Source organism: Echiichthys vipera (genome assembly GCF_963691815.1).
Source record: "Echiichthys vipera genome assembly, chromosome: 12".
NCBI classification, from domain to species: domain Eukaryota; kingdom Metazoa; phylum Chordata; class Actinopteri; order Perciformes; family Trachinidae; genus Echiichthys; species Echiichthys vipera.
In genome coordinates this window covers 23,158,884-23,230,972 of record NC_139837.1, presented here as the reverse complement: position 1 = coordinate 23,230,972, position 72,089 = coordinate 23,158,884, and the positions used below count along the sequence as shown (strand labels likewise).

The following is a 72,089-nucleotide window of genomic DNA, read 5'->3' as shown; positions in this document are numbered from 1 at the left end:
TACACGGCAATAGTTCAGTCTGTTCTCTGCACCTCCATCATTGTTTGGTTTGGATCGGCCACCAAACAGGACAAGAACAGACTGACACGGACAATCAGGACTGCAGAGAGAATCATTGGTGTCAAACTGCCCACTATCCAGGACCTGCACTCATCCAGAGTCAGGAAAAGGGCAGTTCACATCTCTGCAGACCTTTCACACCCTGCACATCACCTCTTTGAACTTCTCCCCTCTGGCAGGCGTTACAGAACTCTGTACACAAAAACAGCCAGACATAAAAACAGTTTCTACCCCCAGGCCGTCACACTGCTGAACAATTGACCCCACCCGACACATCACACACACATGCCAAAGACAAATGCACTGTATGCACTTTATGTATATCATTGTAAAACAATATAACAAAGATATTTATAACAGCCTGGTCACTTTACTTTACACACTTATTTTATCTTTCTATTTTAAATTTCTCATATTTACTTGTTAACCTATTTTTAATATTACCTCTATTTTTTATCTTAAATTATTGTTCTGTGTTGTTCTGTTATTGTTCTGTTATTGTTATGTAAATGTTATTGTTATTGTTATGTTTAGGTTTGTCCTGTTAAATGTTTGGAAACTGCGAGCAAAGCATAAGCCGGAGTCAAATTCTCTGTATGTCCAACATACTTAGCAATAAACCTGATTCTGATTCTGATTCTGATATAGGGATGCAAAACGACTGAAAATAGACCCAAAATGACAACGAAGACATGCAAAATTTAAAAAATAGATGTAAAATGACCACAGAGAGAAACAACAAACATAGAAAGTTGAAATGCATGCAAGTGCATTACTGTTTGTAGGGATTTGTACCAAAGACTGGTGTTACTACAAACATTTAAATGCTGCAGTGATCTAAAAAACCCTCACAGGTGTTTTCTTTCCATGTTTCCTGGTTAGAGCTTCTGCAGACTCTGACATCTTCACACTGCTGTTTGCTTTGCTGCACAACTGCAACATAAGTGGTTTCTATTATTGGTCAGTGATAGAAAGATGTAAGTTGCTTTGATGGCTGAAATTTATTTTATAAGAAGATAAAGCTCCACTCAGACCATGTTTCCTCCATCAGAGTCTCTCTCAGAAACACTGAACAGTCTTCAACAGTGGAGAAGAAACAAAGTCTTCCCACCAGTTTCCTGCTCTGAAGGAAACATCTGAACTCTTCATCGTGGGCAGCGAGACCAAACTCTTTAGAAACACATTTCTCAAGTCAACAACTAAAGAAATGATCCCTGAAAGTATCGTCTTGTTTTGTTCTGGATGTTTCTCAGGGTCTTCTGTCTGGAGACGAGCACTTTTACTGCTGGTGAACTCCTGATCTTCACAGAGACACTCCTCCTTCAATCACAGCGTCATCAGAGACACCTTCATTTATTTGATTATCTGAACATGTTACAAGTGAAAGAACCAGTTTCTTTGACATCTGTTTTCTGTCTCTTCAGTCTACTGTAATAACCCACAGTTGTGAGACACACAGGTGTAGGAACTCTTTTCGTGACGTCACCTCGTTGTGTCGTCTTCTCGTGACTCACTGTTTACCTTAAAGTGCAAAGCTCCTGATATTTGCTGTATTTACAGACGCAGATACAAACACATTAATTTTCTTTGGCAGGTCTTCTAGAAATGTGGAGCTTTATCTTGTTTAAAGAAATACAAATGGCATCTCTTTTTATGTGTATGATTGTGGTTGATTGTAACCTCATTGTTATACCTTAGTCTCTAAACTCTGTGCAACTAAACTAAGAGAAGAGTGAAGGAGATATCAGTCAGTGTCTGCAGAGGAGATCAAAACAGATCACAGGGGTTTGCACTCATTCAGTCAGGGTCAGTGTCTCATAAAAAATATTGCTGAAAAAAACCCTCAAATGATCACAAAGAGATGCTAAATATCCACAAGTATACACAAAACAACCAAAGAGGACCACAAGGAGAGAAGGAATTACTATAGGGATGCCAAACAACTGAAAATAGACCCAAAATGACAACGAAGACATGCAAAATTTTAAAATGACCACAGAGAGAAACAACATACATAGAAAGTTGAAATGCATGCAAGTGCATTACTGTTTGTAGGGATTTGTACCAAAGAATGGTGTTACTACAAACATTTAAATGCTGCAGTGATCTAAAAAACCTCACAGGTGTTTTCTCTGAATGTTTCCTGGTTAGAGCTTCTGCAGACTCTGACATCTTCACACTGCTGTTTGCTTTGCTGCACAACTGCAACATAAGTGGTTTTTATTATTGGTCACTGATAAAAATAAAAACATGTAAGATGCTTTAAAGGCTGAAATGTATTTTACAACAAGATAAAGCTCCACTCAGAACATGTTTCCTCCATCAGAGTCTCTCTCAGAAACACTGAACAGTCTTCAACAGTGGAGAAGAAACAAAGTCTTCCCACCAGTTTCCTGCTCTGAAGGAAACATCTGAACTCTTCATCGTGGGCAGCGAGACCAAACTCTTTAGAAACACATTTCTCAAGTCAACAACTAAAGAAATGATCCCTGAAAGTATCATCTTGGTTTGTTCTGGATGTTTCTCAGGGTCTTCTGTCTGGAGACGAGCACTTTTACTGCTGGTGAACTCCTGATCTTCACAGGGACACTCCTCCTTCAATTACAGCATCATCAGAGACACCTTCATTTATTTGATTATCTGAACATGTTACAAGTGAAAGAACCAGTTTGTTTGACATCTGTTTTCTGTCTCTACAGTCTACTGTAACGACCCTAAGTTGTGAGACACACAGGTGTAGGAACTCTTTTCGTGACGTCACCTCGTTGTGTCGTCTTCTCGTGACTCACTGTTTACCTCAAAGTGCAAAGCTCCTGATATTTGCTGTATTTACAAACGCAGTTATGAACACACATTCATTTTCTTTGGCAGGTTTTCTAGAAATTTGGAGCTTTATCTTTTTTAAAGAAATACAAATGGCATCTCTTTTTATGTGTATGATTGTGGTTGATTGTAACCTCATTGTTATACCTTAGTCTCTAAACTCTGTGCAACTAAACTAAGAGAAGAGTGAAGGAGATATCAGTCAGAGTCTGCAGAGGAGATCAAATCAGATCACAGGGGTTTGCATTCATTCAGTCAGGGTCAGTGACTCATAAAAAATATTGCTGAAAAAAACCCTCAAATGATCACAAAGAGATGCTAAATATCCACAAGTATACACAAAACAACCAAAGAGGACCACAAAGAGACAAGGAATTACTATAGGGATGCAAAACGACTGAAAATAGACCCGAAATGACAACGAAGACATGCAAAATTTAAAAAATAGATGTAAAATGACCACAGAGAGAAACAACAAACATAGAAAGTTGAAATGCATGCAAGTGCATTACTGTTTGTAGGGATTTGTACCAAAGACTGGTGTTACTACAAACATTTAAATGCTGCAGTGATCTAAAAAACCCTCACAGGTGTTTTCTCTGCATGTTCCCTGGTTAGAGCTTCTGCAGACTCTGACATCTTCACACTGCTGTTTGCTTTGCTGCACAACTGCAACATAAGTGGTTTCTATTACTGGTCACTGATAGAAAGATGTAAGTTGCTTTAATTGCTGAAATGTATTTTACAAGAAGATAAAGCTCCACTCAGACCATGTTTCCTCCATCAGAGTCTCTCTCAGAAACACTGAACAGTCTTCAACAGTGGAGAAGAAACAAGGTCTTCCCACCAGTTTCCTGCTCTGAAGGAAACATCTGAACTCTTCATCGTGGGCAGCGAGACCAAACTCTTTAGAAACACATTTCTCAAGTCAACAACTAAAGAAATGATCCCTGAAAGTATCATCTTGGTTTGTTCTGGATGTTTCTCAGGGTCTTCTGTCTGGAGACGAGCACTTTTACTGCTGGTGAACTCCTGATCTTCACAGAGACACTCCTTCAATCACAGCGTCATCAGAGACACCTTCATTTATTTGATTATCTGAACATGTTACAAGTGAAAGAACCAGTTTCTTTGACATCTGTTTTCTGTCTCTTCAGTCTACTGTAAGGACCCACAGTTGTGAGACACACAGGTGTAGGAACTCTTTTCGTGACGTCACCTCGTTGTGTCATCTTCTCCTGACTCACTGTTTACCTCAAAATGCAAAGCTCCTGATATTTGCTGTATTTACAAACGCAGATATAAACACACATTCATTTTCTTTGGCAGGTTTTCTAGAAATTTGGAGCTTTATCTTTTTTAAAGAAATACAAATGGCATCTCTTTTTATGTGTATGATTGTGGTTGATTGTAACCTCATTGTTATACCTTAGTCTCTAAACTCTGTGCAACTAAACTAAGAGAAGAGTGAAGGAGATATCAGTCAGAGTCTGCAGAGGAGATCAAATCAGATCACAGGGGTTTGCATTCATCCAGTCAGGGTCAGTGACTCATAAAAAATATTGCTGAAAAAAACCCTCAAATGATCACAAAGAGATGCTAAATATCCACAAGTATACACAAAACAACCAAAGAGGACCACAAAGAGACAAGGAATTACTATAGGGATGCAAAACGACTGAAAATAGACCCAAAATGACAACGAAGACATGCAAAATTTTAAAAATAGATGTAAAATGACCACAGAGAAAAACGACAAACATAGAAAGTTGAAATGCATGCAAGTGCATTACTGTTTGTAGGGATTTGTACCAAAGACTGGTGTTACTACAAACATTTAAATGCTGCAGTGATCTAAAAAACCCTCACAGGTGTTTTCTCTGCATCTTTCCTGGTTAGAGCTTCTGCAGACTCTGACATCTTCACACTGCTGTTTGCTTTGCTGGACAATTGCAACATAAGTGGTTTCTATTATTGGTCACTGATAAAAATAAAAACATGTAAGATGCTTTAATGGCTGAAATGTATTTTACAAGAAGATAAAGCTCCACTCAGACCATGTTTCCTCCATCAGAGTCTCTCTCAGAAACACTGAACAGTCTTCAACAGTGGAGAAGAAACAAAGTCTTCCCACCAGTTTCCTGCTCTGAAGGAAACATCTGAACTCTTCATCGTGGGCAGCGAGACCAAACTCTTTAGAAACACATTTCTCAAGTCAACAACTAAAGAAATGATCCCTGAAAGTATCATCTTGGTTTGTTCTGGATGTTTCTCAGGGTCTTCTGTCTGGAGACGAGCACTTTTACTGCTGGTGAACTCCTGATCTTCACGGGGACACTCCTCCTTCAATCACAGCGTCATCACTGACAGACAGCAGCACTAACTAATGTTACTCGTCAGGTTTTCATCTCAATGAAGCACAAATTGGAACCACATTTCTAGAAAACCTGCCAAAGAAAATTAATTGCTTTTTGGCTTTTTGGCTTATGGTGTGGCAATCAATGACTTAATAGTATTTTTGACTTTTGAAATCAATGACTCAATAGTCTTTCCACAGAATCCTTTTTTATCAGACCATTATTTAATGACTTTTGAATTCATATTACAGGACTACTCACCTCTGGGCAAAAGTTTCTACACTAGATGTTTATCTGATAGTGCTATAACTAAATTTAAGGAAGCGATTCCATCTGCATTGACTTTAATGCCTTATCTTAATATTCAAGATTCCTGCACTAACGTTAGTTTCTCTGAAATTGATCACCTTGTTGAAAGTGTTGCAGCTCACTAAGAACAATCATTGACACTGTTGCTCCTTTAAAAAAGAAGATAATGACACAGAGGAAGTTAGCTCCATGGTATAACTCACAAACCTGTGAATTAAAACAAGTATCGTGAAAATTGGAAAGTAAATGGCGCTCCACTCAATCGGAGGAATCTCGCTTAGTTTGGCAAGAAAGTTTAAAAACATAAAGGAAATCCGTAATGCCAGAGCAGCCATTACTCATCTTTAATAGAGGAGAATAACGTTAGTTAGCACTCCTGTATTAGATATGATTAACATGTCTTTATCAGCAGGTTATGTACCACAGTCTTTTAAAGTAGCTGTAATTAAACCTCTTCTTAAAAAGCCCAGTCTTGATCAAGAGGTACTAGCCAACTATAGATCTATATCTAACTATAGATCTATATCTAACCTTCCTTTTCTCTCTAAGATCCTGGAGAAATCAGTTGTGTGACTTTTTACATAATAATGAGTTATTTGAGGACTTTCAGTCAGGATTTTGAGCGAATCATAGCATTGAGACAGCACTGGTAAAAATGACTAACAACCTTCTAATAGCTTCAGACAAAGTACTTGTTTCTGTACTTGTTTTACTAGATCTTAGTGCGGCCTTCGACACTATTGACCATCCCATCCTGCTACAGAGACTGGAGCATCTGATCTGCATTAAAGGAACAGCACTGAGCTGGATTAAGTCTTATTTATCAGATAGATCTCAGTTTGTACATGTTAATGACAAATCCTCCATGCACACTAAAGTTAGTCACGGAGTCCCACAGGGTTCTGTCCTTGGACCGATTCTATTCTCCTTATATATGCTTTCCTTAGGAAATATTATTAGGAAGCACTCCATACATTTTCATTGTTATGCTGATGATACACAAATATATTTGCAGATCAAACCAGACGAAACCGATCAGTTAGATAAACTTCAAATGTGAATTAAAGAAATAAAAAGCTGGATGACCTGCAATTTCCTGATGTTAAACTCAGATAAAACTGAAGTTATTGTACTTGGCTCCAAAGGCCTCTGAAACTCATTAGCTAAAGATATTGTTACTCTGGATGATGTTGTGTTGTCCTCCAGCACCACAGTAAGGAATCTGGGTGTTATTTTTGATCCTTGGTTTCTCACATAAAACTAACGACAAGGACTGCATATTTTCACCTGCGTAATATTGTGAAAATTAGGAACATTGTGTCTCAGAAAGACGCAGAAAAACTTGCCCATGCATTTGTTACTTCTAGGCTGGACTATTGCAATTCCTTATTATCAGGCTGCTCCAATAAGTCTGTTAAGAGTCTCCAGTTGGTCCAAAATGCTGCAGCTCGTGTACTAACTAAAACAAATCAAAGAGAACATATTTCTCCTGTTTTAGCTTCTTTGCACTGGTTAACTGTAAAATCTAGAATAGAATTTAAAATCCTTCTCCTTACCTACAAAGCTCTTATTGGTCAGGCTCCGTCGTATCTTAAAGAGCTCATAGTACCGTATTGCCCGACTAGATCACTGCGCTCTGAGAATGCAGGGCTACTTGTCGTTCCTAGAGTCTCCAAAAGTAGAATGGGAGGCAGACCTTTCAGCTGCCAAGCTCCTCTCCTGTGGAACCAACTCCCAAGTGTTATTCAGGAGGCAGACACTGTCCCCATATTTAAGAGTAAATTTAAAACTTTCCTTTTTGATAAAGCTTACAACTAGGGCTTAAGAGCCCTTAGCAATGTTGTTATTTTTAAGATGATTTTTTCAAGACAGATGGCTGTCCACGTTTGAGGTTGCTTGCATCTCTGGAAGTGTGTCTCTGTCTGTCTGTCTTTGTGTCCGTCTTTTCTCTCTCTGTCCATCTGTCCATCTTTTCTCTATTTCTCTCTTCTTTTCTTCCTCCCCAACCGGTGCAGACAGATGTCCGTCCTCCACAGAGCTGGGTCTGTCCGACGTTCCTGCCTGTTATAGGGAAGGTGCCACCGTATTCTATGGAGGAATTGTTGGGTCTATGTAAATCATAAATAAGTTGTAGAGTGTGGTTTATACCTACTCTGTAAAATATCCTGAGATAACTTTTGTTATGATTTGGCACTACAAGTAAAATTTAATTGAATTGATTGTGTGTTTCTATCTGCGTCTGTAAATACAGCAAATATTAGGAGCTTTGCACTTTGAGGTAAACAGTGAGTCACGAGAAGACGACACAACGAGGTGACGTCACGAAAAAAGCTCCAATTAAACAATGTAGAAAACATGATGTAAATATGATATTTGTGTTTGTTTCATGTCTTAATGTGAAGAAGGTTACAGTCTCATCATCTCCTTCATGTACTTCCTCATTTATTCACTAATTTTCCATGATGTTTTTATTGATGAAACAACTTTTAGTTATTAAAGTTCAATGAAGGGTCAAATGATTTATATCAAATGTTTTACATCTGTGTGTCTCACAACTGTGGGTCGTTACAGTAGACTGTAGAGACAGAAAACAGATGTCAAAGAAACTGGTTCTTTCACTTGTAACATGTTCAGATAAGCAAATAAATGAAGGCGTCTCTGATGACGCTGTAATTGAAGGAGGAGTGTCTCTGTGAAGATCAGGAGTTCACCAGCAGTAAAAGTGCTCGTCTCCAGACAGAAGTCCCTGAGAAACATCCAGAACAAACCAAGATGATACTTTCAGGGATCATTTCTTTAGTTGTTGACTTGAGAAATGTGTTTCTAAAGAGTTTGGTCTCGCTGCCCAAGATGAAGAGTTCAGATGTTTCCTTCAGAGAAGGAAACTGGTGGGAAGACTTTGTTTCTTCTCCACTGTTGAAGACTGTTCAGTGTTTCTGAGAGAGACTCTGATGGAGGAAACATGGTCTGAGTGGAGCTGTGTCTTGTTGGAAAATGAATTCCTTGCTCAACCCAGGAGTACCAGAGAGTGGTAAGGCTTCATCCCAGGTAGAGTGGCCTGCATTTCAGCATGCATATGGAAGTCATTTCATGGCTTTATTATTTTTTTCCCGACACTGAAACATAAAAATGCTTCAGGTCACGTAGCTCACGTTTACAACCTAGAGTAGTCAAGTTGCAAGAGAGCCAAGTGTCCATGCTGGTGGATCCATGTTCCTCCTTTAGCTCACGCCAGCGAGTGAATGCTGGGCCAATATTGACAAAACCTTTGCTTTCTGCAGTTTGGTTTCAGATGTGTCAGTAAACCTATTGCAAGTTGATGGGCCATCACAAGGGTCTGGAAAATATTTTATGAAAGTTGAAAAATGGATGAAGACTTCATCTGCTCACCTGCTGCTGCTTAAATACTCCTCTTCTTCAGTCTTTGCCACTTCCTTCAATAGCCACATGGTGAACGCTATTGGCCAACTCTAGTCCTGCTACTTTCAGTGTTCTTGCTCTTGTTAGTCTTGTTCCCGGTGTTGACATTATTCTCCTCAACCTTCAGATCACCTCATGCCCATCACCAATCTGCTCTCACCTCCTTCAGATCCCACTGGCCCTGTTTCCCCTGGTTTCCTCCCTTCAGCTCCCCAGCTCACCCCGAGAGAAACCTATCATCACTGTGACCCAGTGAAACTCAGTGAGCCAAGCTCAGTCAGTTTGTTTGTCTGCATTGTGAGTTCAAGTTCTGAATCTTAAATCTCTAACTCCTCTCTACCTGATATCTCAGCTTTGAGTTACAGTAATTGAAAAAAATCCTTGAGGGAGTAAAACTTTGATGTCAGACATTATTCACTCCTCTTTTCACTGTGCCAAACATGTTTCCTTTTTCCTGTAACACACACTCTGCTTTTGTTCATTATTACACAATCACTGGACAGATTTATTATCAACACATTTGTTGGTGTGAAATCTATAAACAAATCACTGAATTAAAATATTAGTTAAATCACACAGGCATAGTCAACAAAATATTATAATCGGTTCAGTTGTGAATGACAGTTCCCATCCATTGCAAATAAGTAAAAGCTTAATGTGAAGAAGTGATTATTTTTCTTTTTCCTTTTATTACTTTTGAACATTTACATCTTACATCAGCACAAAATACTAAAAGCAGGAATTTTGATTATCTGCTGCTACAAAGTTATCTATTCTATCTATTTATTTGAAGTTACTCCTCTCTACCTGATATCTCAGCTTTGAGTTACAGTAATTGAAAAAAATCCTTGAGGGAGTAAAACTTTGATGTCAGACATTATTCACTCCTCTTTTCACTGTGCCAAACATGTTTCCTTTTTCCTGTAACACACACTCTGCTTTTGTTCATTATTACACAATCACTGGACAGATTTATTATCAACACATTTGTTGGTGTGAAATCTATAAACAAATCTTTACTATTAATATTCATAAAGAAATTGCATTATTTGTGTTTTCAAAGGTCGTAGGATATATTCAAAATGAACCCACAGATGACCAACACTATAAGATTTTACATTCGATCGTGTAAATCAAAGATTACCAGTTTTTCAACATGCAGATGGAGTCGTGGGAGCTTCAAGAGAATACATTTGTTTTATATGTTTTATTTAATGCTTCACTTCTTCCAACAATCACACATATTTACAAGCACAAGAAAATAGAATAATCATAAAATAAAAAGAATGTGCAAAATGTTTTTAGGTTTGGCAAAGTTTTCTGAGTCTATGATCTCACAGCATCATCTGACATTAGACTGAATAAAGAAAACTCTTCATATTAAAGTCATATCATGTGAGTTTGGCGTGCTCGTGCATGATCATTCCTGTCTCCTAATTTTATGTTTTCGTGCAACAAAACTGCATTCGCAGTTACGTTTTGAGGAAATGTTGCGGTTTTAAACGTGGTTAAAGTTGTGAATTGAAACAAAACTACTTGGTTAGGGGTTAGACATAGACTGTCACATAGTTTCTGTGACATGACCCAAAGGTTTCTGGAGAGTCTTCGGCTGAATCCAAATGTCCAGACTTTATCGCACTTGCAGACTCACAGACTTTATGAGCGCATTCCCAGGAAGTCTGTGAGCACTGAGGGTCCAAGTCCACATTTCATCCGATCCACCAGGGGCCTCAAGTCCACTTTCTGCAGACTTCAAGAGATTCCCCTCAGGACTTCACTGATTTAATTAGCCACAATTAATTGTGTTATGGACTTTACGTTGTAGTTTTCCAATTGACTATTTAGGTCATAATCCGTAAGAATTCAGATATGTTGTTTCTAGCGGCCACTTTGGCCGTCAGATGTAACTGCAGGCACGCCTCGAAACGTAGCCCCCACCACAGCGACTTCCAGGTTGATCCAAAAGGGAGTGCCAAAAAATCAGTTCTCTGAGTGTCCACTAGGGGCAGGTTTCATAATAGAGCAGTTTCTCATTAACCCCCATTTGATATTCAACCCGGGAAAGTCTCCACAGACACCCCGTATTTCTTGGTGAAAGCCGCAAAAACAAGTACTTTCATTAGTGGGTCATATGATCAAACACCTTTTTAACTCACTCTTTGATAGATATTAATCTAACAGACAATTAACTTGATGAAAATCTTACAGACTACAAATTTAAATAAACAAAACAAACTAAACACAAATGTTTAAAACAATCACTGAATTAAAATATTAGTTAAATCACACAGGCATAGTCAACAAAATATTCAGAACAGGCTGTAGAGGTCATCACGATGAATTTAACGGTTGTAGCCTGCACTACAAAAGCCTCTGCAGTGTCATGTTAAACACATACTGCTGAGAAACAGCAGGGCCTGTTCTGCAGCATCACAGCACACCCAGCTGAAGTCTGCACATCCAGAGGGTTTTTGGACATTAGGATTCAGCACAGATGAAGCTCAAAGTGGGCGTCTCTGGCCGGCACCGTCTTGGCAGTGTCTGACATCGGCTGATTTTCATTAGCAGCTCCATTTCCCCTTTTGTGTTACGAAACAGCAAAAGTCACACGGATGCTGCTCGGAGAGCAGAGGGAAAGTGGGCGAGGCCTTAGCAGGGAATTAAAATGAACTGCCTTCATTCATTTCTTTCTGTCCCTGTAAGGTTCTTACGGCCACAGCGCATAATCGGTTCAGTTGTGAATGACAGTTCCCATCCATTGCACACTGAGCTTCAGCTTCTCCCCTCTGTGGGCAGGTTAACAGTCCCCATGTGGAGAACAAAAAGACACAAACAGTTTTATCTTTGCAGCCATCACACTGAGAAATAATTCTTAGTTACATTTTGCACAGCTGATTATTTATCGATGATTTTATTTGTAAACTCAGTGCTGTATTTATGTCCTTTACATTTTTTTGTATTCTTTTATCTATTTATTTTTTAAGCCATTACGCTTTAATACCCTAAATGATTTTTACTGGTTTATTTGATTTTCATTTTTTTCTATTTTTACTGTTACTGTGAAATGGTTTAAGATACTTCTGGACCTGTAAGAACTTTTAATTTGCCATTTCCTCTTTAATTTCCACTGTCTTGAGTCTGATGACGGGTGATATGTGCCTCTATGTGTGTTTCCCATATGTGTTTGTGGACTCTACTGCAAACAAAAAAATGTACCTATGGGTACTAATAAAGTAACTTGAACTTGAACATTGGTGTCTGTTTGTATTATGCAGTTTCCTTTGTGTTGCATTTCTTGTATGAAAGGTGCTGTGCAAAGGTGCGGTAGTTTCACTGACACCGATGTCGCTTGGAAAGGTTTCGAAAAAGATGATGCTTTTGGTTAAATAAGAATGTTTTTTTTTTACGTAATGTAAGTTCACAAAAAATATTTCTAATCAAAGTCCGGAGGAGGTCGGGGTGGATGGATGGGTCGAACAAACACGGGACTTTTCACCCAGAACGCCGCCGCTCATGTCCCATGTGAATCCCATGTGTATTGTACTTAACTAACATAGGAGACTTAAGTTACATAACAAAGGTACCTATTTTAACCGAAACCGTCATCTTTTCCAGAACCTAAATAAATTCAGCTCATGACGTTAAACATGTTTAATACGGTGACATTTCAACCAACCCCTATATCCCTCCAAACGTAAACGAGGATGCAGTTTCATTGCATGGGAAAGTAATTTTCTATGAGACAGAGTTGGCATGATAAATGTCCTGTACACATTCTGCCAGCTTCAGTTCCTCACTCAACAGCACGCGACACATTCACATACGGAGTTTCGTCCAGTTTTGATCGGCTCATGTGACACTTTAAACTCAAATGAAGGTCAAACAAGATACATTTTGCAACAATTCAATTCCACTAAAAGTAAGTGTTGAGAAAAAGCCTCCTCTGAAACCCGACTTTTATTTGTTCCATCTGCTGAGAGCTTCACATTCATCCAGTTTCACAATATCTGCTGAATTACTTTTATACAGATTAGTTTTCCTTCCCAGAAAACAATCCTGCATTTCCTCACAATGCTGGAAACTCAAATGTGTAACACATGCATCATATTTAATGTGTTTTGTAAGTGGTATCGCGTGTGAGGAGACATCTCATTTTTGCTTATAGAAGAACAGAAGTTCACACATCTGTTTGGCAACTGCTTTAACTGTAATTTGGATAAAAACTGTTTTATCTCCTCCTCCTCCTGAGCTATTTTTTGCTCTCCTCCTCCATGTTGCACTAGTTGTCGGGCAGCAGGAAGCTGAGGCAGGAGAAAGGCAGATTGGAGAGACAGTTCTCTGTGTTGACGGTGACCTGCATATCACCAAATAAAACTTGGCTCTTGATGCCGCCGCCCAGTTTCTTCTTCAGCTCCGTGTGCCGCTGGAGAATCAGCTGGTGTTCACGGCCTCTCTGCAGGCCTCTGAAGTACAGGACTGCGACTAGATGCTTCCTGCTGCAGGTGGAGAAGAAAGAGAACACAAATATTAAGTATTTTTATTCACCAGTGGATCAGATGTCAAATCTACGAGGAAAACTACCACAATGTGTCGTGCTGCAAGCCAGGAGAACACAACCTAGGTACTTTTAAATAGCTATATAGCCAAATCATCATGTGAATCAAGGTGACGTTTTCCAGACAAATTACACATTTGTATAACGACTGAGAAGTTAGACACTGCATGTGTCTCTCTGCAAAGAGACTCACAACTCTGGCAAGAACGGATAACGGTAAACGGTGGGCCATGTTCACCTGGAAACTGGACCAACATAGACCCCTGTGGCGTGATTTAAGAGTCACAGGAAAAGCAACTGGCCTTGGGCTGGAAAGACGACTAGTGATTGAAGGAGGAGTGTCCCTGTGAAGATCAGGAGTTCACCAGCAGTAAAAGTGCTGGTCTCCAGATAGAAGACCCTGAGAAACATCCAGAACAAACCAAGACGATACTTTCAGGGATCATTTCTTTAGTTGTTGACTTGAGAAATGTGTTTCTAAAGAGTTTGGTCTCGCTGCCCACAATGAAGAGTTCAGATGTTTCCTTCAGAGCAGGAAACTGGTGGGAAGACTTTGTTTCTTCTCCACTGTTGAAGACTGTTCAGTGTTTCTGAGAGAGACTCTGATGGAGGAAACATGGTCTGAATGGAGCTGTGTCTTATTAAGGAAATCAGAATGGCTCTCTTTTGATGTATATGATTGTGGTTTGTTTTAACATTATTATACCAGTCCATAAGTGGAGGTTTAAGAATATTTATGGCAGGTGACTGAAAATAGACACATAAACACATGCAAAATGATAAAAATAGAGACCAGAGAGAAAAAAAATAACATAGAAACATAAAATTAATTGTTAATTTATTAATTCATGGCAATAAAGCCATTGAATTGAAAAATTCAATTGAATTTAATTGAAACATAAAATACATGCACGTGCGTTGCTGTTTGTAGGGATTTGTACCTAAGACTGGTGTTACTACAAACATTTAAATGCTGCAGTGATCTAAAAAACCCTCACAGGTGTTTTCTCTGCATGTTTCCTGGTTAGAGCTTCTGCAGACTCTGACATCTTCACACTGCTGTTTGCTTAGCTACACAATTTCAACATAATTAAGTATTATTATTGATCCCCAATACAAACATGAGACTTTAATGGCAGAAAGTTATTGTTCAACTAAATAGAGCTCCACTCAGACCATGTTTCCTCCATCAGAGTCTCTCTCAGAAACACTGAACAGTCTTCAACAGTGGAGAAGAAACAAAGTCTTCCCACCAGTTTCCTGCTCTGAAGGAAACATCTGAACTCTTCATCGTGGGCAGCGAGAACAAACTCTTTAGAAACACATTTCTCAAGTCAACAACTAAAGAAATGATCCCTGAAAGTATCGTCTTGGTTTGTTCTGGATGTTTCTCAGGGTCTTCTGTCTGGAGACGAGCACTTTTACTGCTGGTGAACTCCTGATCTTCACAGAGACACTCCTCCTTCAATCACAGCGTCATCACTGACAGACAGCAGCACTTACTAATGTTACTCGTCAGGTTTTCATCTAAATGAAGCACAAATTTGAACCAAATTTCTAGAAAACCTGCCAAAGAAAATTAATGTGTGCTTCTATCTACAACTGTAAATACAGCAAATATCAGGAGCTTTGCACTTTGAGGTAAACAGTGAGTCAGGAGAAGACGACACAACAAGGTGACGTCACAAAAAGAGTTCCTACACCTGTGAGTCTCACAACTGTGGGTCGTTACAGTAGACTGTAGAGACAGAAAACAGATGTCAAAGAAACTGGTTCTTTCACTTGTAACATGTTCAGATAATCAAATAAATGAAGGTGTCTCTGATGATGCTGTGATTGAAGGAGGAGTGTCTCTGTGAAGATCAGGAGTTCACCAGCAGTAAAAGTGCTCGTCTCCAGACAGAAGACCCTGAGAAACATCCAGAACAAACCAAGATGATACTTTCAGGGATCATTTCTTTAGTTGTTGACTTGAGAAATGTGTTTCTAAAGAGTTTGGTCTCGCTGCCCACGATGAAGAGTTCAGATGTTTCCTTCAGAGCAGGAAACTGGTGGGAAGACTTTGTTTCTTCTCCACTGTTGAAGACTGTTCAGTGTTTCTGAGAGAGACTCTGATGGAGGAAACATGGTCTGAGTGGAGCTTTATCTTGTTTAAAGAAATAAGAATGGCATCTCTTTTGATGTATTTGATTGTGGTTAGTTGTAGCCTCATTAATATACCATAGTCTCTAAAGTCTGTGCAAATAAACTAAGAAGAGTGAAGGAGATATCAGTCAGAGTCTGCAGAGGAGCTCTAATCAGATCACAGGGGTTTGCATTGATTCTGGCTGATTAGACCTCTGCTCAGGTTGAAGCTGGATGGAGTTCTGCTGAAAATCACTTGAACAAGAATCAAACTCCAAACTCTACTTACACTAAAGCTGTAAAGCATAAATGCAGAAGCATTAAAGACGATTGAAATCTAATTTCTGTAGCTGCATCTGTCTCTCCACGACACATCTTTCCTCCTCCCACAGTGTAACTACATCAGTAAAGTCTCCTTCTTAACTCAAAAACATGAACGCACATCTTGTCCTGCACCTTAGCTTACTGAACGAGCGACCACGCAAACATTCACCTGGAAAAGTTGAATGCTGACTTGAGTTTACAGGCTCGAGCTAATTATCTTCTAAGCTGCAGCTCATTAATCAGTGTGCGGATACTAATTAATCTAATCTAATCAAAAGTCTAATCAGCAGAACAAACACGTGTGGATGTGCAGAACCTGATTAGAGCTCCTCTGCAGACTCTGACTGATGTCTCCTTCACTCTTCTGTTAGTTTGGTTGCACTTGTTTGTTAATTTTCAGTACAAATCTGCTCAAAAGCAACCTGTGCAAATGTCTTATAATCATTTACATTAAAACAGCTGTTATAATTTTTCTTTAAACAAGACACAGGTCCACTCAGACCATGTTTCCTCCATCAGAGTCTCTCTCAGAAACACTGAACAGTCTTCAACAGAGGAGAAGAAACAAAGTCTTCCCACTAATTTCCTGCTCTGAAGGAAACATCTGAACTCTTCATCGTAGGCAGCAAGACCAAACTCTTTAGAAACACATTTCTCAAGTCAACAACTACAGAAATGATCCCTGAAAGTATCGTCTTGGTTTGTTCTGGATGTTTCTCAGGGTCTTCTGTCTGGAGACCAGCACTTTTACTGCTGGTGAACTCCTGATCATCACAGAGACACTCCTCCTTCAATCACAGCATCGTAAGAGCTACGCTAGTTACGTAACTACGTACTACGCTAAGCAAATAACTGACGTAACACAGACACTAACACTAAATAAACAGGTGGTACGTAGAGAATTCACAACAGCCGCCAGCCACAACATTCGCAGAGCAGAGAATGTGCAATAAAGGGAATTCGTCAATTGTCCTCGTCGTCGTATCCAAGTACGGATAGCTGAATCAGGTGGGCAACTGGTCGGGTGTAGACCTTCACCTCAACAAGGACCTCTGCTACTCTGACACATCAGTCTTGGCTAGGCACAGTCTTTGTGACTCTTCCAACCGGCCACTTAGCTCTGGGAAGTTGTGGATCAAATGTCATGACGATGAAGTCCACAGCCAAGTTTCCCGAAGATCTCTGCCGTTTGCAGGACATCTTCTGAGGCAGCCTGACTGCCTACGGCCACCTGCAGAGCGTTCTTTATCGAGCGCACTTCCCTCTCACACATCCGACTAAAGTGGGGAGCGTTAGGTGGATTGAACTTAAAGTGGATTTGGTAATCAGCCAGATTGGTCTTCAGTTGCGGCTTAAGAGCCTCAAAGGCCTCATGAAGTTCTTGCTCTGCACCACGAAAGTTGGTACCACAATCCAACAGTATCTCTTTTGGACGGCCTCTTCTCGTGATAAACAGGCGTAAGGTAAGTAGAAAGGCATCAGAGTCCATGGAGTTACGGAGCTCAATGTGGACTGCCCAAGTGGTCAAGCATTTGAAGATCAAACCCCAGCGCCTCTTGTTCCTCCTACCAATCTTCACCAGGTAAGGCCCGAAGCAGTCAACACCTGTCGAGTAGAATGGTGGGCAGAGGAGTCTGACGCGTGCTGAAGGTAAATCTGCCATCTGAGGGACCTTCGGTTGAGCCCTCCATTGTTGACACGCTGCAGTGGAGCTGGTGATGCTTCACCGCCTGGCGTCCTCGCAGAATCCAATAGTGTCTTCGGATTTCTGCATACACTCGTTCTGAGCCTGGGTGCAACAAACCCTCATCAAACCTCTTAATCAGGAGCTTGATTGCTGGGTGTTGTGAGTCCAGGACAATGGGATGAATCTCTTCAAGCTTTGCATCTTGTAGTTTCCGAAGCCTGCCACCGACTCAGATCAACCCTGTAGTAGGATTCCATTCTGGAGCAAGTCTGGCCAAGCGATTATGAGGCGGTACAGGACTATGTGCTTGGAGGGCAGTGACCTTGTCAGAGAAACTCTTGGCTTGGCAGGTTCTTAGCAGTATGAGCTCTGCTTCTCAAAGGGTTATCGTCTGGTCCTTAGTAGAATTTTTTTGCCGCCCCCTGAGCTCCTCTCTTTGCCGCTTCCACTAACTCTGTCCATGAGCTGAACTGGGTGGCATCTGGGACAGTAGAACTTGTGTTGACTACGGTCATACAACAGAATGTGACGCTTTTCAAATCTGAAGGCCGCAGCTGCATAGTCTGGTTTCTTGAGCCATTGGTCTGTGGTCTGTTGAAGGAAAGGTGGCCCTTGATTCCACCTACCAGGCTGCACTAGTTCCAAGAGTGTCTTGCCTCTCGTTATGTCATCAGCTGGGTTGTTCTGGGAGTCCACATAACAACAAGCTAGATAGTCCGTCAACTCCTGGATTTCAGACACGTGTATTCCTACGAACACCTTGAAGCGACAGGAATGGGATTGGAGCCACTTAAGGACTGTCGTAGAGTCAGTCCACAGCGTTGTGTGGCGGATGGTAATTGTAAGCTCTGTTTGGAGGAGTTTGCCAGCTGAGCTCCTGCTAGCGCAGCACAGAGCTCTAGTCAAGGAATGGACGGTTGTCTCTTGGGAGAGACTCTGGATCTCGCCATAACAAATGAGGTATGGATGGTTCCCTCAGTCTGCAGTGACAGATAGGCAACTGCCCCATATACTCTCTCAGCAGCATCCTCACCAGTGAAGCCAGCACGTAAGTAACAGTGAGGGATGGATATCAAGCTAAGATGTTGGAGCTCAATCTCCCATGTATTCCATGCTTCTCTTAGGTTCAGAGGTAGATCAAGGTTGTCCCAGTCTCTCTTCTTCGACCACAGCTGCTAGATGAGCACCTTAGCTCTAGCTGTAAATGGGACAATTAACCCGAAGGGGTAATACTGACTGGCCAGCACTTGACATGCAGTCCTCACGGTCAGGGCTGAATGCTCGATGGGCTTGCATTTGTAGCCAAGGGTGTCTGTAGCACAGTGCCAGCTAAGACCGAGAGCAGGCTCCAGTGGGTCTGCCCCGTTCTGCACCAACCCCTGTTCAGTAGATGATACTCTCAACTCAGCAGGCGGATGAGCTATCACTGACGGTTGGTTGCTTGCCCACTGCCTTAGTTCAAACCCTCCGTCAGCCAGTAGATGGCACAAGTCATTCACCCGTTGCTTGGCTGACAAAGCTTTTGGCAGACTCTCCAAAAAGTTGTCCACGTAGAAGCTCTGCTCTACTGACTGCGGAACCTCAGGGTGAGAAGCCTGGTAGCTTCGGGCATGGCGCTGTAGTGCAAAAATGGCACAGCAAGGACAGCATGTTGTCCCGAATGGGAGCACCTGCTATTCGTACACAACTGGTGGGTCGTCTCGTCATAAATCCCTCCAGATGAATCGGAGTAAGGGTCTGTCTTTATGCAGTAAACAAACCTGGTGAAACATTCCTCGAATATCGCCACTGATGGCGACCTGGTGCTGCCTGAATCGCAAGAGGACCCCTAGCAGGGATGGGCCCAGTGGAGTTCCTGGCAAAAGCTGTCCATTCAATGTCATCCCCTGGTGTTGATGCGAACACTTAAAGACAAGTCTAGGTTTGTTGTTGTGGCATACCAAGTGATCAGGAAGGTACCCCGCCACGTCTGACTGGTCCACTGCTTCTGGAGGGAGTTTAATAACAGACCCTGCTTTCACAGGCTTGGGGATCTCACCAGAATAGACTGCTGCTTTCTCTGGATCTTTCAAAAGCCTGTTCTCCGTGCTCCTCAAGTTGGTGACGACAGACTGAATAGAGGCACGAGGCTTTGGAGCATCTGGCTTACGCATGAGGGGAGTAGCATACCTCTGGATGCCCTCCACTTCCTACCCGCTGAGTCTTGTCTTTGAGAAGCTTAATATCCTCCTGGTCTTCTCTGGAGCGGACTACCAGCTTGTCGCTATGATAAGGCATGATGTCAAGTTGCTATAGTCTTTCGACGTTCTGGTAGAGCAGATCATCTGGGTTAGCTGCAGAGAAGAATAAACACTGCTGTATTGGTGCTTGGTTTGTGTTGCACCGATCTGAACCCTGAAGAGCCTATCCCAGGGCGGTGTTGATGGCAATGTGTCCACCTCTGATGCCTTTGCGTACAGGTTCGGTAGCTGTGAGTAGGTGGACGTGGTCCGACCAGATCAACACCAGAGAGCGCACGTCGTGAAATGGCTGCAGAGGGATCTCCCTTAAGTGAGGATATCGTCTTTGGAGTCCCTTTACTGGATAGCTCTGTTCCACCAAATCAAGTCCTTGGATCTTGTACAGCTTCCCTTGATTACTCTCGGAAGAGATCTCAAAGGTGACCTTTTACCCTTTTAGATGGGTGACATCTTCTCGTACCATATGAAGGACGAGGAACTCGCGTTCACCAGTCAGCCGAAGTTGCTGTACTGCAGTGGGGAGAATCAGGGATCGTTGGGCTCCATCGTCCAAGATTTCCAGAACCTCCATAGTTGTGGCTTTATGATGCAGCAGGACTGGCACAATTTTAAGGAGGACTCTACCTGATTGCCTAGAGAGTGTCGGGTAGATGCAACCCTCTGATGATCCCACGCGAGGGTTGAGGGTGTTATCTTGGAGAACATCAAGGTGGATGCCCCCACAAACGCTACATGGTTTCTTGAGGTTGCATGAGTCTGGAGCATGGGATTGTGCACATTTCCAACAGCGTCTTCCTTTGTTAATCAACTTGACCAGACCCTCTGCTGAGTGTTCTCGAATGCTTGTGCTGCGAGTGATGAAGTGTTCGCTGCTGTTGCAGAAGAGGCAATGCACTTTGAACTTCTTCTTTTGGGCAGATTGTGATGGGGTGCCTGAAGACTTAGCCTCTGCTGAGTCTGACGCTAGATAGAGGGCAGCGCTTGGACGCTTGGGCCTGGATGGAGCTTTCTCCTTACCGCCAGTAGGAATCTTTTCTTGTTGGTAGCGCTGCACCAGCCTACCAGACAGCCTTTGTTGTTGGGCTTTAGCTTGGAGCCATACAGAAAAGTCCTGAAGGCTGTAGGGGTTGAGACTCATAAAGTTGAGTTGGATTTGCAAGAACTCAATGAACCTGTCCCGTAGATACCTTGGTAGCTTACTCAATAAGTGATCAACATGTGAACAGCAGTTAAGCTCAAAGCCTAGGATCTCTGCGATCTCGCTTTAAACCAACTGGTGCGGCTGTCCATACTGCAACTGTAGAGCTTGCATAATTGCCAGGCGTGGATACGGATTGTGGTGACAGGACTGGCCTATCATTTGGGCTTCAGGAAGCTTGAGGTGCTCCAATAGGACGTGGTACTTGTACCTTTCTGGCAGCTGCGGATGAGCGTCAAGAAGGTTGTCCAAGGCTAACTTGAGATTTGTAAAGTCTTTCTCAGTATCGGTTTTGAAGTCCAGGATAGAGGGCTTCAGTGCTCCATATAGCGACGGTTGATTGGAGTACTTTTCATGACGTCACCTCGTTGTGTCGTCTTCTCCTGATGCACTGTTTACCTCAAAGTGCAAAGCTCAATATAGCGACGGTTGATGCATGCCATACCCTGTTGGTGGTAGAACAAGCGGGTTCTGCAACTGAGCTGGAAAGGATGTACCTTGACCACCATATTGTGGAACTGGTAAAAGACTCTGAGGTGGCGGAGCTGCAGTGTTATGCAGTTGAGAATAGCCCATGGTTAGGTGACTAGCAACCTGAGCAGGGTGTTGGTAGGCCAGTGCTGGAGCAGTGGTAGAATACTGGTAGGCAGGGACTGGACCTGCTGATAGCTGTTGTGAAAGAAGAAGCTGAGGTTGGCTAACAGGAACTGATTGGTGCATTGGGCTGGTTGCCTGCACTGGTGAAACTGGTGAACAGAACGCACTCACCCGTTGCTGTGGAGCAAAATGGATGGGAATGAATTCTGAGCTACCTACTGATGCTGGACGATAATGAAAATTCACTGCCGGTTTCACTGGCCTGCTTCCTTTCTCCTTCCCTCTGTCCCACTTTTGTTCTGACAACCCTGGAGAATAAACTTAACAGGTGGTGTGGACATTTATACTAGTCACGTAACTACGCTAAGCAAATAACTGATGTAACACAGACACTAAATAAACAGGTTGCATGTAGAGGACTCACAACAATGGTGTAATAATGAGATTATAATCAACCACAACAATACACATCAGGAGAGATGCCATTCTTATTTGTTTTAACAAGATAAAGCTCCACTCAGACCATGTTTTCTCCATCAGAGTCTCTCTCAGAAACACTGAACAGTCTTCAACAGTGGAGAAGAACAAAGTCTTCCCACCAGTTTCCTGCTCTGAAGGAAACATCTGAACTCTTCATCGTGGGCAGCGAGACCAAACTCTTTAGAAACACATTTCTCAAGTCAACAACTAAAGAAATGATCCCTGAAAGTATCATCTTGGTTTGTTCTGGATGTTTCTCAGGGACTTCTGTCTGGAGACGAGCACTTTTACTGCTGGTGAACTCCTGATCTTCACAGAGACACTCCTCCTTCAATCACAGCATCATCACTGACAGACAGCAGCACTAACTAATTCTACTCGTCAGGTTTTCATCTAAATGAATCACAAATTTGAACCAAATTTCTAGAAAACCTGCCAAAGAAAATGAATGTGTGTTTCTATCTACGACTGTAAATACAGCAAATATTAGAAGCTTTGCACTTTGAGATAAACAGTGAGTCGGGAGAAGACGACACAACGAGATGACGTCATGAAAAGAGCTCCAGTTAAACCTCGAACAAACAAGACAATGTAGAAACCATGATGTAAATATATATTTGTTCCAGTCTTAATCTGAGGAAGGTTACAGTCTCCTCATCTCCCTCATGTACTTTCTCGTTTATTCACTAACTTTCCATGATGTTTTTATTGATGAAGCAGCTTTGAGTTATTAAAGTTCAATGAAGGGTCAAATGATTTATATTAAATGTTTTGGGGCAACATGTCTCTCTGTCCTCACGTGACATTACACCTGTGTGTCTCACAACTGTGGGTCGTTACAGTAGACTGAAGAGACAGAAAACAGATGTCAAAGAAACTGGTTCTTTCACTTGTAACATGTTCAGATAATCAAATAAATGAAGGTGTCTCTGATGGCGCTGTGATTGAAGGAGGAGTGTCCCCGTGAAGATCAGGAGTTCACCAGCAGTTAAAGTGCTGGTCTCCAGACAGAAGACCCTGAGAAACATCCAGAACAAACCAAGACGATACTTGCAGGGATCATTTCTTTAGTTGTTGACTTGAGAAATGTGTTTCTAAAGAGTTTGGTCTCGCTGCCCACGATGAAGAGTTCAGATGTTTCTTTCAGAGCAGGAAACTGGTGGGAAGACTTTGTTTCTTCTCCACCGTTGAAGACTGTTCAGTGTTTCTGAGAGAGACTCTGATGGAGGAAACATGGTCTGAGTGGAGCTGTGTCTTGTTTAAAGATTAATTATAACAGCTGTTTAAATGTAAATGATTATAAGACATTTGCACAGGTTGCTTTTGAGTGGATCTGTACTGAAAATTAACAAACAAGTGGAACCAAACTAACAGAAGAGTGAAGGAGACATCAGTCAGAGTCTGCAGAGGAGCTCTAATCAGGTTCTGCACATCCACACGTGTTTGTTCTGCGGATTAGACTTTTGATTAGATTAGTTAATAAGTATCCGCACGCTGATTAATGAGCTGCAGCTTAGAAGATAATTAGCTCGAGCCTGTAAACTCAAGTCAGCATTCAACTTTTCCAGGTGAATGTTTGCGTGGTCGCTCGTTCAGTAAGCTAAGGTGCAGGACAAGATGTGCGTTCATGTTTGTGAGTTAAGAAGGAGACTTTACTGATGTAGTTACACTGTGGGAGGAGGAAAGATGTGTCGTGGAGAGACAGATGCAGCTACAAAAATTAGATTTCAATCGTCTTTAATGCTTCTGCATTTATGCTTTACAGCTTTAGTGTAAGTAGAGTTTGGAGTTTGATTCTTGTTCAAGTGATTTTCAGCAGAACTCCATCCAGCTTCAACCTGAGCAGAGGTCTAATCAGCCAGAATCAATGCAAACACCTGTGATCTGATTAGAGCTCCTCTGCAGACTCTGACTGATATCTCCTTCACTCTTCTTAGTTTATTTGCACAGACTTTAGAGACTATGGTATAATAATGAGGCTACAATGAACCACAATCAAATACATCAAAAGAGATGCCACTTGTATTTCTTTAAACAAGATAAAGCTCCACTCAGACCATGTTTCCTCCATCAGAGTCTCTCTCAGAAACACTGAACAGTCTTCAACAGTGGAGAAGAAACAAGGTCTTCCCACCAGTTTCCTGCTCTGAAGGAAACATCTGAACTCTTCATCGTGGGCAGCGAGACCAAACTCTTTAGAAACACATTTCTCAAGTCAACAACTAAAGAAATGATCCCTGAAAGTATCATCTTGGTTTGTTCTGGATGTTTCTCAGGGTCTTCTGTCTGGAGACGAGCACTTTTACTGCTGGTGAACTCCTGATCTTCACAGAGACACTCCTCCTTCAATCACAGCGTCATCACTGACAGACAGCAGCACTTACTAATGTTACTCGTCAGGTTTTCATCTCAATGAAGCACAAATTGGAACCACATTTCTAGAAAACCTACCAAAGAAAATGAATGTGTGTTTCTATCTACAACTGTAAATACAGCAAATATCAGGAGCTTTGCACTTTGAGGTAAACAGTGAGTCACGAGAAGACGACACAACAAGCTGACGTCATTAAAAGAGCTCCAGTGAAAAACAAGACAATGTAGAAACCATGATGTAAATATGATATTTGTGTTTGTTTCATGTCTTAATGTAAGAAAGGTTACAGTCTCCTCATCTCCCTCATGTACTTCCTCGTTTATTCACTAATTTTCCATGATGTTTTTATTAATGAAGCAACTTTGAGTTATTAAAGTTCAATGAAGGGTCAAATGATTCATATTAAATGTTTTGGGGCAACATGTCTCTCTGTCCTCACGTGACATTACACCTGTGTGTCTCACAACTGTGGGTCCTTACAGTAGACTGAAGAGACAGAAAACAGATGTCAAAGAAACTGGTTCTTTCACTTGTAACATGTTCAGATAATCAAATAAATGAAGGTGTCTCTGATGACGCTGTGATTGAAGGAGTGTCTCTGTGAAGATCAGGAGTTCACCAGCAGTCAAAGTGCTGGTCTCCAGACAGAAGACCCTGAGAAACATCCAGAACAAACCAAGACGATACTTTCAGGGATCATTTCTTTAGTTGTTGACTTGAGAAATGTGTTTCTAAAGAGTTTGGTCTCGCTGCCCACGATGAAGAGTTCAGATGTTTCCTTCAGAGCAGGAAACTGGTGGGAAGACTTTGTTTCTTCTCCACTGTTGAAGACTGTTCAGTGTTTCTGAGAGAGACTCTGATGGAGGAAACATGGTCTGAGTGGAGCTTTTGCTTTCCAAGAAAAACAAGTTTCAATCTTTTAAGAATTTTTTTTAATGATGCAGGTCCTTGAGCATGTGTGTGTTTGTTTGTTTAAAAGTATGAGTTCAACCAACAGTCAGAGCAGAAAAGTCTTCTCCTTGGTCAACATTGACATTACATCATGTAGTCTCTGTTGCCTGTTAGGGTGACTCATCCCCTCACATGCCACTCAGCTGTTCATAATGTATGATCTCAGATCAGATCATCAGATCAACAACCTCTCAGGTTATATACAGTCCATATTTACTCTAAAATATATATTTTTTCCAGCCAAATGGAAAACGTCTCACTGCCCTTTGTTTTTGGGTTAAAAAAGTGTACTTTCCACTTAATTCCCTTCATTGTTTTTGCTCTCATCATTTCACCATCACTTCCTTAATCTTCTGGTTACTTTTTTTCCGGGGGGGATTCCCTATGTAAAAATAAGGATGTAGGTTAGATGTCTTCACACTGGGGTTTTAGTTTTTTTGTTTTGGTGTCAATGCATAAATCGACAAAAGTGCTGCTTTTGAACACAGACGGGTCCCCGGGCTCTGGTGACCTCCATGTATGTTTCACAAAAACCTGGTTTATGAGAAACTGAATGGTTGCGAGACAGGAACCTCCTGCTGTTGAAGTAAAAGCTGAGGGTAAACTCGTTGACACTCGAGCATCATCGTGCCTCAGGTCTCTGAAGATAAAATTCAAATCTCATATTTCTCCATCCATCTGCTACAGATCTGTTTTGTTCTGACACACAGAAGTGCAAACAAAACACACAATCCACTCATTGAATATGATGTATGTGACTGATCAAAGGCCCAACAGAGACGCTGACAGGGGTCTTCAGTAATGTTGCTGATTATAATTCCTCAGGTTGAAACTATGCACACCTTAACGTGCCTTTTTTTGGATTTATTTAGTGTTTTTCTTACTGCAGGTAAAGCTGGTTAATTCCCGGAGTGATTGAGTGAGCTACCTGAAGTCAGGGTAATGCTCCACTAAAGGCTGCAGATGGTTCTTTATGTCCGTCTTGTTTTTCTGTCTGATGATGTCGCTCAGGTCGTCTCCTACAGCGTACAGCCACTGGTGAGTCGACTTCTAACGCAGAAAAAAAAAAACAACATAAAAAACAATTAACTGTATGTTTCGTGACCTTCAACATTTAACTCTGTTACTTTTTTCTTGTGCCTTCAGTATCTTACTATCACCAGTTTAAATTAAGTTTTATAACTACGGTCGGGAACAAAGACCAAAAGACCATGCCTCAAACACATCTATCCTTCCATCCATCCATCCATCCATCCATCCATCCATCATCCATCATCCATCCTTCCATCCATCCATTCATCCTTCCATTCATCCATCCATCATCCATCCAATCATCCATCATCTATCCTTCCATCCATCCTTCCATCCATCCATCCATCCATCCATCCATCCATCATCCATCATCCATCATCCATCCAATCATCCATCATCCATCCTTCCATCCATCCATTCATCCTTCCATTCATCCATCCATCATCCATCCAATCATCCATCATCCATCCTTCCATCCATCCATCCATCATCAGTCCATTCATCCATCATTCACACATCCATCCATCCTTCCATCCATCCATCCATCCATCCTTCCTTTCATCCATCCATCCATCCATCCATCCATCCTTCCATTCATCCATCCATCCATCCATCCTTCCATTCATCCATCCATCCATCCATCCATCCATCCTTCCATTCATCCATCCATCCATCCATCCATCCATCCATCCTTCCATTCATCCATCCATCCATCCTTCCATTCATTCATCCATCCGTCCATCATCCATCCATCCATCCATCCATCCTTCCATTTATCCATCCATCCATCCAATCCGTCCATCTTCCATCCATCCATCATCCATCATCCATCTATCCATCCATCCATCCATCCATCCATCCATCCATCCATCCATCCATTTATCCATCCATCCATCCATCCTTCCATCACCCATCCATCCATCACCCATCCATCCATCCATCCATCCTTCCAGCCTACCATCCATCCATCCTTCCATCCATCCATCCATCCATCCATCCATCCTTCCTTCCTTTTATCCATCCATCCTTCCATCCATCCTTCCACCCTTCCATCCATCCATCATCCATCCATCCATCCATCCATCCATCCGTCCATCCATCCATCCATCCATCCATCCATCCATCCATCCATCCATCCATCATCCATCATCTATCCATCCATCCTTCCATCCATCCATCCTTCCATCCATCTATATGTCAATTATGCTTTCTATTTAAACCTAATGGTCTTTGAACTAGTTTTATGTTCAGCACAGAGTTGCGGTTTATACTTGACTTGTGCTTTTTGAGTTTCCACCACTTTTATTAGACCTGTTTTTTGTCCGTATACATAAAAAATGCTGTTTGTTTTGAAGGGGAAGTAAAAACGGTTTTGTTACCATGTCCTCAAACGCATCTCTGAGTTCTCCCCACTGCGCACGGATCTTGCTCGCCGCCTTCTCGTGTTTCCGGTTTTTGCACGAGTAGTTGTTCTTCATCAGCTGGCCGATGTATTCCTTCACCACGTGGTAGTGCAGTCGGCTCGCAAACTCCTGTCGCCGGGGGAAACCCAAACACAACACACACACGAAAGGGCGTGATGTGGCAGAATAACAGGATAGGCATGAGAAAAAAAGTGGAAATGTAAGTGTGTTGGTCTTTATTTGTCCGTCACACGACCAGCAGCCATCAGATCATCTGAACTCCACACCTCCACTTCCACCTATTCATTCGTGCCTGTTTTTCAGGCTTTATTCCTTCTCGCTTTAATGTCTTCTGCAGTCGCAGCATCCGACTGAAAACAATGGTGCCCAAACTGATTCACTGGAACTTCCAAGTAAATAGGATTTCCTCTCCTGGCCTCCAACATTACAATTTAGTATGTTTGGCTGGTAGTCTGCATCTTTTGTCCTCATTAAACCAATTCTAATAATAAAAAACACACATGGCTGCCAAACTCAAAATTCACCAGTGGGGTTTGTGTAATCGGGATGGGACAGATGCCACTAAATCTCCTGCCCTAACTGGGAACTTGATCGTATCATATCCGACACTTTGGCAGGTTCATTTTAAAGAGGTGGAGGTCTTTCCTGTGAGTGAAATTGTTCGGCTGCTACACTGAGATAATAAAGTAGTGAGGAAATGCTGGAAACTTCATTGTTGGCTTCTCCCAGCTCGACTCCCCCTCACCTGAACATGTGGCGGCCTCATCAGAGCGCAGTGTTGGGAAAGCAGCTCTGTCCGACTGTAGAGCTGCTCAAAGTCTTCGTCGTTGGTGAGCCACTTTCTCGTCATCATTCTCCTCAAGTACGGCTGAAAAAAACAACACAGAAAGTTTTTATTCTCTTCAGGTTTGAGGGACATTATCAGTGCTTTAATCTGCTTAGAGACAAAAGTGACTCTCATATGAGGTTGGATTTTAATAAGTTCTGCAAATAAAATGACAGAATGTGTTGTTTGAAACTGCTCTTTAGAACGACACAAGCTGATCTGAAACACTACAGTTTAAGACATGAATGGATTACTGAACGGGCCTACCAGGCACAGGTCCAGTGGACCTGACTCATAGAATGTTGCTTTTAAAAAAAAACACAAAATGATCACAAAGAGATGCTAAATGACTGAAAATAGACCCAAAACGACCACCTAGACAAAAAACTACAACAGAGACAAACAAAAGGATGAGAGAGACAAAACAATGTCAAAGAAACATCAAAATATTGATGCAAACCCTCCACAAAAAGATGCAAATTGACTAAAATAGATACAAAACCACCACAAAAACATGCAAAATGACTAAAATAGATGCAAAACCACCACAAAAAGATGCAAAATGGATACAAAACCTCCACAAAAAGATGCAAAATGATAAAAAAAATAGATGCAAAACCTCCACAAAAAGATAAAAAATAGATGCAAAACCTCCACAAAAAAAGATGTTAAATAACTAAAAATAGATGCAAATCAATTACAAGAACATACAAAACAACTAAAAATGAGCGTAAAACCTCACAAAGAGAACCAAAATGTCTAAAAGTCGACTCTTTGAATTGTCTGTCTTACGCAGACAGAGAGGGGGGCCTCTGACATGTCTGTGCCCAGGGCCCCGTCCATGGTTAAAGAAGCTATAATGGATATTTGTATCATAATGTATCAAATGACAATGAATCTGCAGCCTACCCTTGCAGAGCTGTGGGAGTCAGACTCGAGACACAAATGACCTGTTCTGTCATTTAGGTTGGACATCATCAGTCCACCTCTGATAAGGAGTTTACTGCACTGCCCTACATCCTGTTTTCAGGTCCCTAAACGTACTCTCTTGTGATCCTTTACAGTAATTAACTCGCTTGAAAGCATCTCTGCATTGTTTTTGGAGAGAGGTTGAGGAAAGGAGCATCTCTTTTTCATTTCCCCTTTTAGAAACAGGAACACGGCTTCTTCCTGAGCGAAGAAATCAATCGATGGAAACCGGAACTGTAGCTTTCACCTACAATAACACTAAATCACCTTTACATCTTCTTTGAACTGGTCCTCCAGTGCTTGTGTGAGCTCGACAATCAGCCACTTCGCCTCTTTACCGAACCCCTCCACCTCATCAGGACAGGTGTCCCGGTACTCCTCCATGTGCCGCCTGCAGGGGGACAAACAGCATCACTGCCTGAGGTTATGATGCAATATTTGACTTTTTAAAAAAAGTATTGACACATTTCAGTGAGAACAAAAGAGCTCTGGTCACTGGTGAAGTACATCTTGCTTATGCATCTTAAAACGTCATGAGGTCAATTTAATATGACTAAAATCTGATCTACAAGCTCATGAAACAGCATTTTTTTTTAATGTACGTGTTTTTTATGACTGCAACATTTCAGAGGTTGCACAGTCCTCCTGTTTGTTTTATTGACAGGTTGTCCCTCCGGAGAGAATTTCTTCAAATTTGGCACAGACGCCTTACTAGCGGGGCAGGCGCTTTGGATTAACTGTCTGTCAAAGTCTCGACAAATTCAATCAGGAGAAGAGAGAAAGCATCTTTTCCATTGAGAAAAGACTTCAGTGTAGAAAAAACTCTCCAGTTCTGATTAAACTGATGCAACTGCAGCATCTAAGCTAACCTCTCAATAAAGCCCTCCCCCCCAAACTGCCAGTAGCACCTCACAGGACACTGATTGGCCTGATAAATAAAGATAAACGCACTTCTTGGAGCCTGGCAAGACAGATTTCCATGAGATGTGAGCGCAAAAATCTTGTGTGAATTCCGAGGCTGTGCGAAGTAAACAAACGTCCACCCGGACTCAAGAATTCCGTTGCAAATTATCACAACATTTCATACAAATGTCTAACAGGACTTAATGATGAAGTGATGACATTGATGACATATCCAAAAGGCCAGGTTCCCTGTGACATCGTAACGCTTCATAACTCAGGGTCAGAAGGGGAGACGTTTGGTCGGATAATGAACCTGTGACACTAATCTTGAAACTTGAAGCATCCATGTTTCACCAAAAAATACACAAACTGTTTCATAGGCTTCTTTTCATATTACGCAAGTCTGGACTTAGTAAGTTAATGTCATAGCCTGCAGAACTGAGACCCAGAGGAGGGGATGTGTGTCGTAAGCGGTTAAAAAGTCAAACACAGACTCATCTGTGCTCCTAAAAACCAGAGAGCAGACGTGAAATCTGCAGACATTAACACACCGTTCACAACACAGGAATACTGCTGAACCTCCTGCTGCAGAGTCACTTCTGCAGAGCAGCTGGGAGGTTTTAGAGGTTCATCAGGCTCTCGTTTTAATGCTCCCCCTCACTTACAAACACAGCAGCACTTCTCCCTCGCAGCCTGATTCCCTGAAATCACATGGGGCATCAAGGCTGGCACACAGTGGCGTGACCTCATTATACATGGCTCTGTACCGAGCCTCTGCTGTGCATGATAAAGAGAGCTTGTAAAAGAAAGCAGTCGTCGCCCTCAGACAGGAAATCGCTCGAGTTTCATATAAATCATGTTGGCACAAATGCTGGGAATGTCCCTGAGAAGGTGAAAATAGCTCAGGGGTGAACCATCTGCATGCCCCCCGTTTGTTTTCTGCTCTAGATTTTGTTAATGAAGATGCAGAAACAATAATACATGTTTAAACTATTAGTTTAAAGCCATTAAATCAAAATATAACTCGATCATTGTCCGGATTACGACAAGAAAAGCAACTTCTGTTGTGGCAGCAACCTTCAAAATGAAAGCATAAAAAACAAGACAAAACTTCATTTTTGGAACGTCGGCTTGCAGGCTTTTTCCTGAGCTTTTAACTGCATCTCACTATCTTCCTCTCCGTTGTTACAACACAGTGATGTGCGATGCTACAGCAGCAAGTGGATCTTAAAGTTATTTTTTTAAATATGCATTCAAATGTATTTATTTAAAGTCCTCCTCCACTCAAAAAAGTGTTTTTCCTCTGTTCCTGTCTGACTCTGACTATAGTGACTCGTATCTGAGCTGAAGGAGGACATGTCTGTGCACTTAAAGCTTCTCTAACTTCTCAATGAGGGAGAAAAAGTGGTTGAAAGTCGAAACATGTTTAACAAGAAACTACCCATAGCAGAGTATTTTTACAGTCTTTAAAACGTTTCTGGAGACTTTAAATCTAACAACTCACAGGAAGTCAGTTCAGTTCAGGCGTCACGCTCTGAACAGATGCACATCTTGACCCCTCTACTGAATGTTGTGGTGTCTATTTTTGAATTCCCCAAATAATCCTAAATGTGTTCCCTAAAGTTAAATAAAGTAAAAGTAAAATAGCCAACAAGTTTCTCATTATTTACAAATATTAAAGAACAGACTTCTTTAACAGTAATATGTGTATACAGCGGTAAATATACCTGTCACATATGTGACTCAACCTGACAGATATTATTTATATTAAATGCTGTTTTTTATGAGCCACACATGTTGCTCTATTTCGCTTTTTTTATTATAAAGTTTTAAGGAATTTGTTTGTATTATTCCCATGTTTCATACTAACACGTTTTATTCTTTGTGTTACAAGTTTTTCAACTCTGATTCTCATTCTCTTCTGTTTAAATAGAGGTGTTTAAATGTATTTGTACAATTTGAGCTTTTATTTTGATAGCCCAGAAGCAGTATTTCCTTTTACTCTGGTAGTTTAGCATCCTCATTCTCTTCAGTCCTCGCTGAGTGGATCTGGTGACAGATTTCTCCCTGGAGACGTTTCCGCTGCTGCACCGTTTATGGTTTTGGTCAGGGCACCTTGGTTCGCCCCGGTGCCTTGTGGGTAATTTCAGGAAGTCATGTGACTTACTGTAAAGCAGTGAAGCTGTTGATGTATGTTATCTGATACTGGGTCCAAAGAGGGCGCGGTCTGAGAGCGCTGCAGTGACGCCTGAACTCCGCCTCAAATCTGTGGAGAGGAAAGAGGAGAGAGATGGATTCGAGCTGTCAGACGACTTTAAAAGGACTTCCTGTTTAAAGTCCAGAAACATTACAGAGGACAAGCCTTCAGTTCAGGGACAGGACAAAATAAAACATATTAATCATGTGCACATAAACAAATGAAACAAACAAATCACATTTTCACTCTTTGCAACCATGTATTTAAGTATTGTGCTTGTACTTTTCGATGTTATGCTCCTATATACTTCAACTTCACTACATTTAAGACATTTAATTTTATACTTTTTACTTTGTAGATTTATATTATTAATACAAAATATAAAACACCTAATGTTTATTAGAGATTAAGCTATGCAACAGTATATAAAGTAACTGAAATTACAGTAGCTCCACTTTTACCAGCTAAAACATTATCACATTATAGTATTTATACTTTTAGTATATTTAAATATTTAATATGGTGTTTTTATATTTCAACAGTGTCTCTATTTTATATCCTGATCCATTTGCTGCTGCAGAGGTAAAAACAAAACCAAATAGTCATGTGATCTTTCTGTGTTTTTAAAAACAAAGAACGATGAAGACGACACGTCGCCATGTGGTTCCGTTAAAAACATCATTAGTCATAAATCAGGCGGGGGAGGAAATATTCTCACATTGCAGCAGTGTGGCTGTTGCACATCCCTGAGGGCGGGATCCTGTTTTCAGTGTTTTGCTTGTGGCTGGGTTGCCCCCCTCACACTTCTACCTTCCTCTTTTACCTCTTTATTGATGCATTTCACCATAAATGTGCCTTTGATTGTGTGTTGTTTTTTTTTTATTCTTCCCCAAAGTGGCTTCACAAAATGTTTTACTTATTCTCCTGGACCTGCTGATGTCATTCGACCTTTGACCCCCTCACTAATAAACCAGCCTGTCCTCATTCACTGTTTGTGTTTATAACTACGAAAAGCAATGCACTCTAATTTGTGTGTAATCCACAGATTCATTACTGTAGAAATCACGTCCAGAGCAAAGAAGGACCCGGGGGCCTGGTGTTCGTGTCCTGGAGTCATTTTGTGCCTAAATTAAACTGAAACGTTCATGTATCGGTTGCAATTAGCTTTAAATACAATATTGATGAAAATAGAAGTAAGATACAACAAGTACAAACTTATTGATGAGAAAATGTAAAGAAAAATGAATTGTTGGATAATAAAAATCTGTATAATGAATGAGTTAATATGCCTTCACATACTTGTAACATTAGCGTGCTAACAAGCTGATGTTTCGATAATGTTCATCTCACTTTATCTTGTTAGCATGCTAACATTTGCTAATTAAACTGAAACGCTCACATATTGGTTGCCATTAGCGATATAAAGAATATTAAGGTGTAATATTTCATAAGGTATAATATGAATCGATTGATGAGAAAATGTTAAATAAATTAATTGTCAGATGATAAGAATCTGCATAATGAATGAGTTAATGTGCAAACATGGCCTTTACACACTTGTGCAGCTAGCGTTAGCATGCTAACATGCTGATGTTTTGCTAATGTTCATCTTTGTTTACCTTTGAATTTGCTTGTTAAACTTAAAACCGACCTATTCATCCAGGCCTTTGATTAAGAACGTTTTTTAGACATTATTTACATTATTTTATTCACTTGTTTTATTGTATGTATGTCATAAAATGATCCTCATTTATTATATCTGTTATTTGGAAGTATTATTTCCCATTTTTTATTTGTCTCCCTCTAATCGATCTTATGTGTCCTTGTTCTGTCTTTTTTAAAAAATTTTTAACCAATTTTGACTTATTTCTTTATAATTATTAATATTATTATTATTACTACGGACAAATAACTTTAAAATCAATTAAATTGCAGTCTTTTTTAATCTAGTTATATAAATTTGTTCTTATGTCACCCTGTTTCATTATTAATGTTATAACTTTTTATCATCTCACCTCCATTGGTCTCTAATTGTTAATAGTTTAATTAACCTTTAACCTTTTCTGTCTTATTCTGTCTTGTCATCTGTGGAGCACTTTGAATTGCACTAACCTGAATGTATGTCTATGTACACGAATAAAGATTGATTAATAAGCACTAAGTTTCAGTTCTGCATGTAGTTGATCATTACGTTTCCAGTAAATTAACACTTCATATCTCTGTGGCGTTCTTTAAGGACTGTGCTCAGTCACATTAAGCATCTTCCAAATATATTTTGGAAGATACACTAAAGTTACATCCTCATAAATATCCCTTAAAGAGAGAATGACATTATTATTTGGTATTTGTACACATTCAGTTTGTATGTGTGTCCGTGTTGTTGTACCTCTTGGGGAACTCTCTCAGCTCTTGGAGGCAGGAGGAGATCACTTTCTGTTCCAGCTGAGCATCAATTGTGCGTGAGTTCACAGCATTTCCCTTCACTGTCTGCAGACAGAAAACAGCCCACAGTTTATCACAGATAAATATAATAAGGTCAATATGAAGCTCTCTGCCGCCTCCACGTGGTCAAATCACTGCATCGTATCACAGAGGGATGAGGAGAAGAAAAAAATTAAACGTTCACCATCATTAAAATTCACATTATTGACCATTTCACTTTTTTGTCCTTTAAGAGAAAAAATAAAAATAAAAACAAACATTAAAAAACACAAAAGTAAACACTTATAATGATAAATACAAAAAACCACTGAAAATAAACAACAACAAAAGACATTTAATCCTATTAAGCCACATATTTATTTATTGAGAACAAACATTAGATATATTTAAATATAAATACTTAATTTAGTTGCTTTTTAAACATTTAAATCATTAAATGAAAAACCTGAAAAATTACATTTAATATCAGTAATATATTTTCCTGTTTAAAGTAGGATTTTGAGCAAAAATATGTACTTTTCTTCCAATATGAGAGTTTATGTACGTCTACTTGTATGTATTTTATGTGCTCTCAGGTACTACAACTATCATAATAAACACTATTTTTGCACGTAGGTTTTCTGAATTTTACACATAATTTTAATGCACTACAGCACACATTTCATTCTTAAAGAAACCTTTTTTTTGTTTTAATGAATGTATACATACATAAATATATATATATATAATACATATTTTGACACAAGAACAAAATAAAACATCTTGTTATGTCGTACCGTCCAGATGTCCATGGGAAATGGAGAGTCCAGGAAGTCCCCCTCCTTCTCTGGTGTCTTGCTGTCCCTCCAAACTTCTTCATGTTCAAGTCCAATGACTCTGTCCAGTGAAGACTTCATGTCCTCCTGCAGTAACAAACATATTATTTAAAACAACAACAACAACAACAACAACAAAAACCTGCTTCACAACCTGCTGACGTCAGTGTCCTCCTCACCTTCACTCTGCAGCAGTACTTGTCTTTCAGCTGCTTCAGGAGGTCGTCCTCCAGAAGTAGATCAGCGCTCTCATCCTTCATGTCCGGCTGCAGGGAGAGACTTCCCATGATCCTCTCGCTGTGCGAGCCGAGACAAGAGACATTTACAAAACATTTTCTGCAAGCTGTTGGCACTAAAGAACGCTGAAGACGTGTTGCTTCATGTCAGGGACAGAAGAAAAACAAAAAGCAGCAGGTTTAACTGGAACTTTGACGTTGATGTTTGGGAAACATAATCTTGGAGCGATACAAAAGAGATAAAAAGGAGTTATGCAATGCGATTATTTCCAAGTGCATCCAGTATGTTGTTCCCCAGAAACGCTGCAGTTGAGTAACAAGGTGCACCAGTCTTATAAACTTAGTAAAAATCCAATTGGAGTCCATTCTCACAGCAGATTTGCGCTCATTCGTATGAACAATGATGTTACAGTGTGTGTGTAATAAACTGTGCAAATGATGCAACTTTTCAGAATCTGTGAGATACACGACCTGATTTAAATTTTTCCATTTTAGTCTCGAGAGAGTATCGGGTTTATTTTTAGTCTCCCAAATGTTTTTTTTGTTTTGGTGTGGCCTGATTCAACAAATAATGTCAGCAGTGCTTTCTGCTTCCCCTCCACCCAAGCTCCCTACGGTGCAATGGTTTAAACATCTCTGTCTGCACCATCTGTGAACACATCTTTACTGTATGTGGGCAGTCGAGTCGTCTGCAAGTTTGATATCATTAACATTGCTGCAGGAATACATCCGTCTGGGAGATGTGGATGAGATATGTTGTGTGGAGGCACATGTACTGATTGTGTCAAGATTTGAAGCTGTACATGCTAGATGGTGCTGCATCACTGTTGCTTACAGCCTGTCTGATTTGTGTTTAATGCTGAACCTCGTGAGGTTTCTGTGATCATATTAATCACGTCATATAGTTGAGTGCAATTATCCAGCAAAAACAGGTAAAACTGTCCTGAGGGGGCTCAATCAAAACAGCTTCACTGCATGGAAATTGTTTTTTAATAATTTGATTAATTGCACATTTGTTTGGGTATTTGTATCATCAAAGATGGACGACGCCGCTTCCTCACACTGTACAAAAGTGAAGCCAAAATATCCCGGATACAGGCGCCAGACCAGAGTCTGGTCACGGAGCCACGTCCAATTAGTGCTGTCAATCTGTACGCTCCGTCACCCTGTTTTTATTGCATCAAATAACTTGAACAGTCACCGTGATAAAAACTACCTATCCATCTTTGGTTACAATTTCTTTGAGGCGTACTTTGAATTTTTAGTTTAGCCCATTTAGAAATAACACATTTTATTGACAGCTTTTTAGTGCACTGACCTCTTGTAGCGGTTGATGATCCAGTCCAGCAGATGGTACAGGTCCTTCAGCTCCGTTGCCTGCAGCCCCAGCTTCTTCAGGTGCTGCCCGACGACTCTGTGGTAACTCCTCACGTAGGTGCTGAAGACTTTAAAGCTGGGCGGGTACGACCAGCGCAGCTCCTTCTTCACATTCTCTAAATCCTCCACGATGCTTTTACCCAGAAGCCCCAGATGAACCGCCAACCAGGAGACGTTCTGCTCTCCCCGCTCTAAGTGAACGCTCTCCACCTTCACCCGAACCCCCTCGCCCACTGCCTCCCTCCAGGCCTCCATCCAGCTGCCCTGAAGCCCGCCAGGTTCCTCTGCTCTCCTCTCCTCCTCTTGGATGATGCGAGAGACTGGTACCAGCAGCCCCTTGTTTCTGGAGGGAAGAGAGTTGGAGTCGCGCACGATGGTGTTGACCTTGTTCCTCAGTTCTCCATAGAGGAGGTTGAGGTCTTTTTCCTTCTTGGACAGCTCCATGGGCGAGTCCTCGCCGCACCGCTCCCGCTCCTCCTGGAACTCCTGCCGCAGGGCGAGAAGGTTCAGGTGAGCCTCCTCCAGCACCTCCATCTCTATCAGCTTATTGATCTGCATCACTGGGAGCAAACAGAGAAGATGGACAGTTGCTGCAAATGGTGTAAAGCAACTGCAGCGCTTAAATGTTACAGTGAAGAAAACAGAGAGGCGAATTAAATTGATTTATTCTTAATATATCAGGAAGAAATTAGAGCTGGGAAATTAATTTGACACTGACTGAGGTGTCTGCAGAAAAACTGGACCTGTGTATTTATTACACCAGGAAGAGAGATGCCTATCTGTGGCTGCTTTTGTTGCCAAAACAGAGAAAGATTAGTTGAATGTACAGACAGAGAAAGAGACAGGAAGGTGTTTAGGAACATGATGAGAAAAGGTTGCACTCATAACAGGCAGCTACAAATGTCTTTAAACAGAATCAAGCAGAAAATACCTAAAAGACCGTCAACGGTTCCTCTAAAAACTACACAATTCCACCAGGAAAAGTGTGCAAAAAAATTCAGTAATTTGTGAAATAATGTTGGCAGAAGCAGAGCCAGATACCTGACAGTGGTGTGTGGGGTATTTCTGGCAGCATGTACGACTCCTCCATCTCCTCCCACACCACCTCCTCTATCTCCTCCTCCTCCTCCTCCTCCTCCTGTTTTTCCTCCTTCTTCTCCACCGCTGAACCTTCCTGTCTGCAGGTTTTATCCTTCTTGGTGCCGAACTTCAGGCTTCGACGAATGTACGCTCCTCTTTTCATGAGAGAGTCACTGAACCCGGGATCTGATCGGATGGAAAACGCACAGTTTATGACCAACGCATGACATGATTTTTATTCTTTTGTTTTGTGTTGGGAACTTAATGCCCAACATCACTAGACGAATGCACCGTGACACTGCAGTTTAATAACATGATCAAAACATTTTAACTACCCATCACTTGACTATTCACTGGTGGTTATTTTATCCATATGTTTTAGCATTTCACTCAGGAATACATGATATTTAACCCTTTGCTTATAACTAACTGTATAAATCACTGTATATATAACCATAGGCTCTTTTTCATAGCAAACATTTTTGATGTCATAGCATGAAAAGCACAGGTGTAATCAATAATAGTAATTGTTCTGTGACATTTAGGTACCTCGTTAAGCCGTGCCGTTGAGCCAGTGTGCACAAAACAGGTCAAATAAACATGCAACTAGTGATGTTATTGAATTCAACCTCCAGCCTGTAGTTTATCAATTTAGTGTTTAAAATGAGAAAAGCTTCAAATTATATCTTTAAGTTTGGTAGATGACTGTTAGCAAGGCGCCAGTTTGGAGAAGCAGACAGGACTACTGACATAGAAGCTGCAGCAAAACGCACTTTAGTCACCTTAGAAAAAGAATTGCACCTGAAAAAGTTGCCGTCAGACAGCCCTTTCCTTCAGTGGTGTCCCGCTGCAGAGCTCTAGTCTCGGGCTCCCTCCACCGCCACTCTCAATCAAAACACGCGAGTTGTAGTCTTTATCTTCCAAGAATATGTCTAGCTAATGTCTTAATGTTTTATTCACATTACATTTTGTAATATTACTTCACTTTATATATTTTAAACTTAATGAAATAGCTGCATTGTTTTCTCTTTTTGGTGGTAACCAGTGAAGCATGATGAAGCATGTGTTAGCACTAGCGTTAGCCAGTTGTCGTCTAACTAAACAACTTAAAGTGTAAGTCTGGCGAAAATGGACCCTGTGGTCTTTTTCGGCATGAAAGGCTACCAATGTTTAGCTCGGGGCGGTGAACGCATCCGAAACAGCTTTTTTTAACCACTAACACTGCTCAAAATAACACCAAACCTCTGCAGTAGCATGATTAGGGTCACTACACGTAAAACGAAGCACCAACAACGTAGTTGGATTTTATTTAAAAAGACTGTTTTACAAGTCTGTGCCTTAGCAGTAGGTTCATGTTGACAGGTCGTCAGTACAAGTCAGTGACCAAATGCAAGAGGAGCTGGTAGCTTGGCATTTGGTAAGTCTTGTTTTGCAAAAAAAGACCATGGGGTCCATTTTCGCCGGACTTACACTTCAGAGCTTCATCCACACACTCTTGTCACAGCGTAAAAACACATTGCTGTTGCGAAATGAGTGACAACTTTGTTCAGCTTATTTTCTCTAACCCGTTTAGCATTAAAGGACGGCGGTATTAGCGAGCTAACTAGCTATGACAGTCTCGCCCTCAACTTTTCTGAGGTCAAAAGAGAGCGAATAAAAGATGCATAAAAAGAGCTAATTATCGCAAACTGACCAATCAATTTGTTTTTTAGCTACAGGTTTAATGTGGCAGTTGTACCTTGTTTTAATTGTTTCTGAATTTCTTATTGCCATCAAACCTCCTTTGGGATAATAACGTTGAAGTTGAATTATCCATAAATTCACATGCACTTACATTTAGCAAACTTGTTGATTTTAAATTAGCATAACTAATGTTTCTTTTTAATATGCATGGTTTAAAGGAAATCCTAACGCTACAGTTTTAAATCTTTTACGACTTAAGAGTTTTATTTTGCAGATTGACCCTGTAGTGAAGTGCAGTCTTTTTTATTGTTACGTTTTAAGCCAACATGGAGGAGAAGTCCTAAAGCAAGTGTCCACATACTTTATTTGGGTATCCTCGTATTCCTGGCTGTGAAGTGTGTAATAGTGAAAAAAAACATGATATATGAAAAATTGACCCAGTATTAAATGATTTCATTACCTGTCTTTGAACGCGTCAGACCTTTGCCTTTCTGTGGAGCGCCTTCAACCTCTTCTTCTTCTTTTTTGTGGAAAAAGCCTCCGATGTTCTTCAGAGGAGACATCGCCAGAGAGCTTGCGCTCAGACCTGAAAGAGAAGCAGAACATTTCATAATCACATCTCTCTTTGTTGCGTCAGAGATGTAAAAAATCTTAAGGCTCATATTCACACTCATGCATAGGTACAGTGTTTTGTCTTCACAGTGACCTTAACCAAAGGAGGAATGCAAAGATTGAGACTTGATGAAAACTGGCAGCTCAGCTCCAGTATTTAAAGTGAAAGAGTTTTGAAAGCAGTTTGTCCTTGTGTGTAAAATAGTCATATGTTTGACTAAACTGGACTAATGTGACCTTGTTGAATGCTGCAAAAATATCCGCGTTCAGTAATATTTACCACTTTCCTGCAACCATCTGTTGTTCATGCACATTGAGAGAAACTCCATTTTTTACTGCAAGTCTGAAAAAGCATTGTCTCTAATGTAAATGGAGCCTGAATGATAATGACCCAATGAGCCGAAGATTAAGATGATGATGTGACTCTATGCTCCTGAAATTTGTTAACAGGTATTAAAACAGGGAAATACTCTAAATGAAGCCTGATTCTGCATCTACATTACCTCTATCTCAAATGTATTAGGTAGAAAAAGAAGAAAAAGGCCTTGGTTTCTTCAGGCCATCGAAATTAAGAGATGGAAGTTACTTTTCTTCAAAGTCTTTGATCTTATCGACGTTTTAAAGTGTAAGTAGAGAGGAGCTGAAACCTAAAGACTGAAAAAATCAAACTGATGACTTCTTCCATCATGCACTGTTTTTTTCTTGTCTAGAACTACTGTAGTTTCTGTTTTTATTATTATCTAGTTTGCACCTAATCCAGTTTTGGTTTGGGTACCTTGAAATTGCTTGAATTTTACTCTTAAAAGGACGTTTGGTGTATATGTTTTCTGTAAGAACAAAGGATATTGCTCATTATAGCCACCTTAAAGTTAAGCTGAAGTTTTCAAATGGTTTGTTTTAATAGATGATCCGTTTAAAAAAAACAGAAAATAGACAAAAAAAATCTTCACAACTGAGGAGCTGAAACGTGGGAATGTTTGTGTTTTGGGGGATTTTATCTCATTAATGTTTACACCAACTGAACATTTATGAGCTTTAGTCCCACATCTCTTTTAGATACTGTTCAGAGAGAAAGGTTGGGTTTTTTAGTGAAGTTAAACGTTTGTCTTTTCTTTCTCAACTAGAAAAACTTGCTTTCTGAACTCTATTCCCACACTGTTGCTCTTTTACCAACTACACATGCAGCATCACCCAAACCTGAGTGGAACACATTCTCACACGGTTTCCTGGCGGGTGTTAGAATTCTGGGAAATGTAGGCGAACAATCATTTAAAGGGATAGTTCTGTTTTTTAAAAGTGTGGTTGCATAAGGCATTTATTCATGGTCAGTGTGTTACCTACAGTACCTCGTCACAAAAGGCGGTTTTGTATGTATGAACTGCGGTCGCTGTTTTAAACACAGGGAATGCATTGTTTACATTGTGAATTCACACAAAACTATGTTGTTGAGGCTGTTCTCATGGTTTTCACTTAAAAAGCAAGGCTTTGAGTCAGGGGAGCAGGGTTCAATTCCCGGCCGTACTAAACCAATCCACGGCCTTTTTTTCTAATCCTAACCAAGTGTTTTTCATGCCTTACCCTAACCGTCACCTTTTGTTGGTTAATATCCTTGTCTTTTGTACGTTGTTGCACTTCCGGTTTCGCAGGCAGGGGAGCAGGGTTCATTTCCCGGTCGTATTAAACCAATCCACGGCCTTTTTTTCTAACCCTAACCAAGTGTTTTTCATAACTAAGCCTAACACACCGTTTCTTGGCAAAAATTGTTGTTTTTCGTGCAGGGTTCTGGTTTCGCGTGTTTTACCTTCCGGTTCGACCCTGCAATTTGCATTGTCTCAGCAGATCCATGTGGGAACTCTCGTTTGGAGATCTTTTGGAAAGAGGTGAAAATACTGGTTGCAGATTGGATAAACAATCTGTCTATCACCAACTTAAGGGTCAAATCAACCAATCAGATCAACAGGGACATGCTAAAAGCGTCGAGGCAAAGCAAAGTAAACAACATGTCGGTAAAGGATATTTGCGCAAATTAAAAAAGGCACAATTTCAGGTGCCCGGTCCATATTCCAACAGAACGGCTTACTCGATAGCTGCGCTCATCTCATCTGCTGAAGCCACCATGTTGTTTACACTGAACAGTCGCTTCTCGTTTCGTCAGACTTAAATACACCACGTCTATGTGTTTGTTTTTCTGTGCAGAACTTTACGTAAGAGTTGCTACGAGCTCATTCATTAGAACTCGTTGCATGGTTAGGTTTAGGCAACACAACCACTTGGTTAGGGTTTGGAAAAGATAGTGGGTCGGGTTGAAATAAGTGCGTTTGTAACCCGCTGTCTCCCAGGTCAGGCTATTCTCATGCATTTTTGACACGTATAACAACGAAAAGTAATGTGCAATAATGTCGCACTTTCCACATTTAGTGCATTTTCCATTTAATTTGTGTATATTCCACATATTGAAAGCAGGAGATGAAGCATAAGACAGTGAATCTCCGCTTAAGGAGGCAGGTTGGCGTGGTGGATCTCACCTTCCTCTTCTTGTGACCTTGAGAGGCCATATTACTGCCTGCAAGCAGACTTCAGGAAAGCCAAAGGCGGTACTCACTGGGTGACGGAGGCGGTTGTGACCTCGATTCATTGTTGCTGGGCGTGACCTTTGACCCCTTGCCTCCTGACGACAGCGGGCTCTTCTCCGCCGCACGTCGGATGCTCCTTCTGAACGTCTGAAGCATTCCCAACGTCTCCTTTGTGCCGCCGTTGCTCGGCTTCTTCCCGTCGCTCTTCAGGGAAGCTCTGTCCTCGTCTGGGTTTTCGGTAGACTTGTCCATCATTTGTGACATCTCATCCCTGTTGAATAACATCCACCGGTTACAGTCGGCTCTGCACTCAGCTCAGTGTGTGAAACAGCAGCTGAGGTGTGTTTTTGGTTGTTGTGGTTTCGGTCAGCTGGGAAAGGCGGAGCGGTTTTGTTTACTGATAACATCACTGCTTGACAGTGCAGCTCACATCAACAAAGGGAGAGAATGACATGAAATATGTTGGGAATATGTTGTAACAGTACTTACATGCTGCATACTCAAGGACTCCATTGCGGAGGTCCCAACATCTCACTTTTATAGATTAAGGTTGTATTTCAGTAATACAGGTTTATTCTGACTCTCATAATCCAGACGAGGGAAAGAGGAACACAGCTCATGTTTCATTTGCCCTTGGAGATACGTCTGGCCCCTCTCCCATTCAGACAACTTTCCAGAAGCTTGAGATCTGACAGACCAATCACAACCGTTTATCTATTAAACCTGGGGCGGGTTTTAAGGCGATGACTGACACGTCAACGCCCAAACTGCAAGTCCATCCAGCTTTAGCGGCGGACGTCCTAATGCGGGGTTAAATGAAACACAGACCTTTTACTCAGTTACACAGGGTCAAGCAGGTTGTGCGTCTGGTCAGTTTACCCGCAGGCATGTTTTTGTTCTGTGGAAAAGTGTTTTCAGCGTACGTAAGTAAATTTCTTTGTCCTATGGTATAAGTCACCCAATCCAACCTTATATTATCTTTATATTATAGCTGACTTGACCGTTAGCATCTTTTTGTGGAGGTTTTGCATCTATTTTTAGATATTTTGCATCTTTTTGTGAAGGTTTTGCATCTATTTGTAGACATTTTGCATCTTTATGTTGTGGTTTTACATTTATGTTTAGACGTTTTATGACTCAGTAATCCATCCCCTGGTCCGAGCCATAGACTGTAAAAAAAAAAAAATGGACGTGGCATACCCGTCGGGGTCCGTTCTTGTCCAATCGTATTCACCTATGGGAGTTTCAACTTTGACTCATTTCCTGTTACTGAAAAAGGGCATGTATGTGATGTGACGTTTTTGGCGCTTCCTGATTGGATCAACCAGGAAGTCACTGTGGTGGGGGCTTGGTCCCAGCACCGTAAGTATGAAGTTAGTGCCATAATCACATTACTGTAGTAATAGTTTGCTTTATTTAAAAATGTTGTTGTTATTATAACAATAATAATATTAACTCTCCAAATAACATACAGGACCCCACTTTTATTTCCACTTATGAAGTCTGAAAAGTAATTTTTTCACACAGAAGCAAACGTATTCTCATTCCAGCTTTTCATGAAACATGACGCTCAAACTGTCATTCATTTTTGTTTCTCATTTCTAACTACTCACTGTAATATTTATCTATCTATGTAAATGTTTGAGTTCCTTCTGTATAAATGAAGGTTTCATTCAGTCGGCCAGATGGTTTCCAGCAACGTGGATATTTTCAGTTTCATTTTATAGATGTCAAGCAACGACTGTTCCTGTACTGAATGTTTCTTTGTGTGTTTGATTCTAAATAAACACAGATAAGTAAACAAATATAAGTGAAAGTAAAAATGCAGCTCAGCAATGCGCTCTTTACTCTCCATAACCTCCACTGTAGCACGTCACACTTGTTATTAACACTTGTTATTCATTTGGATCCAATAAAAGTTCTCTTGACCCTTCCAGCAATGAAAATAAGTATTTTGAATATCATTACTATGATTTAAACATCAATACAGTATGTCTCTTAATTTGAAATAAAGCAAACAAGGATGTCATTAGGAATAATGAATAAAATAAACTTCTCATTCAGCTCTACTCTACAACTGAATTTAAAGAACATTATACTGTTGATTTAGGGTTTTTAATATTTAAAAAAATAGAGTTTGTAAAATAATTGAAAATAGAAGATGGAGATTAAACATTATTAGACATTCACTATATATTCATATATATATTTAGTCAAGTAAGTTTTTGTATAGGTTTTTTAAAAAATATTTGTCTCAGTGTGCTGATAACAGTGTTTGAAACCAAATAACCTGCTGTATACTGTAAATACAAAGCACCACTTTTTTAACCCAAACTGCAGCAAAACTCTCTGTTTGATTACAAAAACAAATATTTAGCCACTGCATACTCAACTCAACTCTATCTTTATCTATAAAGCACATTCGAAACAACATCAGCCTGAATTGAAAGCCAGGGAGAAAAGGTGAGTCTTCAATAAGGACTTCAAAACCTCCAGGCTCTGGGCAGAACTGATATGTGCGGACAGGCTGTCCCAGAGGCTCGCTCTCCTCTGGTTATGACTCTAGTCCTGGGAACATCCAATTCAATTCAATTCAATTCGATTCTTTTCTATTCTATTCTATTCTATTCAAATCAATTCAATTCAATCCAATTCAATTCAATTCAATTCAATTTTATTTATAGTGCCAGAGCATAACAAAGGTCTCAATCTCAAGACACTTTGAATATAGAGAAGGTAAAGACTATTCTCTGTGACTTATTCATGATTTACAGAGACCCAAAAATCCCTCCATGAGCTTTAATACAAGAAGTTATAATCATTATAGTTATTAAATACACTATTAATCCAGCAAGTTTGTGCACACAGTGGCAACGAACACCTTCCCTTTAACAGGCAGAAGAGAACAGACACAGCTCTATGGAGGACGGACATCTGTCTTGACCGGTTGGAGAGGAAGAAAAGGAGAAAGAAAGGGAGAAAATACAAAGACAAACAAAGACAGACAAAGACAGACAAAGACAGACGCAAAAACAGACAGACACAGAGACAGACAGAGAAAAAGACAGACAGAGACAGAAACAAAGACATACAGACAGGTAGAGACAAAGACAGACAGACAGAGACAAAGACAAAGACAGACAGACACAGAAACAAAGACAGACAGACAGAGACAGAGACAGACAGACAGAGACAAAGACAGACAGACAGACAGAGACAAAAACAGACGGACAGAGACAAAAACAAAGACTGACAGACAGACACAAAAACAGACAGACACAAAGACAGACAGACAGAGACAAAGACAGACGGACAGACAGAGACAAAGACAGACAAACAGACAGACAGAGACAAAGACAAAGACAGACAGACAGATAGACAGAGGCAAAGACAGACAGACAGAGACAAAGACAGACAGACAGACAGACAGAGGCAAAGACAGACAAACAGACAGACAGAGACAAAGACAGACAGACAGACAGACAGACAGACAGAGACAAAGACAGACAGACAGAGGCAAAGACAGACAAACAGACAGACAGAGGCAAGGACAGACAGACAGAGACGGACAAACAGTCCCAGAGATGCAAGCTACCATAACAGCAACATGAACTATAATACTATCTATAGTAATGTGAACATGACATGTGATTGCAGTTATTATACCAGAGTGACATAAGTCCTCAGTGCTCTCACAGCCCATTCAAAGCTTTAAATTCACAGCCAAAGTTCAAAATCAATCATACAAGCTGCAGACTTAAGGTAAAGAGTTACAGGCTCATTCTGCATGTTCACAAAGAGAGTAGAAAGGTGTCTCCTTACCTGCGTAGCTCAGGTAGAAAATAAGCTCTGCCAGCAGCTCCTTCTCTCTTTTATCACCTCCTCTCCACTTGCTTTCACTTTCTGTACCTTTTATGTTGAAGCAGGCTGTGAAAAAGAAAAAAGGTAAAGGTCAAAAAGAGGAAAAAGAAAACAGTTTGTAAAAAGTAAAGAGCAGAGCGACCAGTTTCTTCAGGCACGAGCACATGACACAGGTTTCCTACTTGCCTTTGCTGTGATTAGTGTTTGGAAAGAAAAACAGAGGATGAGTTAATGATTACACATATAAAGTGAAGAAGGAGTGTCAGTCACAGCAGTGTGAGAGTTTAAACTGATCTTTACAAGCTCATTTAATGACACTTCTGGATTTGAGGTAATGGTAAACATTTTTGTACTTTAAAAAGATAAAAAAGAAAAGGTCAGTTTACAGGGAGATTATTTTTCTTACCTGGAATGTGGCGTTAAAGCATGCGGCCATGGTGCATTTAAGAGCCCCCGTAAACTCCTGCTTCAAGGTCATGAGTTATAAATTAATTGTGATTCAGCAGCGGTGAAAGAAGAACTCAGATCCAGGAGGATAATGTGAAGGCAGGGGACACGGGGGCTGGTTGGAACACTCCCACTCTACTGTTTCTACGGAAATGAATGGGGGCAACAAATGCCCCTAAAAACGTGTTTAAGGGGCAAAAATAATAATTATTATATTAACCACTTTAAGCATATATTCTGATCCTACATTAAGCCATCCTTTTATTTTCATTAAATTCATTTAATTTCCATTTTGCGTCACATATAAATACACTGTTACTAGCAATACTATTTTATTCACCATGTTTTGTTTATTATTGATTATTGTTTGCATTTTAATCTGGGCTCATTTGAATCTCATGAAAGATGCTTCTCTTGGTTGTATATCTAATGATTCTAATATTGTTTTCTTCTTTCTTTTCCTTTATTTTATAATTATTTATGCTTGATTGTGTGTGTTGTGTATAAATAGTGTTTGTGTTTTGACTTGTTAATTTGTCTTTTTAAATGGTTATGATTTGTTTGAATAGGGGAGGCTCTTGAGGCTTCCTAACTTTCCTTCACTGTTATTTCTGTCTTTTTCATTGTGTTCATGTTGTATCTTCTTTTTGTGCAAACAGCAACTTATACAGCAACACTATGCACTAAATACAAAATTTAAAAAGTGACCCTACATTTTTTTCAAATGCCTTGAATTTTTGGATGATTTTTTAGTTTAGGTTTCAGCTTTAAATATCTGTTTAAATCTGGACAAATCTTTCATTACAAAAAAATTAAACAACTAATAGAGCGATTTTGAATCTTTTATCCAAACAAGAACCAGAAAAGATGAACAATTAAAGCTGAAGTTGAAAAAAGTCACATATCTCTACCTTTACCTAGTTTATGTCTTTAATATTACAGGGTTTTTTTTATTGCTTTGACGCAGTAGTCGACTCAAAATCCACATTTTTCAAAACTGTTAACGCAAACGCCTAAACAGTGGCACCAATGGTCAAAATGACTCATTTTGCCTGCAAAAGGCTCTACCTCCGCCAAAACATTTAAAATATGGACCAAAAGAAAATTTTGCCCTCAAACAACACAACTTGCACACAAGAGCATAAGCGCTTCCAATCAGTCATTAGACAAGGGGCATCAAAATACAACATTCAGCTCTCACTGTGAGTCAGTGCTGTGTTACTGGTCAGCAGCTCACATATCAGTGCCAATTTGCTTTCTTGCAAAACATAGATCCAGAATCATATACAATTCATTCATTCATTCATCTTCAACCGCTTATCCCGGGGTAAGGGTAGCGGGGGGGTGCTGGAGCCGATCCCAGCTGACATTTTTCAAATTTTATTGAATGCAGTATTCATTCTTTTTTTGAGATTGTGGCTAAGAAATGAAATATTCCAACAGAAACCACATATATAGTATGAAATAAAAAATACAGTAAAATCCATCACTGTGTAAGACATAAGGACAATAAAAATAAAAATTCTGTACAATAAAGAAAAAAATATCTTCTAGTCTCTCTTGACGAATGGGCCACATGGCCTCATCTACATCGCACTCAATGTTTTCTCTTGCGATGCACCGAGGGAAAAATCTTCTTGCATGCCTGATCCAGCCTTGGCATGCCTCTGCATCTATATCTTGGGCATACTGATTGCAAATTGAAAAGTTTTGTGAAGCAGTGTCAAACAGGTGCTTCAGTGATTTCATATTGGTCAAGAAGTTTCTAAGAGATGGGAACATATATGTTCTGTTTGGTTACCACAGCTAAAGCAGTGGAGTTTGGACTGCTTGAATGACATCTGCGTTAACTGATTTGCAAAAGGGTGCGGGAAGTGTGTCAAAACAATGACGATGGGTTAACTCATTTGCAAGAGGTGTCTTTTGCTCTGCTGAGAGAGTGATGATGAAGACTGAGAGGTTACCAGTTTCTTCAACCAGGACAAAGCAATCAAAAAAAACTGTAATGATATGATCACCACCTGGTGTTTGATGTAGAGCTATAAACAAACTGCAGTTGTTAAAAATTCCTCCCTTGCTCTCCACCTGCACTTTGTCAGGTCAAAGTGTGCCGAAGTTGTTAATGACGTAACACACCTCCATAATAATGGATGTCATGCCCTTTACGTCCACAGGAGGGTGATGTGTGTTTCTGGTGAGAGATTGTTCTTGTGCAGTCGTGGAGCAGGGGGTTCTGCCCTCACCTTCACTTTATTTGGATTGCAGAAGAAAGACGTTAAAGTAACGCTGACATTTGTATCAACGAGGTCAGACATCTGCTGCAGATCAGTGTTGTATATTTCCGGTCCAGAAGAGCGGCATCGTGACCAACTTCTCTCTCTCTCTCTCTGTCTGTGTGTGTGTGTGTTTGTGTGTGTGTGTGTGTGTGTGTGTGTTTGTGTGACATACATTACAGTGAGAGGATTATGTATGGAAATGAAACAGTTACTGAGCTGCTGTCTATAGTGTCAGCAACAGCTTAACACAACTCGTCACATCCTGTTTGATCTATCCATCCACTTTACATTTACAATGCAATTGTTCACATGAATCTTGGAATGAAGGGTTATTTTTTGAAAAAAACAGATGCCACTTTGATTTATTTATCCTAAATCACATATTGTGTTTATGCAGTCCAGGGAAGAAAACAATCAAACTGCTTCTGGTTTATTTATTTGAAGCAGATGAAGTCTTGTTAACCTCTTGGTTCCCAATGTTGATATTTTCTCCCAATTTCTGATGTTATTGGGGATTTTTTTTCCTACACTACAAAGGGCCACGGTAAGAGTGTGTCCTCCTTGGTGGTAAACGTGCACTTTTTTGGTCAGAGGAAATGAGGCGGAGTCAAAGTCTGACAAGATAGAGACTCCTGTAGGCGAGTACGATTGGAGCAAGTTGAGGGAACAGACCTTGAAGGAGAGGCTACGTCCATTGTTTTGCCTACAACACAGATATTTTAGCCAGGGGAGCAGGGTTAATTTACCGTCTGTACTAAACTGATCCACTGCCTTTTTTTCTGATCCCAACCAAGTGTTTCTGATGCATCACCCTAACCGTCACCTTTTGTAGGCTAAAATGCATGGCATGTAAATTTGTTTTTTGTGCCTTGTTGCACTTCTGGTTTTGCGTCTTTCGACTTTTTTTTTGTACAAATATCTGTGCAGAACTTTACATTGGATTTGCTACAAACTTGCTATAAAAACACGTGGACATGCTAACTTCCGGGAAACCTGTAATCTGGGTTGCTGATGTTTATGATTTCTCCCAGTTTCGGATCAGATACCTGCTGGATTATGTTAGAGCGTGTAGCTTTTGGTTTAGAAGCCTTTATTGGTGATTTTTCACAATAGAAAGTGTCAGCTGTACTGCTAATATACTCCGTTACAGTCAGTCTAACCAGCTGTTGAATAATGCTGACACAAAAGGTATGTTTCCACTATGGTTGAATACTCGGAACGAGGTGGGTCTATATCGCCGAAAAGCCCCTAATTTGCATTCGGCCGGTCAAACCCTGAGAGAAGCCCGGTTGCTGATTGGATGTAGCTCTCAGCAGGATGTGACGTGTGGTAGTACAGACGCCACAACAACACAGCGAAGTAGAGTAGACACTTTTATCCAGCGGTGAAGAAGAAAACAGCACAGAAATCTGTGCACGGATTCTGGATTGAATTTCCGACCTGTGGTCCTTTGCTGCATGCTCCATACCGCTGTCTTTCTCTCTCTCTCTCTCGCACACACACACACGCACACGCACACCGTACTGCAGCGGGGTGACAGCCTGTCTGTCAACAAACACTTTTACAGTGCCTCAGATCTTTTTCTTTCATGTTACTTGTACATAAGTTGACGTTGTAAATCATGTGGGCCACCTTAAATTTAACTACAGCCATTCTGTATTATTGATTACCTCCGGAGGCTTTGGAATCCCTTGCTTTTTTTGTAATGGGAACACAGCCATTTTAGAGGGCGTGTCCTGAAACTTTCCGAGCGTCCACATTTTACTCTAATGGAAACCCACCTAAAGTGTTGACACCTGCGCAGTATGTCTGTCCTCTCGGGGAAATCTGGTCTCAATCCATCCAGTCACTGTTGAGATACTTCAATCATCTGTTGTGTTATTTCAACAGTAATCTTCCGAGGGACAGGGTGAGCTGGACCTGCACCGGTAGATTGGATGATTTTCTGATCCATTTATCTATTTACCCTTTCAATTGTATTGTTTTAGTCTTCTCCACGTCAGCTGTGGAAGAGCAGTCATTATCTTTAACCATCTACTCGCTTCTTTTCTGATGATGGTACATGTTTGACCAGTTCCAGGGATTTCCAGCGTGCTGTTGAGCTCGGAAGCAGCTCCGCCACCACACAATGGCTGCTGTTGAGCGCAGGCACCAGATTAATGTTGCATATTGAGAGGAAAGCTGTGGCGTGTGAATGTTGTGTGTGTGTGTGTGTGTGTGTGTGTGAGTGTGTGTGTGTGTGTGTGCGTGTATGCGTGTGCGCGTGTGTGTGTGTGCGTGTGCATGTGTGCGTGTGTGTGTGTGCATGTGCGTGTGCGTGTGTGCGTGTGCGTGTGTGAGCCTGTGTGTGTGTGTGTGTGTGTGTGATAGAGAGTCCAGATGTCCATAGCAGCTTAGACCATGTTGAATGTTCAATTATACTGCAGTGCTATAAAACCCTTTTTGTCAAGCTGAGGGAATGTAATTGAGATTATTTGATACGGTTGTGTTAAAAGAAAAAAGAAGTAAATTAACAACACGTTATCCCCAACCTCAGTCACATATTTAGCCAGGGTTCTTTTCATCCAGACGGCAGGGTTAAAATGTGTAATCATTTGATTCTTTTGCATTTTATTTCCACACAATCCACCTGGGAATAGCAGATCATTGTAGCGAAACATAGGGGTTTAAATGAAAAGTACATTTTCACAATTCTAAACCTGCATCCTGTGTTAATTATTCATCTTTTCTTTGTTTATTCATCATGTCTATTTTTGCACAATGCACAACATGCAAATTGCACAATGCACTTAATGTCCACTGTGGCACAACAGTGCATGTTTACTTGTTGTTGTACTAAGCTATTTTTCTTTTGTTATGCTTATATGTAAAAACACACTATAGCGAGCCAGACCCGTCTCCTAAAAATGACTTACCCATATAGCCAAACTGTGTTCTCAATTCATTTTCAGGAGAAACATTCATAATTTTATGCATAACTTTTTGTAAGATATAATTCAAACCCGTTTCATCACATTAAATAGAAGGTCATATTTCGTAAGATCATACGCATTTTTGTGCATAACTGTTCGTAAATATACTTAGGAACCTGTTGATGAGGATACGTCTCCAATCAAAATCTGTATTCAAAGTCTAAGTAGGGAGGAGGTCAACTTATTTTAACCCATGTAACCTACGCAACATACTTAACTCACAACCATCAACCCAAGTTACATTAGAAATGCACTTATTTGAACCCAAACCACAATCTTTTCCTAAACAGCACTAAGTAGTTTGGTTTCAATCCACAATGTTAACATGTTTGAAACGGTTTTTGGTCCGAGGACTTTAGAAAATAAGTTTCTCTGTCCAGCGTAAGTGTCCACTAGGGGCAGCATTCATAATAGAGCAGTTTCTCATTGACCCCCATGTTAAACAGGCCCTTTTCACAGCATCATTAAACCTGTTTAAGGCCTTTTCGGGACATAGGGCTACTCTCTTCTATAGTAAAGGCTTGAAAAACTGCCAAAAACGGCCCCCCCCCAAAGACATTCGAGTCTGTATGTTTAGGTCATATCTCCATGACAACACTGAGGGGGGTGAATATTTTTGTACCATTCTTGTTTTTATTGGAGGTTAAAGTTTATGAATAATTAGGGACGTGGCCTCTTGAGTGACAGCTAGCTTCTGGCCCTCACTTCTCCTCGCAGACTAGGTGTCAGGATTAGCATCATTAGCATGCTAACTCCGTCATCTCGACCTGGACTGCAGTCATTCGTGTGGTGGTGTTTCCATAAGTGACAAGATGGTTTGCTCTTCAATCGACTGAACTAACAGATGGTTTAGGAACACACCGTGTTAACGTTAGCTTTGTTATGCTAATTAAATAGCCGCACTTGCACCATGACTTGAATACAGCCTGCTATCGACCTCCCGTGTCAGTCTCTAACCTCTAAAAAATCCTGTTCCCATTACAATTTTTTTTTAAGTGACTCCCGCTGCTTGAAAAAATCTCAACATTGACTCCCACTCCCATTTATCTAGTAGTGTGAATATCAAAGATGTAAATGTGAAAGGGATGGAAGCATGTTTTTGTTCGTTTGTTTGTACATGTTTATCACAGAAAATAAGCTAAGGCCATTGAGTTTCACGTATTAAAAAAATCTGCTTGTGCCATTTTTCTTTTTGCAAAAAAAGGTTCAATTTGAGCCGAATACCATACAAGGGTTAAGTAAAGGCTCTGAGTACTTGTGCACAGTAAATGAGAATGGGATTTGCTCTACTGTATTATGCCGACACACACACACACACACACACACACACACACACACACACACACACACACACACACACACACACACACACACACACACAGAAAGATAAACCACCCATGTCACTAGAGTGTCACCTTGTACCCATGGGCAGCCCTGCAGTAAATTACTCATTTAAATGCACATTGATGGGTGTGCTGAAACAGCTAACACTGAAAACACACAGAACAAAATATTACATTCAACTGTAAGAAAATAACACATGGAAATGATATTCATGCCAGTCAGCTGTACAGTTTTCATGTTGTTTCATGTTAAATTTCCCCGTCCATGGCACAGTAACAGCAGGCAGGAAGCCGCCTGACTGTGCTGCACATCTATTGTTGGTCTGAGCGCTCTGACCTCATCACCACAGATGGAGCTCTGCTTAATGCAGATATAACACATCAGCTTTGAACTTTGTCCATCCTGTAAAATAACTGCCTCTTAACTGCGTATATTTTGGTTCATTAAGTGTCATTTTCCTTTTATCCCTCATCTGCATCCCCTTCCTTCATAGATTGTGTTTAAATCCACAGTGGATAATCTCTGGCTGTCTACCATTAGGTTTAAGTATCATTTTTCCCAGAATGCTGTGACAAAGAATACCCCAACCTTCTCACTAACTTGCCCCGGGTGAATTTCCATCCTGTCAGCCTGTCCATCAACATTTCTGCTGCACAGCCTGTTCATCCTTTCAATTATCTGTCCCAGCGAGGTTCTTGTTGTTTTCTACTTCATACTGTACGAGTAAATCGGCTGACAAAATGTCGGGCAATGATCGCTCGTGTCGACGTATTCGCATAAGCGTAGGATATTCTAGGACATTCTGCACAAAGCTTCGTATGAAACGGCGAACGGAAGTGGACCACGAGACGGGCGACAGACCAGATGAGGAATATTATTTTTAGGTGTTTTGGACCAACGTGTCAACCTGTCTTGTGCTTAATTAGCTAGCTGGCTACAGGAGCGTACCTATGTTCCCCTGGTCCTATGGTCCCTGCTTTGTATGTGACCGGGGAACAAAGGACCTTTTTTTAAAGAAGGGTCCGATGTTCCCGGCTTTTCCCAAAAAGGGTCCTATGTTCCCTGGTCGCAAGAGCCTATGCCTTCGCTGATTTAATTCAGTATTTTGTTATGGTTAGGGTCAGGGTTAGGGGGCAGTGTGACAGTCTACATAAGCCTATTCCACTTGGAATTTGGCACTGATTGTGGAAAAAATAACAGACCTGTCTGTCATGTACTTGACTTTAAGCGTACCATTTGTTCAGAAATTGAATAAATGTTACTTATCTCTGTTCAAGTTTTAAGTCTCATTTATCTGAATTAATTAAGTCATTTATTAATATATAACATTTTTCATGGAAAGGAAATAGCTGTTAATAAGTAAATTTTAGTACTTTTATTTCAAATGTGTTCAGTTAATTGGTTGTATGAATACTGACACACTCCTGTTTTAGCACGGCAATGATGCTTAAGATGACTGTTTTCATCACAGCAGGCACATGGATGTCCAACGACAGCACAGGAGCATCTGTTAATGCTTTAAAGTATTGTATGCTCTGAGTCCTTCCAATCCGATAGACTCTCGTCAACAAGACCTGCAGCAGTGGGACATTTTTTAATAATTGTAAATGTGATTCTGATACATCACACTTGTTGGTGTTTATGATGCGCTATTGGTGAGACTAATTCAATATTACTGATAATTATATAGCCCGCAATGCATCATGGGAGTTTCCGGTTAGGCTTTTTTCTGCCGTATCTCGGTAACAGAAGGTCGTAGAGAGATGAAAGTTGATTTCTTGAATATGTTTTCATGTACGGGCTTTCCAACAGTGCCACCCCTGAGTGTCTTCGACCTTCCGTTCCTGAGATACGTCACAGTTTTCACAAATATGAGAACAAAGGTTACATTTACTGCAAATGACTCATCCATGATAAAAGATTTTCAGAGTGAAGTTTAATCAGTATTTTAAAGTTAATGTGCAGTGACTATAAATCATTTAAATTGCATTTGTAAATATATAATAAAATGTACTCTTCCTAATCTGTGAATTTATTTCATGAATAAAATGTGTAAATTTTAAAATGTTTACTTAAAATATTCTAGAAATTTAAAGTTTTTTCTAAGTGTGTCTGAAATCAAGGACTCGGGTCATGTTTCAAAAACAAAATGTTAAGTGCTGGAGCAGGGTTTCTGACGTTAAATGCTTGTGGGAATCAAACAATAAAATATTAAGGAACAAATACAAAGGATAGTCAACAGGCAGATGACAGGAAAGTGTCTGCTACACAAGCAAAGTGATTCTGTCTTCAGCTGTCTGCTTGGATTTCTGCTCCGTGACTCATTGTGTTTTCAGTTTCTTCTGCTCAGGGGAGCGCAGAGGAAAGGTTTTTATATTTGTGCTGTCAGAGATGGTTTTGTGAAAATGGATTTTGAGGAGAAAGTCTGAAAAAAAAGAGACAACGACAGATACACAGAGAATTTGAGCTTCAGAGAAAGAGAGGCAGAGGAAAAGATAGAGGGAGGGGAAAAAGGAGGAGATATGGTGTTATGGATATTTATGAAAAATGGGTTATAGGGAAAGAGAAAACTCCTTTTTCCTTGCAAATGTGTTGTTCACACCTATCCGACAACTTTGTTCCAGTTTCCTGATGTCTTGGGATTGGAATAGTCTCAGTGAATATATAATAAATGATATGATGAGTAAAAACGTACTTTTAGGAACTTAAATGTGTAATGTGGAGTCACTTAGTCAGATGCAAGCAATGAAGAGAATCAAAAATGAAGAAAGAGCTTGCAAAAAAAAAAATCGTATCCATTAAATCTTCTGCAAATGGAAAAGCGAGCAGTGCATGTAGCTTATGCTTTACCGGGCTTGCTTCACATGTATGAAGCAGTATACTCAACTTGGGAGTTGCATATTTGGTGAATCAAGCCCCTGTTCTAAACCCAAACAGACTCAATTAGTGAGAGGACATCATTGTTGGCAGCAGCATGATACACCAGGAGCTGAAGGCCAAAATGAACACTACTCCAGGCTGCACGCAGGCAATAGTGCACGTGTGTTTTATTCTTGTATGCATGGATGGATTACTGAACAGGCCTACAGGGCACAGGCCCAGGGGCCCGTGAGCTCAGGGGCCCTGTCTCATAAAATGTTGGTGAAAAGTGATCACCAAGAGATGCAAAATGACCACAGGTGTACACAAAACGACCAAAAATGACCACAAAGAGACAAAAAAATATCCATATGGATGCAAAACGACCATGAAGAGATGCTACATGACTAAAAATAAACAAAAAATTAACACATAGAGACAAAAAAATACCACAAAATGATTCAAAATAGATGTGAAATGACCACAGGGAGAAACAAAAAGACAACATAGAAATGTAAAATGTCTCAAAATAGATACAAAACCACCACAAAAAGATGCAAAATGTCTAAAAAATAGATACAAAACCACCTCAAAAAGATGCAAAATGTCTCAAAATAGCTGCAAAACCATTACAGAAAGATGCAAAATGACTAAAAATCGATGCAAAACCACCACAAATAGATGCAAAATGAGTAAAAATAGATGCAAAACCACCACAAAAAGATGCAAAATGACTAAATATAGATGCAAAACCACCACAAAAAGATGCAAAACAACAAAAAAATGGATGTAAAATGACCACAAGGAGAAACAACAAAATGACCACAGAAAACCGTCTAAAGATAAGTTTACGATGAGCACAAAGAATGAGTTAGATCTCATTTACTGGGACCAGAGTGGACTCGTGAGGACTTATGGAAGATTAAGGTCTTTAAGCTCTCTCCAAGAAAAACCTGCTCTGATCAGCAGAGCGCTAAAAGGAAAAGACAGTCAAAGGAACTGGAGGGACACTTTGTAGTGATAAACAGTTCCTGTGCTGCTCGCCATGTTGTCAAAAGAGTTTTGCTGGAATGTGTTAAAGGCAAACACACACTCAGACACACACACACACACACACACACACACACACACACACACACACACACACACACACACAAACACTGAGCTGTGGGCTCTCTTCACAGAGGAAGGTCACAGATGGCTACTAATGCCCCGATCACAAACACATCAACCTCTATCTCCATCTCCATTATAACATCCTCCCTAAGCAGACACACACACACACACACACACACACACACACACACACACACACACACACACACACACACACACACACACACACACACACACACACACACACACACACACACACACACACACACACATGCACACCCACACCATCAGCTGCCTTTTTCAGAGAATAAATGAACCCAGGAGCTTTTCCTCTGTCATGTGTTGCTCCGGTGTTGCAGCATGAAGTGTTGTCAGTAAAAACAGAGTCATATGGAAGCACGAGGCGGATAAACACGCATCACGCGATCCATTAGCACGTCGCGTCAGTCACTCATGTTTAATAAAGCTTGATGTGTGTTTATCAGATGTGAGGCAGAAGGCAAGAAGCTTAAAACGGTTACTTTAAATGACCTGTTTAAATCTAATGTGGTAAATGATTGTTAGGTTGTTTTCACACCTGTAGTTCTTCAGCTTTGTTCCGCTTCAGTGGCTAAAATGATGCAGAATGATGATGCATTTGTTTCTTCATTGGTTTGTTTGTGATGATTGGTTTATCGTTGAAATACACTGAACATAGATATCACAAAGACGTCTTGAATGCGCAAGCTCAAATCCACGTGTTACAGAGTAAAAATAAGCCAAACAACAGATCTAGAGCGACTTTTTCCATCAGAAATGAAAGCTCTGATACCTGCCACACTCACTATAAAAGTGATGTCGAAGCGTAGATCAGAACCTCTCAGGTAGGTAATGTGACACCCTGTTCATGCTGAGTCTCACCCCAATTTGCACAATCTATAAGTCACAGCTGTGATAATGGGAACCCAACCTCAACCTGACTTCACTCCCCTTCCTTAATAAGTGAAATCAACAAGGGACTGTGGCTCTTCCACCGTCTGTGAGGATAAGGACTCACAGACCTCTTCAACAGATTCTCATCAACAGATTCCTATTATATGTGACGGTTAAGTTCAGTCAACACAAGGTGACTATTAAGTTAAGGCAACAAAATGTGACAGTTAAGTTTAGACAACAAAAGGTGACGGTTAAGCTCAGACAACACAAGGTGACTGTTAAGTTAAGACAACAAAATGTGACAGTTAAGTTTAGACAACAAAATGTGACAGTTAAGTTTAGACAATAAAAGGTGACTGTTAAGTTCAGACAATAAAAGGTGACGGTTAAGTTCAGACAACAAAAGGTGACGGTTAAGTTTAGACAACAAAGGGTGACGGTTAAGTTCAGACAACAAAAGGTGATGTTAAGTTCAGACAATTAAATCTGACTGTTATGTTTAGACAACAAAATGTGACTGTTAAGTTTAGATGACAAAAGGTGATGGTTAAGTTCAGACAATAAAAGCTGACTGTTAAGTTAAGACAACAAAATGTAACAGTTAAGTTTAGACTACAAAATGTGACAGTTAAGTTTAGACAACAAAATGTGTCGGTTAAGTTTTGAAAACAAAATGTGACTGTTAAGTTCAGACAATAAAATGTGTCGGTTAAGTTTTGAAAACAAAATGTGACTGTTAAGTTCAGACAATAAAAGGTGACGGTTAAGTCCAGACAACAAAAGGTGACGGTTAAGTTTAGACAACAAAAGCTGACGGTTAAGTTCAGACAACAAAAGGTGATGTTAAGTTCAGACAATTAAATGTGACTGTTATGTTTAGACAACAAAATGTGACTGTTATGTTTAGATGACAAAAGGTGATGGTTAAGTTTAGACAACAAAATGTGACTGTTAAGTTTAGACAACAAAAGGTGATGGTTATGTTCAGACAACAAAAGGTGACTGTTAAGTTTAGACAACAAAATGTGACTGTTAAGTTTAGACAACAAAAGGTGATGGTTAAGTTCAGACAACAAAAGGTGACGGGTTCAGTTTAGACAACAAAAGTTGATGTTAAGTTCAGACAACAAAAGGTGACGGTTAAGTTTAGATGACAAAAGGTGATGGTTAAGTTCAGACAACAAAAGGTGATGGTTAAGTTTAGACAACAAAAGGTAACGGTTAAGTTCAGACAACAAAAGGTGACGGTTAAGTTTAGACGACAAAAGGTGATGGTTAAGTTTAGACAAAAAAAGGTGATGGTTAAGTTCAGACAACAAAAGTTGACAGTTAAGTTCAGACAATAAAAGGTGACGGTTAAGTTCAGACAATTAATTCGCAGATATATTCACAAACGGTGGACGAGGACAGCCTCAGAGCTTTTCATGTTTCGTTTAGTCGCTGAAAGTGGCGTTTGACATCACAGGTCTGCTTTCAAAGATTCCCAGTTTAGAGGTTGGACCGCCTCGCTGCTGCGTGGTGCACATCAAACACACCTTTAGTGTCAGATGTATTTTTATCCCCTCAGCCGCCACCCCCTCCAAACACACACACACACACACACACACACACACACACACACACACACACACACACACACACACACACACACAGACACACACACACACACACACACACACACACACACACACACACACACACACACACACACACACACACACACACACACACACACACACACACACACACACTCCCAATGTCTGCAGTGAATAGACCCTTTTAAAGGATTTTGTTCGACCACTTCCTTTATTCTCCCGCTCAAGGTTAATTGAGGTTGTGCAAATTAACACAGGGAGCTGTCAGGCGGCGGCGGGAGGTTCGGGAAGGGGGAGGAGGTTGTTGGGGAGAGAGGGGTTGGACGGCGGGCGAAAATAAGCACTTCCTCCTCAGTGTTTCCCAAAATAACCTGCGCCCCCGTCGCCCCACTCCTGAGGGTCGGGTATCCCAGCTGTGAGACGGGCTGTCAGAGTCACTCTCTCTCTGAGACACACACACACACACACACACACACACACACACACACACACACACACACACACACACACACACACACACACACACACACACACACACACACACAGTCCTCTATTATGCAGAGAAAGCAATATCAAGCAAGCTTATTTATTGCTTCCATTTTTACATTGTTACATGTTAAACTTTGGTATCTTATTATGCTGCTGAGAACCACATCTGTCTACACATGTTCATGGCCAAAAGTGCGTGAACACCCAAACATTACAGCCATATGTAATAGGGCATTAATGTGGTGCTATGAAATCCTCCACTCGTCATGTTTCAGGCTTTCAACACGTCTGTCTAACACTGATATTGGGTGATAAGGTCTGGCTCACAGTTCCAGTTCATCCCAGAGGTGTTGGACGGGGTTGAGGTCAGGGCTCCGTACAGGGACATTTTTAGTATAATCACCTCTAGGTCTTGTGTTTAAAGTGGAAACGGACAGGAGCTTAAACGTTACCAGCAACACAGGAGACACTGCATTTGTCTACAAATGAACTGCGCAACGGAGATGGTGATAACTTATTTTCTGTTGATTTTCATATGAACAAGTAGAAAGGACGGTTTTGCCATTCACTCTACCTGATGATAGCTGCTGTAAGATATTTTGTTGCGTTGTAGCCTGTTTTGTTAGTGAAATGCTCTAAGCAGTGATGCAGGGCAGTGATATACGTCCAGGGCTTTTATTGTGAAAGGCAAAAACAAATTAGTAAAGCTGTGCTGCTGCCGACAATGTGGAAGGTAAAATAGTTTGCGGTACTTAGTTACCGCTTTGTTACTTTGTGCTGTAAGGCGAGTCGTCATTTTCCCAGGAGTTCGTACCTGGTTGCAGACACAATAGCACAGTTAAAGTGAGGCTTATAGGGAGCCAGTCAAAATGCTGGGGGTGTCATTTTTCTAAAGCCATTGCATTGTGCAATCAACAGGAATGATTGTCGAGAAAGTCGAGGGAGAGACAGACGGAAACCATCACACTTCACCACCTTCACCTTCGGTCAAATGTCTTCAACCAAAGTGGCGTTTGACATCACAGATCCTCTCTTAAAGACTCCGCTGTACACAACTCTGCAAGTCACATTTTCTTTTAAGTGCATCCTGCTCTTGCTTCAAATATAAGTAAATAAGCCAATCATTACAAACTCATGCTGTGCTGCAAAACAATGTTCTAACCCACAGACCTTTATTTTTGATTCTAGTGGCCATGTTTTCGATGTGTCGGGCTGAATTTTGAGTAAATAAAATGATGCCCAAGAAGAATATCTCTATACATATCATACTCCTCCTGCCGCGTGTTGTTGAGATGAAAATGGCTCTGTGATTGCACACAGCATACACAATGAGCAGCTGAGTTCCTGTGAGAGCTTTTCCTGCCTCTTTTAGTTCAGTCACAACAAACGACAGAGAGGAGACATACCAGACAGAGACAGAGACAGAGAATGAAAGATTTAAATCAGCTAAAAAAAATGTCTGGATGAGACTTTCGAGGTTTGCAGACAAGCTTTATTTTCTTTGTGTGATATCAAAGTGTAATTCTGGCACAGAATCATCCCATGGTCTTTTTCGGCGCTTACATACATCAAATAAGCCATTGAGACAGTTTTTTTTGGTGTATGAACTATTTACGGAGAAATCCGGGAGAGTCGCTAACAGCGACTCATGAGAAGAGTCCCTACACAGAAAACGAAGCACCAACAACGTAGTTAGTTTTAAAGACTTACCTACTGGCCCCTGTACCAGCTCCTCTCATAGTAAAGTCCATTCAAGTGGATTACCAAAGTCAATCCAAAAGGAAGGAGCCCATTGGTGCTTTGTTTTCTGTGTAGGGACTCTTCGCATGCTGCTGTAGAGGTTTGCTGTTATTTTCAGCAGTATTAGTGGTTAAAAAAGACGTTTTAAGTAGGCGATGGCTGTTAGCGACTCTACTGGATTTCTCTGTTAAAAGTTGTTACACGATAAAAACTGTCTCGATGGCTTATTTGATGCATGTAATTGATGAAAAAGACCATGGGATGAGATGCGAGATCGAGGTTTAAGCACAAAAGTTAAAATGTATTTCAAATTCTTTTCTTTTTCGTTTCTGATGCAATGAGCACTAATGTTAAAGCATAGTTTTGATGTTATCATGCATTTACACCAAAAGTGGTGGAGGCCATTAGATCGCCCGGAACGTGAGTATCCCGTGGCTTGCTCATATTTGTCACATCTTTGATCATCGCTTCATCGCTTCAATCGCAGGTAGCAGCCGAGGCGGCTAGCTAACTGAAGCTAACCCCCATCTCAGCCTACTCTGCTGTTGTGCTAAATAGAAGTTATGCTAGTGCTAACCAGGGGTTTGCATGCTTCTAAAAGAACAGAAATGAGCTCTCAGAGGAAGTGTGTGGCCCTTTTAAAAGAGCTGTTGTGTTGTAGTGAGATCAGGCCGTGATTTAACCTCCGTAGCCGTACTGGTGCTGCCAGGTCTTCTCCTCAGCTTCACTCTGCACTGACAGCTTTCGCTGCCGTCCACAGTTCATAGTTGTATCCATTATATTAGATCCACAGGAACAGTCTGGTTTCCACCAAGGACTGCAACAACAGTGGCTTTGGTGAGCCCGGTGAGCCCCTGGATGTTTCACGGAGAACTTCGATGACGCTTACTGCAATCTCAACACTGATTGGCTGTCGCGGCACAGCTTCACACGATGTTGCTTAAAAGGTTACATTTTTCAACTTCAAGCGACATATGCTATGAGGCGATAGACGTGATGAACGCTTCATCGCTGCATCACATCGCTCTTATCGCTCAGAACGCGTCGCCGAAGCGACATCACGTGTCATTGCGTCATTTACATTGATTTTGAATGGCAGCTTGACGCTTTCATCGCCTCCATCGCTTTCGGTGTGATTGCACAGTTAGAGAGCACGGTGGCTAGTGAGAGTGGATAAGCTCCTCCAGTCGTGGATATTTTAGAGGAATCAGCTGCACAAGACCTGAAATATTGAATGAAATCTAAATGGAGAGAGCATAAGTTCAAACCAGGAAAATCTGACAGCAGATATTAATAACAATAATGCTTTTACTTCCTTTACCTGCAGTTAAGATGCGCTCGAGTGGAGACCTTAAAAAAACAGAAACAGAAACAGATGGATTCTGCAGGCAGCTTCCAGGTATGGCGCTGTAATTGAATTTGAGAAAGGCTGTGTAAAACAAAAACGGATATATGTTCAGAAAATCCACTCCGGGATAAATGCCAGTTAAAGACATGAGAGTGAAATATGAATAAAACATACTGCAGGGTAAGAGTCACGCTCACCTGCTGCTTCAGGTGATGCTGCAAGCTCGATAACACACCTGAGCGGCTCTGCCAGCATATGGACGCCACCAGGGGAGGAAATGTAAGCCGCCACAGGGAGGTCATTACAGGTCACTCATCTATCTGTTCTCTCCCGCTCTATGTTTACATGCGCTTGAAATATCATGCTAATGAGCCTCATTTAAATAATAAGATCAGAGCGGAGCCTGAGAGGTTTCCAAACCAACCTGTGATGCTGTATCTACATCTAAATGCTCTTTCGGATCAACACAGTGAACTCTGAGTCACCGTAAGAAGTGCAGATAGTCTTCTACAGAGACCCTCAATATGAGGTATGAACCGAGAAACGACAAGGTTTGGCTTTCCGACATGTCTGGGTCTTCCACACAGATCTTATTTCAGACATGTTTTTTTTTTAACAATAAATGTATTGTTTTTTCTTATTTCCAGCAAGAACAATACAGAGAAACAATACAAATATAAAAGCAGTGCTTACAAAGTACAGCTCAAGTCAACAGAGATTAAGTTAAGGCCACAGGAAACAGTTCACGTTTCAGACCTGTCAGAAGTCACAGTTCACAGAAATCTAGGTTTAGGGGGCTCATTGTACAATAATCGAAGAATAGTCTTGTCCAAGATTGTTCCAATAGGCCCGCCAGATTTTGTAGAACTGGTCCACTTTATGGTGTAAAACTTTTGTAAGTTATTCTAGAGGAATCAACTCCAGTAATACCTTAAACCAACCATTAACAGAGGGGTTCTTGTCATTAATCCACTGTAACAACACATTTTTCCTAGCTGCCAAAGTTAGAATGTTGTTTGACCTTTAGCCAGATTTAGTATAGTTATACTTCTACTCGGGAGACCTAACGGGATATTGATGCTGACGTAAATAAATGTTGCTGGTGTCTGCAGTTGGTGCTCTACCCCATGGACGTCTCGCACGAGTAAACACAAATGATCCCAATATGATCCTGCAGTCAAACACGTGCACGTAACGCAAGGCGAGAATACCGTTCTGTTAGAGTGGGCGAGTTGTGCGCTCATTATTTGCATAAATTTGAGGTCGAGGCTTGTTTTCATTTTACTGAACTATTTGTATTTTTTTTATTTATTTTCTAACCTATATATATAGGAAATTTGCTCTTGCCGTTTTATTTAATGCTTTTATTTTATGGATTACAGGACTTCAATTCGATTCTAATCCGTTCCTTGTTTTATGTTTTATGTTTGGTTTTGGTTCAAATTGTGATGGATGTTTCGACTCTTGACTGCAAAACTAGTCGGGTATCAATTAAGTAACCTGAACCTGAACCTTCCCATAATCAGCTTCTCGAAACCTTGAAAATATTATCAACCCCCCGTTGTTGATCAGATTCAGCAGCTTATCCCTCGCATTGAATGTTTTCATAAACAAATTCCAGTGAACTATTGTCATTATCATTATTATAACAGAAAGTTTCCAAATGAGCCACCATGTTGGTCTGTTTTGAAATCTGGGGGCCATGGAAGCGTTCGTTTGTCATTGAGGAAAATTTGATAAATGCAAGTGACAAGTCGTGGCAATCGTGCAGCACTGGTAAGCATGGTACTGACAGAGTGCTATGAACTGTCATCTCAAGCTGAGAGGGTGAACATGCAGCTCTTCTTCCTAACTTACAGATGTGACAGTGTTCAGGGAAGTAAAGACTCTACTGGTCTGGATTCATATCTGCCATCCATAACTGCTTCCCTTAAAGCCACTTGAAAGCAATCAAAGGCAACATGCATTCACCTTTCACCTAGCGCCTATAATTTCAGTGTTTATGTGTGTTTTCAAAGAGCTGAACTAATCTGCATGTCTCATCCTGCACTTCACTGGTAGACAGGTGCATATTAGTGATGCACTCTGCTCTCCTGGATCCATTTAACGTGTCCTATTCACGCTGTTAAAAGGCGACGAGAATGAAATCATTTTTGTAAATACGTCGAGTGGGAAACTATGTCAGCATTGATTAGTTGCTTAATGTGACATTTTATTGTCAGCGTCTCAGAAACGAAGACAAACGTTCGACAGACACACGGGGAGAAAGAAATTCTCTACAGAGCAGGAAAAGCCAGTTTCCTCTGGAGACGAGAGATGGATGGTGACGCAGAAGAACCAGCGGGTCACACAGCTCTGCCATATATCATAAAACTCCCTCAGGAGCTCCTGTTCACGCTAACCATCCTCCTCCAGAAACATCCGGTTGCCTAGTTCAGGGAAGAATCAGTTGCAGGAGTTGTCCGCTTTTTGTATACCAAAGGAAATATAAAGGATGAGTATGAAAGTTCCCAAAGCTTCCCTGATAAAATACCCCCTTATAATAATAATAATAATAATAATAATAATAATAATAATAATAAACGTATTATTACTTAGGCAGGGGCAAAGTGCCTTCTGTGTTTCTTCTCTCTTCTTTTTCCTTCTATCCAGGTGCTAATGAGGTGATTGATTTCCACCTAATCCTCATCCAGGGCTCTCAATAAGGCTCTGTTTACACGACAAGGCTTGCGGTGAAAACGACAGAATATTTCATCAGATGTGCCTTTTGTTTAGACGCCGTCATTGGGGCTTAAAAACGCAAAAAAGTGAAACCACCCTCCAGAAGGGAAATCTTAAAAACCCTCCACCGTTCTGTTTCCGTGGAAAGGGGTAAAAAAAAAGAGTGTGCTCTGATCCGCTCACTCTGGCTCACGTCGAGTACACGTTTACGCAACATCCATGTGCAGCACAGGCAAACAACAACAAACATATCAGAAATACTTTAATAAAAATTTATATGTGGGACTATTTCCATCAGTGGGACATTCAAGTGTCCTGGGTGGAGGCTGCACATCCCTGTCTCACTGTACGGCTTCCTGCTTCTCCGTTACTATAGAGGGAAGTTTCTACACATGCACAAGCTCTGGGTGCTGTTGTGTAGCAGTGCTATACAGCACCACCTAGCCAACTGGTGTGCATACTACATTGCGTCATCGTATGCACACAGATTTCCCCCCAAAGACGCTCGATTGAAAGTGGAAAAAAAAGTGAGAACGCAACGCCCCTTTTGCGTTTCCTTTTTAGATCGTCTTCATCTTAACCGGGCCTAGAAGAAGCACGAGTGATCTTCGCTGCTGCGTGAGCTGTGGTCAACTTGTTGGAAGTCCCGGTGTGTTTAAAGGTGTGTGGGTTACCCTGTACATTTTCAGGTAACTTTTGTAAGAGGCACTAGGTTATGTGGTCGATACCACCCGTGTAATTGTTTTTGTAAAGGAGATGCAACAACACACACAAAATACGATATTTAACAACAAAACAATGATTTTATCCGACAAAAGGTGACAGTACGGTTAGGCATGAAAATACTTGGTTAGGATTAGAAAAAAGGCCGTGAATTGGTTTAGTAAAGCTGCGAACTGAACCCCGATCAAATGCTTCCACTGTAGGGAATACACTCAATAAATACGTGGACTACACACAAATTACTGCGCATACTTTTTCTTTGTTGTACAAAATTCTCCATGAGAACAGCCTAGTTCTTTACATGGTTGAAACAGAATCAAATTAATTTCAGGAATGCAATGAAATAAAATCAAACTAATGTTAGAAATCTATGGAGGACTGAACCTGCCAAAAACAATATGAAAAAAAATGACAATCAATCCTCAAACTTTCAGGAGCGGGCTGCATATGAACCTGCAGTCCGACAGCATTTTAAAGTCTCCTACAACAGGGGAGCAACGGAGACACTCTAAAAATCATGTTCCTATACAACCACAGGTATCTTCCAGCTTTGCAGTTTAATTTGCACCCTAGGGTGGCTGACTCGCAAGCTAGCTCATTGTGCTATGGCTAACCTCAGCACATGTTGCTAACTGCGTAAGGCTAGAAGTCATAACTAAACTGAACTAAATGTTAGCTTATATTGACTTACCCTGCTGTATAAAAACATTGTTGTCTCAACACAGATGTCCGTCCTCCACAGAGCTGGGTCTGTCTGACGGGACTTAGGGAAGGGTGAATTCAAATGGAAATCGAAAGTGATATTAAAAAATAGGAGGCAGCGCAGAGCTCTATGAAGGCATGCCCTATCTTATAGTGTTAAGGAAAGGGATTTAGATCCGCTTCAGAATGAAATGGATTCTTCCTCGGCCCATGATGCGCCTACTTCCACCAGATTTCATGGAAATGGAGCCAGCAGTTTCTCCGTAATCCTGCTGACAAACAGACAAAGAAAACAGCCTGAGTCGTAAAAACAAAGGAGATAATTCTCCATAAGTGGACCTGTCTGCAGAGATCAAATATCCCAATGATTAATTATTGATAAATGGTTAATTTGGTTTAAGTTTTTCTTTTGAAGGGAACTCATCTAACCTCTACTGAACTTAGAAAATCATTTCATGAATCTTTTTAGGAAACTTGTTGTAATGTGAAATACAGTGAAGCCAGTCAATCTGACCCGAACTATACTTGTTTTTTGGGGGGGATAATAATGAAGAGACATCAAGTTTACTTCACAGGAAACACTTAAAATTTCATAGCATAAAATAAAAAGTTGACAGAGTTATCTTTTAAAAGAAACTTCTGTATCCTCTCAGTACCACGGTGACGAACGAACAGTAACATGAGTCCTGCAGAGGGGGGTTATGAGAGGCTGCAGATTTAAAATTCTATGACACTGGGAGCTGGATGGACTTTTTAAATAATGCATGCACCGTCATCAGCTGTGTGTCGTGTGGATGAGCCCAGAGATGCAGAGACACGGACCAGCCAGAGAGGCCCTGAGGCTCTCTGTGACCTGCTGCATCTCAGAGGCTTTGGGCGAATCAACGAGCAAAAAATGAGAAACAGCTCAATTTCACAAACGCGTGGTATTTACTTGACAGCAAAAATGACACATGGCATCAGGAGAATAGTTTCTAAATGTCTCTTCTGCTCCGCCTGCCTCTATACTCTCTCACTGAAGCAAGTTTTATGGTATATAGTACAAATGTGAGGTACTTTACACTCAGTTGTTGCATTTTGGGAGTTTTTCTACTAGTCCCTGTCCATATTTCTGTGAGACTGTAGCTGCAGACTCAGTTTAGAGTTACAATGATACGAAGAGTTTGTTTTGTTTTTGATGCGAGTCCCAAAAGAAAAATAATGCAGTTGCTGCTCATTACGCCCCTTCCTGTTGACTGCGTCCTTGTGTTTGCTGTTGAGTTGAAATTACTGAGTATTTGTGCGGTATGAGATCGAATGATGCAGCAGACAGAGACAGACAGGAGAAATGAGAGGAGAAAAACATTTTCGTGAGCTGAATTTTCACAGGACAACCTTCAAAAGGCAGGGTTTTTTAATGCATGTGTTTACAGAGAATCAGGACCACTGAACCAAATGGTATTAGTTTAAAACCCAACAACTTTTACTCATAAAGAAATGCTACAGTCTTCCCTCAAAACACAGTATATGGAAGTGTGACTCCGTGGTGTTACATCCCCACATCGGCGGATGTGTAAATGGTGCAATGTGCTAATGTGTTGCTCCCAAACCTCTGCAGATGATCCCACCTCGTTCTACTGACGGGTGAATCACAGGCCACCTTGGGGGTTTATGGTAGCCCCTGTTTAGACGGATATGATCTGGACAGGAAACGCAAAAGTGGCGTTGCGTGAAAACGGTGCCGCAAAAGTGGATGAAATTCAATGTAGTATGTACGCCAGGCCACAAGGTGATAACGCCACCAAGAGCTTGTGCATGTGTAGAAATTTCCCTCCATAGTAGCAGAGAAGCAGGACGCTGTACAGTGCGACAGGGATCTGCAGCCTCCCATCCAGAACACTGATGGAAACATGTTTGTTGTTGTTTGCCCGTACTGCACATGGATGTGCAGTAAAACGTAAACGTGTACCTGACGAGAGCCAGCGTGAGAAGATCAGAGCACGCTTTTGCGTTTTTACCTGTTTACACAGAAACACAACGGTGGAGGGTTTTTAAGATTTCCACTCTGGAGGGTGCTTACACTTTTTTGCATTTTTGAGCCCCAAAAACGTGGTGTGGTGTGGTGGTTTTGCATCTTTTTTTAGACATTTAATGTTTCTATGTCGTCTTTTTGTTTCTCTCTGTGGTCATTTTACATCGATTTTTAATCATTTTGCGTGTCTTTGTTGTCACCTTTTGTCTCCTCCCACTCCCCCTCCCTCTCTGTAAACTCTCAGGGGCTAGTGATTAGCTTAGCAGCTCAGCTACCGGAGCTTCTGTTACCATGGTGAAGGAAAAGGCCGATACCAGCAAGAGGCCTCTGCTCGCCCTAACAGAGAAGGTTGGAGAAAATGTAAGTCGACCGAGGGAAAGGCAGAAATAAATGTACCTCCTGTACAGTAAATTTTGCGTTTTATTGTGGTAGATTTTACATAAATAGCCTCCATTAGTCTGTGCCAATACTGGCTTATGACTGTGAATGTCCCCAGTCTGATAAACGGCTATGTCAGCACATGCTAGCATCTTTTGATCATTTTGTGTATACTTGTGATCATTAAGCATCTCTTTGTGATTGTTTTTCAGCAATATTTTATGAGTAGGCCCCCTGACTTTATGGACCCCTGGTTCAGCTCCCCCCATTCAGTAATCCTTCCATGCCACCAGGGGGGGACCGGTGCTGGTGTCGCGGCAGTACTAAGACAAACCACAACCTTTTTTCTAATCTAACCAAGTTGCTTTGATGCCCCACCCTAACTGTAACCTTTTGTTGCCTAAACTTAACCGCTTCTTCTGGTCACTGTTTCACTCAGTTTAATAGTTTGCAGTGACATTTCATGAGATATCATTTACAGGGCTCTTGCTCAATACTCGACCAATTTCAAAAAATCTTGTCCCCTTTATGAATGGACCCAATACTCCAATAATCCAAATGAAATAAGACAGTAATTCCTTTTAAAGTAAAATGTATATTCCGGGACTTGTATCTATATTTGTTCACTGTGGTATTAACTTGAGTACTTCTTCCAATTCTGGACAACGATAATAAAATACAGATTGTCATTGACACACAAACTGTGTCTCTGATATTCGTGCTCCTGAAGTCTCTGCTGTTCACCTCACGAAGCCTTTATGAAACCACCTACAGTAGGCGGAGGCACTCTCGCTCCAGCAGCTCACATACACCTCTTTTTCTCCTCCTCCTCCCAACCGGCTCCAGGCTCCACCTGCAGAGCCATCTAAAATTGATTACGGTGACATTTACTATTCATAGAAAAGGTTACTAGAGTAACCCTGT

The 72,089-nt window shown here is 40.8% G+C and overlaps 1 protein-coding gene across 1 annotated transcript; it reads right to left on the bottom strand.

Moving 5' to 3' along the window:
* Positions 1–12,132: 12,132 nt before the first annotated feature.
* Positions 12,133–47,525, bottom strand: exoc3l4 (exocyst complex component 3-like 4). The gene is made up of 14 exons (XM_083924141.1): positions 47,491–47,525; positions 43,698–43,939; positions 40,944–41,069; positions 38,762–38,986; positions 37,662–38,280; positions 36,287–36,404; positions 36,069–36,194; positions 35,237–35,337; positions 32,821–32,919; positions 30,018–30,141; positions 28,701–28,823; positions 27,911–28,063; positions 26,428–26,549; positions 12,133–13,465 (listed from the first exon to the last, which is right to left on the bottom strand). The coding sequence occupies exons 2-14, from the start codon at positions 43,930–43,932 to the stop codon at positions 13,249–13,251; spliced, it is 2,388 nt and encodes a 795-aa protein (XP_083780267.1). The 5' UTR covers positions 43,933–43,939; positions 47,491–47,525; the 3' UTR covers positions 12,133–13,248.
* Positions 47,526–72,089: the final 24,564 nt, after the last annotated feature.

What these genes read in the sequence shown, in the direction of transcription:
- exoc3l4 (XM_083924141.1), bottom strand. Translation starts at nt 43,932, where the DNA reads ATGTCACAAATGATGGACAAGTCTACCGAAAACCCAGACGAGGACAGA. An exon ending in TGAGGCCGCCACATGTTCAG is followed by an intron (nt 28,064 to 28,700) that starts GTGAGGGGGAGT and finishes CCCCGGCGACAG; the next exon opens with GAGTTTGCGAGCCGACTGCA. An exon ending in GAGCATTACCCTGACTTCAG is followed by an intron (nt 13,466 to 26,427) that starts GTAGCTCACTCA and finishes CTCCACCTGCAG; the next exon opens with CAGGAAGCATCTAGTCGCAG.